Source organism: Alexandromys fortis, unplaced genomic scaffold, assembly GCF_014885135.2.
Source record: "Alexandromys fortis isolate MF-2015 unplaced genomic scaffold, M_Fortis_MF-2015_v1.1 scaffold_382, whole genome shotgun sequence".
NCBI classification, from domain to species: Eukaryota; Metazoa; Chordata; class Mammalia; order Rodentia; family Cricetidae; genus Alexandromys; species Alexandromys fortis.
Window position 1 is genome coordinate 192,380 of NW_026068256.1, and position 69,855 is coordinate 262,234.

The window sequence follows — 69,855 nt, forward strand, 5'->3', positions numbered from 1 at the left end:
ATTTTGAAGCGGGTAAAGTCAATACTGTAGACATTGTCTTCAGGTTTGCATAGGTAATCTGAAAAGGAGAGACAATGCTATTAAGTGATCTTCCAATATCCATTTCATTCCCTGGTTGTGAAGCAAATATGTTCTTTCTTCTCTGATGTAATTCACTGAGAATGTTCCCCCAAACATTCTCTTTTTGCTTTTTATTTTTCAAGATTTATTTTTATTTTCTATGTATGATGTAAGCACCACAACTGTGCAGTGTTGGGAGAGGTCAGAGGAGGGCGCCAGATCCCCTGTAATCATAGTTACAGGCAGCTGTAAAATGCCAAATGCATAGGGAACTAAGCCCAAGTCCCCTGGTTAAGAGCTCTCAACCACTAAGCCATCTATCTCTCAATGTCCATACACTCTCTTTTAAAATTTGTTTAACTTTTATTCTTACTTATGTGTCTTAGTTCTATTGCTGTGAAGAGACACCATGACCAAGCCAACTCTAATGAAAACAATCATTTATTTATCCAGGAGCTGGCTTACAGTTTCAGAGGCTTAGCTCCCTCCACAGTGGGAGCATGGCAGCACCCTGGCACCAGAGCAATAGCTGAGCGCTACATCCTGATGTGTGGGCAGCACACAGAGAAATGCTGGACCACCCCAGTGACCCGCTTCTGCCAACAAGACCACCCCTCCCAATTCTTCTAATCCTTCAAACAGCGCCACTCCCTAGTGATGAAGCATTCAAATACATGAGCCTATGGAAGCCATTCTTATTCAAACCACCACAATGTGTATGGGTGTATCAGATGGACACAGTGTCTGCAGAGGCCAGAAGATGGCCTAGGACTGGAGTTATATGCAGTTGTGAGCCATCATGTGGGTGCTGGTAATTAAGCCCAGGGCCTCGGGTGAGCAATCAGTACTCTTAACCAGTCCCCCCGCCAAACATTCTCTTGTATTATCAAAATTAGAAACTTGAAGAACGAAACGGGAAGAGGTAGAGCGAGATGGCTGAGAGACACATCATATACATGTATGAAGTTGCCAAAGAAAAAAGATTATTAAAAAAACATTTAACATATACTAACTAATAAGTAATACAGGGGTGGTTTGCCACCTGTATCAGAAAACAGATCAACAAACTTTTCTGGAAAAGGCCAGGTTACAAATACTCAGCCATACAGTGTGACTTAACTATTCAACTCTCACTGTAACCCAAAGGCCTATGGACAGGAACTGAATGAGCAACACTACAAACTATTGGTACACATGGAAGCCAAGTTTGATAATCACATGTAACAAGAGTTAACATCTACTTCAAGCATTTAAAAGGTTAAAGTCATGCTTAGTTTGTGGCTTCACTAAAGCATGCATACATTCTCAGGGCAGCAGGAGAAAATGCCAAACCAGCACCAACAACAACCCGACCAGCTAGTCAAAACTGCACATCACAGAATGCTGTTGCCTTGTCTGATGATCCCCACGGCATCTTCTCCAGCTTGCACTATCTGAGCATGCTTGTCTGTGTAGCTGCTTCATGCTTGACAAGCGGGTAGTGAGATAGCAAACTTGGGAGCTATCGTAACTCCACTGTGGCGTGGGTTCTGAGTCTTTAGGAGGCGCTCAATAGATAACAAACAGAACAGAAGAATTACAGAGTGACAAAACCCACAGGTCACTAAGCTCTGTCAGTGGAGGCCTGAGTGCTGTTAGCAAGTCTACTGGGCCAAGCACTTGGCGTGCTAACTCACCCTTGATGTCAGAAGCCCTCAAGGCCAACAGGATGTTAGGGTCTGGTGCTAACCAGTTCTGTACTTTCAAATCCTCAAATGAAAACCGAGAACGGAGACAGCTTTTCACTGTTCCAACTATCTACAGCTGCATTCAGACAGGCAAACAAGAGTCCCAACCCGGTGTTGGGAAACTGGGCCATCAAAACATACAAAATCCAGTCAAAACTATTTTAGGAGAAGCGGGTTTCCTTGTGCACAGGCTGAACCAGTAGTAGCCACTTTCCCTCAAACCCCCTTTTCCCAGTCGCCAGAGCTATTACCACCAAGCTGGACAACATACACCTCACAGCCCCGGGGCTGAGTGAAGAGATCCTGGACACTCTGGCGTGCCTCAGGGAAGAGGGGTTAAGAAGGGGTGGGAGTGGGGGGTGGGGTAAGGAGGACAAGTCAAAGCTAACCAGGTGACTGCAAACTCCTGGGGTAAAATAATAGCAAGGAAAGAAAACGGTGTCAGGCCCGGGCAGTTTCCAAAAGACAGAGATCATCAGGGAACTGACACGTATTTCTTCCCACCCTTCCTTACACCGCTAAAAAGACGGTACAAAAAAAAAAAATCACATTTCTGAAACCCTGACACATGTAAATTCACTAGGAAAAAATGTCAAGTGCAAGATCCGCATTCCAGCTTGTACATACACTGAAACTTTAAACTTCTTTTTTTTTTTTTGGTGGCACAGCTTTTTAAGTCTGCCAGAATGCGACGGCCACGTGTTTGACGGAAGGAAGCACCAGCCCACCTGTACACAAAGGGGCACCGCTGGGCTCCCAACCCGAGGGGACCACAGCCCGGCCGAGTGGGGGAGGGGCTGTCAGGAGCCGGAGCCCAGCCCGAGCCCGGGGAAAGGCGGAGTCGGCAGGTAGGGGCTCAGGCCCCGGGGACTGCGGAAGCTGAGGACGGGTGAGCAGGGCGGACAGGAACCCGGCTGGCTAAGGGCTGGGGTCCCGGGAGGACAGGGGCCAGGCCCAGATGCGGCTGGACTCTGAAGCCCTTGCCCGCCGTGTCTGGGAGAGAGGCCGACAGAAGCGCGGTCCCCAGCGCCGCCACACGGCCCGGCCTGCCACGGCTCCGGCCCGGCGCCCACGGAGGGCGCGGTCGGCACGCCCGCCACTCACTCTCGGTGACCCGGTTGAGGCGCAGGACGTGCTCAGGGCGGATGGTGTCCAGCGCCAGCAGCTCCTGCTCCGTGACCGCAGCGCCGGTGCCGTCGTCGGCCGAGTGTGGGGGCGCCTGCCGCCGCGCCTTCAGCCGGTTCAGAACGCCGCCTCCCGCCTTCTTCTTCTCCTCCTTGCCAGCCACCAGCCCGCCGGGCCCAGGTGCCGGCCCCGCCGTCGCAGCCTTCGGGTTCGACCCGCTCATCGCTCCACCGCCAAGATGGCCGCCACCTCTCAGGGCGCCGTAACTATGGAGAGCGGGGGCGGGGCTTGGGGCGGGACCTGGGCGCCTGGGGGCGGGGCCTGTGCGGAGCCGCTACCAGGCCCAACTTTGGTCCAATCAGGTGTAATAGGGCTGGGCTGAGACCCGAGGACCTACCCGCTGTCAGGTCTTTACGGTCACCCGTGATATTTTAACTGTATCCTTACAAAGTTAGTAAATAAAAATAAAAGCGAAATATATTCTTAGTCAAATGAACTTTGTAATATAAAGTGTGGACAGACATTTTGAGAAAATGTTACTGGACTGTAAGTTCAAACTCCTTGCTGCGCAAAGATAAACTTCAATTAGATTGCTGTCTCTGGAGGTGGCTGCTCTTCCAGAGGACTCAGGTTCGATTCCCAGCACCGACAGGCCTGTTCGCAACACAGAGGTCTGTGGTTCCTATTCCAGAAGATTTGACACCCACTCACACAAGTGCTGTACAGATCATGCGGGTGAACGCTCATAACTATAAAATAAATTCTAAATTTAAATTTTAAAATGTAGATTGCTAGTGCTAGACCCTGATATGTCAGCCACTGGGCTAAGACATTTGCCTAAGCGAGCTTCTGGAAATACAAAGACAGTAATAGGATCTGCCAAGCTGTTCAGAAATGGTTGACTGAGAGAAAGTTAGTTCTCTGGAACCCTCCACGGAGGAGCTCCCACTTCACCAGGGAAGACGTAAGCTCACAGGTTATTCTGTGAGCCTTCTTGGGCGTTGGGTTAAGTGGCAAGGAGCAAAAAGATTCTACTCACTCCTGTTGAGGTTTTAGCAAGGGAACAAGAAGTCACAGAAGGTTTCACAGAGGTGACAGTGGTACCAAGCAGATTGAAGGAAATGCTGTGCTCTTCTACCACAAATGGCTCCCCTCAGGGTTCTGTGTGTGTGCACGAGCGTGCGCGTGTGTGTCTGTGTGAATGTGCGTGTGTGTATATGAGTGTGTATGTATTTGTGTGCGTGTATGTCTGTATGTGTGTGTGTTTGTGTGTATGCATGTCTGTGTGTGAATGTGCGTGTGTGTGTATGTGTTTGTGTGTATGTGTGTGCATGTGTATGTGAGTGTGTATGTGTATTTGTGTGTGTGCGTTTGTGTGCATGTGTGTATGTGTATTTGTATGCATGCATGTGTGTATGTGTCTATGTGTATGTGAGTGTGTGTATGTTTGTGTGCATGCACAGAGGTGTGGTGCCTGCAGACATTGAAGGACAACTCTGTGGAGTCCCTTCTCTTCCTGTACCTTGTAAACCGGTCCTGGGGATTGAACTTGGGTCTGCATGCAGGCCTGGTCACCTCTGTCCCGATGTTAGACCAGTGTGATATCCAAGCCTCCAGACATAACTTACAGCAGGTCTTACAGAACCATCTCGCCAGACACAGGGTTTGGGAGTGGCTGTTAGGCCTTGTTCCTTTATAAATGCCACGCTGTCCATCAGCGTTGCTTACCAAACCTTGCTCAGGGAGATTTTAATATGCAAAGGGAATTCAAAGTTTTTCCTTTTCCAACAACTCTTAAAGACTTGTTTATTTGTTTGTTTTGTGTATATGAGTGCTCTATCTGCATATATTCCTGTATGCCATAAAGTACATTTCTTTAATGAGCTATATGAGGGCTGGAGAGATGGCTCAGCGGTTAAGAGCACTCACTGTCTTTCCAGAGGTTCTGAGTTCAATTCCCAGAAACCACATGGTGGAAAAACCATCTGTAATGAGATTTGCTGCCCTCTTCTGGCATGCAAGCATACATGCAGACAGAACACAGTGTATAACAAATAAATAAAATCCTTCTTAAAAAGGAATGTACTTGATCTATATTCACCAGTCTCTAACATCACAAAGATTCCCAAGCGCGAGCCAGCAGGGCACACAGTCCCTCCCGCTTCTGTGCACTGGGAAGCACATGAATATGTACAATGGGAAGGAAAGGTCTGCAGGTCCATTGGAATGTTAGCCTTTGGGGCTGGAGAGATGGCTCAGTGGTTAAGAGCACTGACATCCTGAGTTCAATTCCCAGCAACCACTTGGTGGCTCACAACCATCTGTTAATGAGATCTGGCGCCCTCTTCTGGCATGGAGGTGTACAAGCAGGAGAAACATATACAAAATAAGTAAATAAATCTTTTAAAATAAAACAAGATAAAATTACATGTAACAACAGTTTGAAGAAGGAAGGTAGAGAATTTATGCATTAAATGGGACCTGGACTCCCTTTGACTCCCAGCTCAGTGCTCTGAGACTCGCCAGCCACTGTAAGAGGTGTGGCTGTGGCTGTTCCCAGGGCTGTATCCCACAGTAGCCTGGCAGTCGGCTTCAACTCAGGCCAGGCAGGTGGGGCCTAGAGCTGGCCAACCAAGGAAAGCTAGGCAGCACAGGGCTTTCCTCTACAGATGGGGAGCAATCCTCCTCCTGCTGCTTCCCTAAGGATGGCTTCCCTCAAATGGGCAAGCCCTGGCTGGATAGCAGGCACACCTTGTGGTCTGGGACCAAAGACTAGCAATTACCCTGGTATCCAAGACATTTCACTCCCAAGCTGAGAGTTAGCTTTTTTTCTGATGAATTTTCGAAATTCATTATTTATATCCTACCTGTTCCCCAAAGAAGATTTCTAGCACATTCCAAAGCCATAAGGTACATGACTGGTGAATACAGTTTTACATAGCTTTGCAGAGGGGAAGCATGTGTTATTGACCCAGTAATTCCTGAAATGAGTATGTGGGGCTTTGAATGATAATGTCCCCCATAGGCTCATAGATCTCAATACTTGGTTCCTAGTAGATAGAACTGTTTGGGAAGGATTGAGAGGCTCGGCCTTAGAGATGTGTTACTGCGCGCTAGTGGGGGGAGGGGAGCGGGGGGGGGGCATTGAGGTTTAAAAAGCCCATGTCAGGTCGTTAACTCTCAGCATGTGCTAAGATGTGAGCTCTTAGCTACATCTCCAATGCCACTGCTTGTGTGCTGCCGTGTTCTCTGCCATGATGGTCAGAGACTCTAACCCTCCAAGACTGTAAATTCCTTTTTGTTTTTTTGCAACAGGGTTTCTCTGTGTAGCTTTGGCTGTCCTGGAACTCACTCTGTAGACCAGGCTGGCCTCGAACTCAGAGACTTGCATGCCTCCACCTCCCAATTAAAGGTGTACATCACCACCACCCAGCAGTCATGAGATTCTGTCATGGCAAAAGAAAAGGAACTAAGAGGGTTCTCAAGAAACACTTGCACATATGATGTGCACTGCAATTTGTACTGGTAAAAAAAAAATGAGCCCTCAATGTTCACTGTTCAGTGGGTGGGTGGTAAAACACACTACTATTTTATCATAGCTACTGTGCAGCCCTTCAGATTGAAGACTCCTGCACTAACTCTCTCTACACACAGACTCTCTAAGACATATTTAGAGAAAAAAACAAGGTGCAGAAAGGTGTGCATGTCTACATTTGTTTAGTACATTATGTTGGGCTGGCAAGATAACTCAGTGGGTAAAGACAACTGCTAAACCTGACGACCTGAGACCAATAGGAAGAAGGAGCCCTCTCCTGTATGTTGTCCTCTGACTACTCCACACATGCCAAAAGTGTGTGTGAGTGCACACACACGATGTGATTAAAAATTTAAAATGCCATATGCATACATTTGTAAATACATATCAAATAAACATACAAATCAAACAGTCACCTGTGTTTTTCTGCAGAAATTAGAGGGACAGAGACAGACATTATTTGCTGGGGGTCAGGTGCTGAAGAGAGAGGGGGTGGTAAATTGTTTGCCAACACTATCTGTTTGTGAGGCCTTGGCTCTATCACTAGCACTACTAAAAGTTCCATTTTTTAAATGTTCATCTGTGTATCACTGTGTGAAGGCCAGGGGCCGATGGCAGCTGTCTTCCTCAATCTTGCTTCACCTTATTTTCTGAGTCAGGGTCTTCACTGACTCAGCATTTCAGCTCCACTAGCTGGCAGCAGCCTCCCCTCCCCTCCCCTCCCCCCCCCCCCCCCCCCCCCCCCCCCCCCCCCCCCCCCCCCCCCCCCCCCCCCCCCCCCCCCCCCCCCCCCACCAGCACACTGGCCTGCTCCACCAGCACCACTGCGCCTCACTTTCTACAGGGTTCTGGGGATCCTGTGCTTCCTCGGTGAACCCTTCACCCACGGGGCCGCCTCCTCAGGCCACGCATTACATATTCTTAAATCACTAAGTCTTAGAAGGTTACTTTCAGCCAGGTGTGGTGCAATACACCTTTAATCCCAGCACTCAGGATGCAGAGGCAGATGGAAAAGGAAAAAAAAAAGTTTACTTTCTTTTTAATTTTTTAAATTTTTTTTTGTATGTAGATATTTGCCTGTGTGTTTGTGTGCCACTTGCATGTCTGGTGCCCAGAGAGAAACCAGATCCCATGGAACTAGAGCTACAGACAGCTGTGAGCTGCCATACGGGTGCTGGGGACTGTGCCCTCTGGAAGGGCAGCAAGCACTCTTAACCTCTGAGTTATCTCCCCAGTCAAGGTAACCTTTTTTTTTTTTCCAAGGCAGAGGTTTTTTTTGGTTTTTGTTTTCTTTTCTTTTGTAGCCTCAGCTGTGTTCTCAAACTTGTTCTGTAGACCAGGCTGACCTTGAACTCAGAGGTCTTCCTGTGCCTGCCAGCCACCTGCAAGCTGGGGTTAAAGATGTCCTTCACCACCGCTGGCCCAAGGTCACTTTTTTTTCTTTCTTTATTTATTTAATGTACACTAGTGTTTTGCCTGCATATACTCTGTGTGAGGGTATCGGATCCCCTAGAACTAGAATTACAGACAGTTGTGAGCTGCCATGTGGGTGCTGGGAATTGAACCCAGGTCCTCTGGAAGAGCAGCATCTAATGCTCTTAAACCACTGAGCCATCTCTCCAGCCCAAGGTTACTTTTTTATGGTGAAAAAGAATATATTTTCCTGTACTTTGGAGGCAGAGGCAGGATTGCTGAGAATTTGAGGCTAGCCATAGTTAATATGGTGAGTTCCAGGTTAGCCTGGACTCAGAATATAACTCTCAACAAAACAAAACACACACACCACACATACACATCTCCACGGGACCATACCTTTTATGGTTTAAAAATTATATTAGTATGCTGGGCAGGAGTGGTACACGCCTTTAATCCCAGCACTCGGGAGGCAGAGGCAGGTAGATCTCAAAGTTCGAGACTGGTCTGGTCTACAGAGTGAGTTCCAGAACAAACAGGGCTACACAGAGAAACCATCTTGAAAAACAAAAAACAAAGAAAATTGTGTGTGCCCATATGCATAGACATCTCACAGCATGTACATATGTGTAGTTATGTCACAGCATGCACATATATGTGAACATCCCACAACATGCACATATGTGTGTTATGTGTGGACATCCCATAGCATGCACATATGTGTAGATGTTCCACAGCATGCACATATGTGTGGATATCCCACAGCATGTACATACACGTCGATATCTCACAGCTTGCACATACGTGTGAACATCCCACAGCATGCACATGCGTGACCATCCCACAGCATGCACATATGTGTGTTGACATCTCACAGCATGCACATGTTGACATCTCACAGCATGCACATGTATGAACATCCCACAGCATGCACATGTATGAACATCCCACAGCATGCACATACGTGTGGACATCCCACAGCATGCACATACGTGTGGACATCCCACAGCATGCACATAGAAACCAAAAGACAGGTAGGGAGAAATTTGTTTCTCTCTTATCCTGTGAGTTCCCAGGGAAAGTTTTCAGACTTGAAAATATTGGCATTTCACGTGTATTTTAATAAATAAAATCAACCTGAAGGTCAGAAAAGCAGAATAGCCAGTCACTGGCTCTTACTTCGGCCTCAGTCCAAAAATGGCAATCCCGCCTCCAGGAATCTCAGAATGAGACTGTGTGAAAGCTGTCTTCTCCTGTTTTATAATCCTCTCTAGTTCTGGGAGTAAAGGCATGGACTACTACCGCCTGGTTTCTATGGCAAGCTAGTGTGTCTACTAGGATTAAAGGTGTCGTGGCTGCCTGGTCTGTAAAGCTGGCCAGTGTGGCTGTTTTACTTTCCTCATCCTCAGGCAGGTTTTGTTGATTATGGCAAGCACCTTTATCACAGCATTAAAGTAAAGGTTTGGGGTGGGCAATTGAGAGGTGAGGGCAGGAAGATCACAAGTTCAAGGCCAGCCTAGGCTATACAGCTAAATTTATGTCTCAAATAACTGTAAAGTCCAGGTCTTAGAAGCAGTTATAGCAGCTGTGGGACTTCTGGGTAGGTCATTCCTCCATTCCTCCCCTGAATCTGAGTCCACAGTTGTCAGGCAATGTAGACCAGGCTGACTTTGAACTTTGAATTTAGAGATCCATCCACTTGCCTCTGCCTCCTAAGTGCTGGGATTAAAGGCTTGAGCACTCAACTTCTGACAATTTTTAGTACAAGGCCTGAGCCAAAGTGGGGGGGGGGTACTTTTTGCTACTACTGCATATGGCTAAGAAAAAACAAAATTAAGACTCTTAGTATTGCCAACTCTAGAGCCTTCATGTTCCGCCCCTTTTGTCTCGACTCCTCTTTGTTGCTACAAGAAACTTTCCAGTGTTAGAATATTAACTCTCCCTCTATGGAGGATGGGGTGGGGGTGAGGTGTGTTAAGTATGGAGGAAGGTCTGATACACAGGCTCCAGCCAACCGGGAGCCTGATTTCCTAAGTAAGATTAATATCTAGACCCACAGAGTGGTCCAACCCAACAGTGGCACTTGGCCCAAGATCTTCTGTCAGACAATTTCCCTCCCTGTTAAGTCCCTAGAGCGGTGTTTTTTCAGGTCCCATCCCCATTTGGCAGGTCACTCCTGTTACAGCACTTAAATAGTAACATCTCTGAATTATTTACCTCTGAATTAGTGAGAACCCTCCCTACCTTTGAGTAGGCTCAGCCAGAGTCTCCATGGGCCCTGGGAACAGACTCCATCAACACTATCATTATTCTTAGAGCAGGGTACCGAATTCTGCCATTGAGAGGATAACCCAGCAGGCAGGACAAACTCCTCCTTAGCCACACAAAGCCAGAAACTTCCATTTCTGTTAGGAGAAACGGAAGGCATTCTAGGGAAATGTAAGGCAGTGGAGAGTGATCATGAAGGACTAGGCATGGTTGCCACACTTTTAATCCCAGCACTCAGGAAACAGAGGCAGGCAGAGGTCAGTCTGGTCTCAGTTAGCCAGGGTACATGGTGAGACCTGATATAAAAGTAAATAAAACAATCAAGAGTCCTGTTCGTTTTTGTTTGTGTTTGGCATTGTGTCCAGCTCATTTGAAAGGCTCACTTGGGGATCCAGCTATAATTAGTATAACCCAAAAAAAAGAGTATGGACATTGATGGTAGATAAGACTGGGTCTAAGCCACAGCTTGACCATCTACCCAGCCTGAGGCAAATTACTGACATTTTGAGTGCCTTGTACTACAGCTGTAAAACATAGCTGCCAAGTTTTAGTAAGGGGAAAGGATAACAACAACAACAAAAAAAAACCCTTCCAATATTCTGGTCTTCCACCTGCAAGAGAAATACCCTTTAGCTTCACTTGTAGGTCAACTCCCAATAGAGGGACAAGGAGTAAACACAGCTGAAGGACTGGGTATTGCAGTCAGATTCAAACAAAACACACTAACTTGATTTTTCCTGAAGTGCACTGCTGGTTGAGGCAGTCAGGCTAAGAATTATTATTATGTAGTGGGAGTGGGGAAGCATGTGCAGGTCTATGTTTGGAGGTCAGATGACAACCTGTGGGAACACTGCTTTTCTCCTTCCCCATGCAGGCTCCAGGATCTGAGTCGAGCCATTCAGCTTGGTGGCAAGGGCTTTTACTTGCTGAAACATCTGCCAGCCCCAGCCCAAGAATATCCTTCCCTTAATCTTCCTTGGTCTCCCTTTCCTTTCCCCATATTACCTTCTATTATTATTTGGGGGATACGTTTACCTATCTGCTGGGGAGGTGCCACAGCATGTGTGCAGAGGTCTCCTTCCACACTCTGGGGATCAAACTCAGGCTATCATTTTGGTGGGAACTGAGCCATCTCCCTGTTCTTCGGGGGTGGGGCTGGAGTATGGTCTGTACTCCCTGAGCCTCCCGAGGGCGGGGATGACAGCGCTCCCACCACGTTTCTGTGAGTTAAAGTCCAATCTCAACACCGAGTATCACTGCAAATTGTTTATTAAAACACAAAGCAATGGACAGTGAAAAACATCCTGATTTTTTAAACTTTTTGGTGGGAGTAGGGTGGGGCATGGAAGGGGCAGAGACTGATGGAGACAGCCCAGAAGGAAAGACAGCTCTATCCACCCCTACTGCTTCCCTGGCCAGCAGGTTCAAAGCCCCTCGAGTACACCTTGGTGTGCACTGCTCTAAATGCATGGTGTGGCCACAGAGTCAGCCTGCCCTCGCAGAAAAAGATGGGAAGGAACAGGAGCTACTAAGGATTTGATGGTTTTTCTCCAATACTTGGTTTCATACAAAGCAGCCAGGTCCAATACTGAGCAGCGGGGCTAGTTTCCTAACAAGCCAGGTTGGGCCAACAGTGGCTGAAGAGACTGCCTTGAGCTTAGAATGGAGAGCCATCCTATCCCTGGAGGACTTTGTGGAAAGGCAATGTTCTTTAACTCCAGCAAAGGTTAACTAATCCAGGGTCAAATTTCTTTTCATTCCCTGGATCGTGGCACACCAGGGAAAAGCGGAGTCAAGAATGTCTCTTTTCCTGATTTTGCCACGACATCTCTCCTTGCCAAGTCTCCCCTCCCACCTGGCACCTTAGCTCTCCTTTCCTGACAGTTGTCCTTTGAAAGGACGGAAAGCACACTTCAGTTTGTTGTTGTTTTTCCTCATACCCAAATAAAGCACTAAGCTCAAAATAGAGGTGAGGATGGAGTTCTGCTTCTCCCGATGCTATGTGCTCCCATCGCACAAGATGGATGCAAGCGTGCCAAGGCCCTCTCTGCCAACTGCAACAGGCACTACTGTTTCCCTGGCTGCCAGCACAATCGCAGCCCCTTGTTTTTACACTCCTGAGAGGAACCCATCTCAAGAGATCCACTCTGTTCTTTTCCTGCCAACCAAGTCAGCCCCCAAATCTGCTCTTAGCAAGATGATCTCACCACCCAGAGCAAACAAAACAAAAGCAGGTGGGGAAGGACAGACCAGATCGGCAGCAAGCCACACACACGTACAAAGAAACCAGGCCTTTCTAGGCAGCTGACCACCAGTGCCAAGGTAGTCTTCTATCATTAAGAAGAAATCTAGCCCTTGCCTGAGAAGTCCGAAGAGAAAGTCACCCTGAGCTCTCTGGTGTGGGCAATAAGGCTTCTTTGCAATTTTCTTAGCACACTCTGACCCCTAATTACATCTTCCCTAGAAGAGAGACCGAGTTCTTCTGCCATCTCTGAGCAGATCCTAGGTGTCTGTGGTTTTGCTCCTGTGTGTGTACTCTCAGTCAGTCCTACCTGAGAGTCGCCTTCTTCAGAGGCCACAACAGGAGGCCCAAAGTAGCCTCCCTAGCTTTGTCTTTTAATAGCAGGAGCATCTGTTAGTCTCTCACTTGAGAAGCTCACCTGTTCTCCTAGGTCCTTATAGTCACAGAGAAGTGTCACATGTGGTGGCCACAATTCCATTAAGGTTCCTCAAGGCAAGAAGACACTGAAATCATGTCTGCGTAGCCAGCAAGAAGAGGGAGAGATAGGGAAACAGCCCCATGGCAGGGACTGTAGGACCCCTGCCCAGGCCTGAATCTATAGAGGGTTAGGGATGCCCACCTGACTCAGAGCAGGGGAGAAAAAGGCACTGTGCTAACCGGGGTGGGTCCTTCCCCAGTTCCCAGGGAGGGAGAGAACCTACTGATGCCTCCCTGGACTCCTCCAGGTGAGCCAGTTTCTAAGGAGGGGGATCTGAGTGCTAAAAGAAAGGGTACTGCTGCCATTTTCTCAGATTCTCAGCTAAGAGTCTAGACCAGGGCCAGGCCTTCCCAGGAGAGGCTGGGGACAGAACAAGAGAAATTCCTTAAAACAGAAGCTTCTCAACAAAAGCAAAGGAGTCAGACCACAGTTCTAAGACTGCTCCAGGCACAGAACACGGGCATCAGACAACACAAACTTTACCCGCCTCATCAAGGCTCACTCACATGACCCTGGGATCTCCTAGTCAGCAGGAGCAAGAAAACAAGGCCACGTCTTTAATCAACAGGCGGCCCCTCTGACACTATGGGTTTGTAAAGACTATCTTTTAACCACCAGAACTGTGGGTATCCACTGAGCAGCTTCTCATTAGAAGTGGAGACTTCCAGAAGAATAGAGTTGGTTTGGGAGACATGAATCCCACAAATCAGTTATTGGCACAATGTTTAAGATAGTTTGAGTAAGACCTGAAGCAACTCAGAGGCCAGCTAGCCTGACTAAACCACACTGGACCTGCAAGCTCTACCCAGCTGGCCTTGCTTGCTCCTTCTACAAATGTTAAAAAGGCCATCCTTTGGGCAAAAAGAAGCTGTCTGTCCTTATCTTTACCTCTGCCAGCTGGACTAGTGGATTCTAAAACCCTGGGTCAGACTATAGCTCAAACAGAAAACCTGGGCCTCTCCTGTCCAACTCTCTAAGTGGTACCACTCACAGCATCCAATCCCAGGCACACTCCTTGCACTATCTCAAAACACAGAGAAGGGAACAGTGCAAAAAGCAAGATGAACAATGGAGTAATTCTTGACACATACAATACAAAAATAAAAATAAAGCATGACCCCACCCCACCCCTTTAACCTAAACCTCATGTACCTACATCATCTTGGAGGGGGAAAAAAAGCTTTCAAGTTCAACATTATGAGCTGGCTGTGGCCAGCCCTAAGCAGCTCTTATTAGCTGGGCAGGCTTGGCTCAGGGGACTCTACCCCAGCCCCCACCATATTCCTTCTCTGCTGTTTCCTAACTTCCCTTTTAGTTTTTGTTAGCTACAGAAAGATGTTCCTTCCGTTTGGACACAACTAGAGAGGAAAGCACCCGTCCCTATCCCTACGGGAAGGGGTGGGCTTGGAAACAGAGGCAGAAGTAGAGCTGCTTGGCTTACAGTACCATTAGGAAATGGCCCCAGGAGTCAGGGTTTCCTTCTGAGGCTCTGAGTCACCAAAGGGATAAGATGGGGTGAGGAGGCAGGACCTCCCCGACCCTTTCTCAGAAACCCAGGCAAACAAGGCAACATGGAGGCTGCTGTTCTCCTTCATTTTGTTTACTCTGCTGACAGTGGCCCACAGGTTTATAAATAGTGATGGACCAGGAACTAAAGTCACTGTCAGAAGCCCAATTAGTCAGGACACACGTTGCTCTAAGCAGTTGGTCCCCAAGACCATAGCAGTACCTCATCCTGTAGAATGACCTTTGGAAGCACTCCAGGAAGTGCTCCTGACAGCAACCTCAGGCCATCGCCATCTAGCTGCCAACTCAGTACCCTGGGGCGAGCCTAAGCCACAGAGAAAATAGTTCTCAAATGGCTAGATGCGGGCCTGGAGTCATCATTAGGAGCCAAAGTAAGGATATGAGCCCAAGAGTTACTTACTTTGTCACACAGTTCAAATATCTGATAAGGCAGACTTAAAATTTAAACACATTCTAGAAATATGGGCCTGGCCTGAGATTCTATACTGCTCCAACTCACAAATCCTGCTGCCTCTGACCTAGAAAATCCCTTTTAGTTTAGCCGGGTTGTCCTCACTGTTGTCAACTGACAAATAGATGAAGGTGATCAAAAGCTGGGTAACAAGGAAACTTCATCCCTACAGAGTGTTTACTGGGAATCTGAGACAGACACTTTGATGCTAAAGTTAGACATTCAGAGCCTCCAGAACCATGGCTGACTAGGAGTCTTTCAGTCCCCGGGCAAGAAGATCGTGACTACTCCTTGGTAGGCGGCTGAAAGGGTGGTAAAGCATCGATTGTGACCAATGAGGAAAACAGCTGGGCTGGTGCAGCCAGTCTTGGTTCTTTGGGGTGACTCTGGGCATAAACCCAAACTAGCTGATGTAGGACAGAAGACACAGGGATAAATGAACATCAAATTCTGGACATTCTGAACAGTGGTCAGTCACTTATAGGGCTCAAGTCTCTGAGGTTGTGAACATAAGCCTTTTCTAATCCAAAGACCAGAAGAGACTGTTAAGGTCAAGTGTTCTGTTGCTGCAGGCTGGAAAGCATCCCTGTCCCCTGGCAGCAAGGCCCTATGGAGGGGCCAGTAAGAGCTGCTGGGTCAGGTCCTCCTGGCTGCTGGCTCAGGGATTCAGGGAAGGAGGTACCAACAAGGTGAGGTGGTGGAGGGTAAGACACTCAAGCAAACAGAACTCTAATCTTCAGTCTCCTGCCCATTTCGACAATAACTTAGCTCTATAACTGAGAGTGAGAATTGGAAAGAGATTTCAAATGAACCAGAATAAGAGAAAAATCAAGAAGAAACCAAGTCCTCAACAGGCACTGAAAACAAAATGATCTGTTGTGGCAACAAGTTGTAGGCAATCTGAGGACCTGACATACACTAGTCGTCTTGGATACCAGACAGTCCTCTAACTGGCACACGTCAAGGAGATGAGAAATGACAATGAAGAAACTTGAGGTGGAGCCATCAAAAGATTAACCCAGAAAGATTTCCAAGTAAAGAAGCGCTCACTCTTTTTTCCAATTCTTCCCCTTTTCCTTTGTCTTTACCATCCAACTTATTTACCTCCATATACATACTTTGAATACCATGACTTCTGAAATCACATCAGACATAAAATTCAGAACACAATCAACTCCCAGTATGGTTATAACTTTCCAGGTTATATGACATTTTCCTGCTAATGTCTAACCTAAAAACAACAACCATGACTGCTCTGAGTTCAGAGTCCTTCCTACTAGGTATGTAAAAAGGATCCTTGGAGAGGAAGGATCCACTCACCTACGTACCCCAGAGAAAAGAAAGCTGGGGCCAGCCACAAAGAGTAGGACTGAACAGCTCTGGGACCAGTGGTATGTGGGGCTGCTCCCCACTCCTTCTGCTTCTTCTTATCTCTTTTCATTTGTGTGTGTGTGTATTTTGTTTGTTTTTCGTTTTGCTAAACACTGTCAATACAGAAACCGCCATGTTTGGTTTCCTTCCCATGCCCCACCACCCTGCTGAGGATGGCCATTTGTTCTCACAACCGGCAGAGGCAGAAGAGGGTTGGAATGAACACTCCGAAGGCCACCAGAATGGGAAACATGAGGCTGCTGTTGTCCGAGGCATAGGGGTTAGGTGTGCGGGGGCCTGACTGCACCCTGTTCTTGTTGGTCTGTCTTTTGAGATTAGACCCCTCATCATATTCTTCTTCTTCTTCCTCTTCTTCTTTCTTCTCCAATCCTGGATGAGGCTGCAGTTTGGGTACATCTAAAAGAAAAAAAAAATCTTTTAAGTATACTAAGACCCACAGCATCTATGAGACTATTTAAAGCAATGAATGAGCCACAGAAGACAGATCCCTGTGACCTCGGCAGTCCTTACAGGAAGGAGCAGAAACTGTCTCTAACCTAAATAGCAGAACACAGGCACCATAGTCATATTCAGATTTAACTAAAAAAGTAATACAGGGCCTTCCCCAGAGGGAGGCTATCTCCCTCTCCTGTCTCACTTCAAAGCTCCATGAGGTCCACACTAGGTATGGTCAGTGACCTAACATCTAAAACTTATTTCAGACCCTTTCTTCCTTCTCTAAGCCACTGAAGGACTGACCCACCAGGCTTTGGCTCCAGTCCAGATTCCTCCTAAGGAACTCAAATGGTCCCGGGGTGAAGTATCACCTTCCTAGAAGTCACACCAGCCCTGGGGAGTGGGGTGGGTATGTTAAAAGGACAGCTCCATGGTTAAGAACACCTGCTCCTCTTGTAGAAGACCAGGGTTCAGTTCCCAGCACCACATGGTGACTCATAGCCATTCATAATTACAATTTCAGTTTCTCTTCTGAGCTCTGAGAACACTGCACACGAGATGCATATATAACAAACACACATTAAAAAAAGTCTAAAAAAATAAGGAAGACTTTCTATATATTCAAGAAGAGAAACAGCACAGAAAAAAGATGTGGAAGAAAAATGAGTAAGATACAAACTTTCTTTGCAAAATTCAGCCCGAGAGGCTGGTGGCCAGGGTAACCTAAATCCTGAGCATGAAATATATAGAGCTGAGCTCCAGGGCCAAGGAGACATTAACAAATCAACTTTATCTAAGCATAGTGTAGCAATACACACCAACATCCAAGGGGACTCCTACTTTTATCTTTTTCTCCAAAAGACTAGAGACCACTCCCTAAATGGAATTTAGGCACATTTCTGATAATTCTAGTACATTTATTTTCTGTATGTGTGTGTGTGTGTGTGTGTGTGTGTGTGTGTGTGAAAGGCCAACAGTTGATTAAACAGTAGCAGGAAGAAATGAACACAGATATGACTTTAATCCTTGTGGCCACCATCAAGCAATACTTTGTCTTATCCTGACTCTGCATTCCCTATAATTTGGCTTTCAATATTTCCAAAATAATGACCAGCTAAACTATCTCAAGCCTTCCTCAATCATATCCTTTAGCACAAGTCACGAAGCAGAAGGTAAAAATTCTAACTTATGGCCGGGCTGTGGTGGCACATGCCTTTAATCCCAGCACTTGGGAGGCAGAGGCAGGCGAATCTTTGTGAGTTCGAGGCCAGCCTGGTCTACAAGAGTTAGTTCCAGGACAGGCGCCAAAGCTACAGAGAAACCCTGTCTTTAAAAACAAAACAAAACAAACAAACAAACAAAAATTCTAACTTACCATCCACTGTCCCAGCCATGATGTAGAGTGCACAGACTTTGGGATTGTCATAGTACCCCTAGGAAATGGAAAAGCACAGTCAGCCATGTGGCAGCAAACATCATCCCATCCCTCAGATGTCCAGCACAGGGACTGTTACCTTGACAAACTCAATGTAGAGCTTCCCTGTAAAGGTAGACACCTCCCCGTGGACACTCAGCTTCCCCTTCCTGATGCTCATGGGGATGATTTCATCATGAGCTGTGCTGTGCCCAACACGATCAAAGATGTCTAAGTCCTTCACCACAACATGGCCGTTTAATCGGACATCAAATACCTTCCAGAATCAGGAGAAAAAAATGTCAACATCATCAGCTCACATCCCTTTAGGAATTAGACATTGTGCATCTGCTTGGTTTTCCTAAGTTATGGCTCTGGATATACTCCAAGGTAGCTGCAGTCCTTCACCTCAGCCAAGTCAAAATCATGGTTCTTTACTGCATCATGGGGAGAAAGGAGGCACTGATAGTAAAGCACCAGGGAAAGAGTGTATTAGGGAGGGAATCTAGGGGGAAGTAAGCAGAAGGCTCCTAAAAGGATCAATTTTGTTACCAATCCAAGACAGGTAACAACCAATGGGCAAGGGGACACAGCTTCTCTAGGGTGGGAGGATCCAACTTTTCCTCAGAGCTCATTGTTCCTCCCTTCTGAGAAGGTTCACAGGCCTCTGCTCTGGCGTCAGAGTACCCAACTGCTCAAAAGCAGCAATGTGCCACTGGTCAAGCAGGGGCCTGAGCACGCCTCACCTTCTGCTGAGACTGGGCAAAATAGACCTCAGCAAATTTCAACACCAGCACGTAGTCCCCCTCTTCCTTGATGGGTACTTCGTAGCCGAAGGTCTCCTCATTGTACCGCTCTGTTTGATACAGGATCTGGTCCTCGGGGTTGGAACGCAGGATGGGCAGTTTCATGCCATAGTCTGAGGCTGGGGACAAACACAAAGAAAAAGTGCGTCAGAGACAAACACAAAGAGAAAGACATAAAGAGTGGCGATCCCCCAGAATCACCGAGGCATGGCGTTTCCAGAGCAATGCTAACTAGGAACTCTCCATTCTCCCAGTCCAAGGCACACTCCCTTTGCATCTGGTTCCAAAGTGTTAACACAAAGACAAGAATCAGACAGCTACTGACATAGAAGAGTAACATTAAAGAAACTAAACAGCAATCACCCCAAGACTCAACAGCACACTAAAATCACTTCCTGGGCCTGCTGGAAAAGGACAGAGACGAATAAATCTGTTCACGATGTAAAGGGAATGAAATGCTGCAAAGTTCCCCGAGAAGGAGACCTTCAGAGAACACTTCCTGAATCCAGGGGACACCAGCAACTCTAACTAGCTCAAGTGCGTTTGTCTCAGTTTAAACCAAACAAGTCGTCTGGCCAGGAAAGTCATTCTTCATTGTCTTTGCTATAAATAACATACTAGCTGTACTTTTTTTTTTTTTTTGGTCTTTTTCAGAATTTTTATTTAAAAAGTTCCTAAAGAAAAAAAGGCTCACAAGAGAGGGGAGGGTGCTCTGCAACTTCCTCTTGACACAACTACCTTACTTCCCAGAGCACCAGCTCAGCAGCCACTTGGTGTGGTTCCCAAGAAATGAGACTAAAGTACAGCAGCAGCCACACCAGCCAGGCTCACTGAGGACCACTGCATCCTGTGCAACAGTCTGCCTCAAGATGCTCAAGTCTCAAGAAGCCACCTTTCCATTTCACAGACTGACAAGGGTAAAGGAAACCCTCTCCAGCTCAGTCCACTTGGTGGCAAGTTATAAATGAATGTTTTTCCACATAACAAACTAGAGTCTTTCCATAGATAGACCACACTCCAGTCCCAAGAGATGAACACTCATGCATCCTGAGAACAATTGGGCTGTTTAGCCTACACATACAATGAGACTTCCCAGAGTTCCATAAAACCTCCTTCCCAAACTACAGACAGCACGAACTAAATAAGATTGTCTTCCACTTGAAAATGATGACTCTGAAGACATTTGGCAGCCAAATCCTCTGAGAGAGCTGAAGCGGCAGCCTTGGCCATACCACCCTGATCGTGTAACTCATCTGACTCACTCCTAAGAGCTCTAGCCTCCAAAATCACCATCATTTCAAAGGAGAAGATCTGACAAAAGGTGAAAGATGAACTAAAAGACCCAATGGCTAAGGTCAAGCCCTCAAAAAAATAAACATAACTGTTAACAGTTCCTGTAAGTGACATTAGCCTTGTGATCAGATGCACTCTTGAGACAATGGAACAGGAAACTCATTGTAGTTTTGTCTTCAGACTCTTCTCCCAGTATCTCCTCAGGAAATCAAAGAAGCCTGGCTTACAAAGGATGTGGGGCTAACTAACACACCCTAGCTCTTTTCCAAGCTCAGAAGCCCCAGGTCACACACCTATGAAACCTAAAAGGCCATTTGTCTTCCAACTGAGTGCTAAGGATTTCCTCCTCCCAGGAGGGCCAAGACTCTAGCAAACTTGGAACATTAGCTAGATTTCATTTATAGATCCACAGAAATTTTTGCACATGTGTGAACCTTTTTCCCCTCACTGAATAGAAAACTTGAGAAGTTAACAGCAATGTTATCTGCAGCGGTCTCAGTTCCACAGCTCAGAAAACAGGCGTGTGAACAAGAATTAAACAATCTGGGGTTACCTTTACTTGCTTTCCCTTTAAGCCCCAAGTGGCTATCCTAAGAGATCTGAGATAGAGTAGCAAAAACAACAACAACAAAAACCCCAACTTTTCTTCCCTCCTTAGCATTTATATACTGACAGCAAAATGGGTTTCTTTCTTTATTATTTATTTTTATTTCATGTGCACTGGTATTTTGCCCTACATCTATGCCTGAATGTTGGATCTCCTGGAACTGGAGTTATAGATAGTTGTGAGTTGCCATGTGTGTAATGGTCTGACCTCTCCCTTTAAGAGACAAGCCCCCCCCCCACAGAGGCAGGCAGATCTTCCTTCTGCTTCCAGCCCAGCCTTTCTGTCTCCCAAAGAGGTAGCTTCTGCCTTGCTCCCTTCTACCCACCTCTCTGCTCTTCTCCCTTCTTCCCTTTCCCTTCCATAACCCACTAAATAAATATCCAACCTCACTCTGCATGGCGTGTCTATCCGTCTGTCTCTCACCTGCCATGGCTGCGGCTCCTCATGGGACTGGCTTCCCCACCAAGGTCTCTCACCCACCATGCCTCTCCCTGTTGGATCTCATGGCCTGCTGCCCACTGCCGCCACTCGGGGACCTGCAGTATTTCTGTGGCTGCACCCCTGGGGATCCGCAGCCTTTTACTTAAACCATTACAATGTGGGTGCTGGGAATTGAACCCAGGTCCTCAGCAAGAGCATCCAGTGCTCTTAACCACAGCCCCCACAAAATGGGTTTCTTTAAGACAGAAAGAAAGTACAGTCAGTACACTGCTCAAGTTGGCACAAAACAGCTCAGACAATTAACCAGAAAAGAAGGAGGTAAAAGGGCCGGCCTATGTTGTATTTGCTACTTCTGAGCTCTAAGCAGAGAAGTCAGGCTCTTTGGAAATCTCAACCCAGTTTCAAAGTGAGATAGGCCTGAATTTGAACTCTGGCCCTGCCACCTACTGGGTGACCTGAACTAGTTGCCTCTTTTAGGTCCATTTCCTCAACTATAGATTAGGGCTATCACCACTCCATAGACTGTGGTGAGGATGAGACACCTAGAAAAATCTTAGATGATTGCACATGGAGACAAAGAAAAGATAAACATGCAGGAAGACCTGCTGAGCAGATACACACAGTTCAGACAGTGAGCACTAAACAGAGTACCTGGGGGTGGACCCAGAAGGCAGAAGTGCTGTGAGCTGGAGGTCAGCCTGCTCTACTGCTCTACTGAGTTCCTGTCTTAAAAAAACAGATTAAAAGGAAAGGGAGGTGATGAAATGAACTAGAAGACTACGGTAAGAGCACGAAAGCCAGAACGTGTTCTAGGTAAGAGCTACAGAAAGTGCAAGGACAGCACTTAGGCGGCTTAGGTGGGAGGGTTGGACCACAGAAAATGTTTCAAAACAAATAAATGGATTGCTTTTTCTAGGTTTTCTGATGATTCAATACTTTATTCTTAATCATTTCTTTTAAGTGAGGTTAGTTTCTAATGAATTATTCTGAATGACAGAGGTAAGGAGGCTCAGATAGAAACTCTACTTGCAAAGTACTTACAGTCCAGGGAGGGAGGCTGGAGAAGGGGCGGGAGGGGGACTGTGGTTGGTACAGAAAATGAACAAAAAATAAAATAAAAAAAGAAGCTGAGAAAAAAAGTGCTTCCAGTACTTGAAACATTCCTGTTAAGACAGTATAGGAACCAAATTCTAAACAAACCTCCCGGCCAAGAGCAAAGCAGAGCAGCGTGGACTCTCCCTCTCACCTTCCACCAAGCTCTCACCTCAAGGCCAAACCCTGAGACAGAAGGCAGCCCAAGAAAGGGTCTGCTTTAGGGTTAAACAAAAGTCACTTGACAGGCTCAGGTCACCTGACAGCATTTTTCCCCTCTGGAGACACATTCTGACCTATTTTTAATTCCATGTAAAAGGTCATCAAGCAGGGAGAAAAAAGATAGTGGCGCTTTACCCTCCTCGGGACAGCAGTGCAGCAGAGGTTCCTAACACGCGTGTGCTGCTGGGAAGGAAGACAGGCTGGGGCTAGAAGTTCCAGCAGGGATCTCCTAAGAAGAGAGACTTTCCCCTAAACCAAGCCAAGCTCTGTGCCCTTAGCTGAACAGTAAGGTTTACTCACCAAAGTTAACCAACTCAAGAACTTGGAAAGACAGGCCTGGTGGTATAAGCCTGGAATTCCAGCACTTGGGAGGTAAAGGCAGGACAATCAAGAGTTCAAGGTTATTCCAGGTTACAAGGCAAGTTTGGGGCTAACCAGGGCGACATGAAACCCTGTCTCAAAACAAACCAACAACAAAAAAAGCCAGACGTACAGCATGTTACAGCACTCTCTACAGTGGTGTTTCCTTTCCAGCCGTTGAATTGAAGCACAGGGATAAAAAGTGTCTTTTCCAGGCTGTGAACACTAGCTATCCTAAGGCAGAAATTAAATTCAATAAACACTAAGAAGTGCCTTTGCATAAGCCACTGGGTGCCCTAGGCCACTCAGTTACAAGAATGCGAAAATGTAGAGTAACAGCAAGTTCAAAAGCAGGCCAAACCTTGATCTGGACTAACCTGGCAACCTGGATTCATTCAGCAGAAAATGAGCTCCCTCAGTGCCGCAAACAGTATTACCAGTGTTTGGAGAGAAATAAGGCACACGGTGCCTCCTGCCATTGGGATAAACAGCTGCGTGAGACAAAGGTCTCCGAGTGCCTGGCACACCCTGACCCACAGAAGGAAAGGCAGGCAGTGTGAACAGTTGCTCTCCCCACAGCAGAGCTGACTCCTCAGCACAGAAGTTTGAAAGCTGACTGCTGAGAGGAACCTAAACTTATCTGGTTCCAGACCTAATGCCAGGAAGCACTACTCCCGGGAACCTAGTGAGTACTAAAACCCACTGGCCCCACCCAGATGAGCAGACTGCCCTGGACAACAGGGGACCTTCAGTTTTACATTGCCCCAAATGCTAGTGTCCAAAAACGGGACCCCACTATGGAGTGTGGTAGGCTTCATGTAGTTGTATTTGCTGCAGTTACTCCCCACACCCCACCCCACCCCAGAGGGCTCACGCCTCCAGGGACAAGAGAGCCTGCTGGCTGTTGACCAGGTCAGATGGCAGGCTGGTCACCTGCACTAGCCGCTTAAAAGCAGAATTTGGGAAAGAGCAAGTACCTAAGGACTGAACCCGGAGTCTTAGTCAGCTTTATCCTCTGTACTGGGCACCTAGTGGGACAATGGGTATCTGAATGCAAGAAGCCATCTGCACAAGGCCCTTACTACACCATTATCTCAAGAGGCAAGGTCCACCAACTGTCTATTTCCTCAGCGGTTCCTTCCGCTCTGACCACAGCCATGAAGAAACAGAACGGTCTACAACAGAGGTGCTATGAAGTCTGGCCTTGGCTGCCACAACTTGCAGCCCTGACTCAGCTGAAACCTGGTTCCTGGGACCTACATGCCAGGGCTAAACAAATTCCAGGACACAGACTTCAGAAAACAGCCCAGTGTGCCAAGACCCTCACATGTATGAAAGCAAAAAAATTCTATTTTTTGTTATTGTTAAATAAGCTTTCACAATGTAGCCCTGGATTTCTAGACGACCTGGAACTCCCTATTGAGGCTGGCCTTCAACTCTCAGGGAGCCTCCTGCTGCTGGGGTTACAGGAATGAACCACCACACCTGGCTAACACACTCATGATTATCCTACACAGAAACTGGAACAAACAAAGCTGAACCCTTCAGTAAAGTCAAGAGCACACACTGTGGGAAAAGACTGTCTCCTAGCTGTCTAGGTAGGCGTCATCAGCAGTTCGGTAGCCTCGACACCCAGCATATAGCATCATTATCCAGAAATGACACAAGGAAATCCCCACCCCACCCCCCCCTTTTTTTATTTTAACGTTTTAAAAAGCTTTACGTGTATTGGTATTTTTCCTGCATGTATCTCTGTACACATGTGTGCCTGGTGCCAATGGAGGTCAGAAGGCAGCACTGGATCCCCAAATTGGAGTAACAGGCCATTGTGAACCATCCTCTGGGCGCTGGGAATCAGACCTGGGTCCTCTGGAAGAGCAATCAGTGCTCCTAACCACTGAGCCTTCTCTCCATCCTAGGAATTGTCTTCTTAAACCTGTTTTTCCATCCTACTTAAAGAAGAATCTAGAGCAGATTTCGCCAAAGAATGGATTGGGGTGACCTACAACAGGAGCGCCTGATGTAGAAATCTGAGCCCCAGCTAGTTAAATAAGAGATAAAAGTTCATCTATTGGGTCTGGGCCTAGAAACCCATATTGGCCTAGGAATTCTCATACTACCTCTGTAAACCATCTAACTCTGTAAAAATCACTGCTGCTTCATCGGTTAAGTGTCGACTACTTTCTCCCTAAGCTGTAATCATACTTGTTGGGATCATCTGGGGGGCACTGGAACACTCAAATCTTACATAGGGTGAGCACCATCAGCCTCCCGCGCAGAACAGACTTCAATATACCAACACCCGACGGGTGGCTTTTACTTTTAAGCAAACAAACTCCAAAAGCAGGCAGAGGAAGATGCCACAACCAAACTTCCCCGGCCTATTCCCTTCGAAGACTCCCTACTATTATTCTGGCTAGGAACCAAGCCCCACTCTTGGGAGAAAGGGCACGGAAAGCGGCCCATTTACGGTTGGGCAAGAATCTACCGGGAATGGCCGCGACAGCAGAGCCGTGGAATCAATCGATGACCCACAAGCTGCGAGGCCTCCAGGTGCCAGGCAAAAGGCCACTCTCGTCTCTACTTTCCCAGCTTTGGGTGGAATGAGAGGCTGGGAAATGCAGGATGAGGAAGATCTAAATATAACTTCTCGCCAACTCTCTGCCTCGATGGCTCTTGCTAGCTTCGAGCCGGGGCTAGGCCCTGGGCACTACCAGGTCCCTAGGGGGTCCTGCAGAGGGAAACTTCGCTCCGAGGCTGTGGTCAGCCGGCCGAGAGGAAGGGGCTCGGGGCCCTCGGCGGCGCCCTGCTCGCAGGCCCCGGATCCCACGGCTCGGCCGAGGGGCTCTCACCTCGGCCCACCCGGCCTTCCAGAGGGTCCTTGCGGAAGTGGATCCCGTGCACGTCCACATGCGCCTCGCCGCCTGCGTTGACTGCCCAAATGACGCTCTCTGGCAGCCCGGCCCCAGCGGCTCCGACCACGCCGAAGCCCGGATCCCGGAGCTCCGGCAAGAGCAGCAGCAGCAGCAGTCGGAGAAGCGCCACAGCGGCTGCTCCAGCTGCCCGGGGCCCCAGCATGGCGGCCACCACTGCGGGGGCAGCCCCTGCCGACCCTCGTCCTCGGCCGGCTGCCAGGCCGCCCCCGACTCAGTAAAACAGCGCCACGGACCGTTCTGCCTCAGCAACCCGGGACATGTCGCTCTCGGGCCTCCTCCTCTGCCTCGGGTGCCGCCTCCCACCTCAGGAACAACCTACCCCGCCGCCCAGCCCTCGGCCTGGGTGCTCCAGCCAATCAGAGTGCGGCCCTCATTAATTACCCACCACCCCGTCGAGAGCGGCCCCCCTATTGGCGGCTGTCTTCAGAAAGGGGGCGTGGCCACAGAAGGCTCCCGCCCAACCACCGGGCATGAGAAGGAGCGCGCGCGGAGGGAGGGAGTTCGGTTGAAGCGGCGGTCCCATGCGGAAGTGGCGGGTGCAGCGCCCAGGCCGCCCCGGAATCCCACATCAGACTAGGAAAGGTGGCCTGGGGCGGGGACGGTTTAGAGGAGGGCGCACTGACACGTCGCCAGCACTTCCGGCGCTCTAGATCTCGGGACCGAATCGGCTCTGGAGGGGGCGTTGCCGTCTTTTCCATCACCCTCTTTTTTTTCTCTCAGAAAGGCAAGAGCACAGAACCCAGCAGGAGGAGCAGTGGTTTTTTTCCCCGTGGGAGGCAGAGGAGCCAGGCTTCCCCTGAGATGCCACATGTACAGGTGGCAGGACACGAGTCCCACGAGGATGAGGTCCCGCCTCCACCCCTTAGCAGACGCGTGGTGTGTGGTAGCGTCCACGGGGCCGCCCAATCAGAATGCTCCAACGCAGCGGAAACGCGTGGCCTTTAAGGGAGGGGCTCCAGGCTGCCTGCGTCTCCATGGCGACGGTGTCTGGCGGGCCTGAGACCCTAAGGAGTTGAGTTGGGCTCCTTAGGACCTCCCCGCTGGTGCGAGTGGTCGTGGGTGGGGACCGCTGTCTGGTGACCTGGGCTACCTGGCACAGACACGTCCTGCACTCCCAAGCGCTCTTCTCCGTTAGCGTGTCTGCCCAAACTCCCGTTTTTACGCTGAGAAAACGGCCTGAGAGAGTCTTGAGTTTTCACCGCAAGTTTGTGATACAGCCACGTGGAGGAAGTTAATCATTTGATCCGTAGATACTTACTCTGTCCCTATTATCAGGGTTGTCAGACATTGTCAACAAAATATAGGAAGCCCGGTTAAATTTGATATTGTGGTTAAGGAAAAATGGAACTAATTTTAAACAATTCTGGGCTTGGAGACACCAGGTGACACATTCCTGTATCCCCAGTACTCGTACTCAGGAGGTTAAAACAGGATTACCGTGAGTTTAAAGGCCAGCTTGGGGCACAGAGTGTGTTCTTGCCTCAACTTTTTTGTTTTTGGTTTTTCGAGACATGGTTTCTCTGTAGCTTTGTGAGCCTATCTTGGAACTCATGCTGTAGACTAGGCTGGCTTCGAACTCACAGAGATCCGCCCGCCTCTGCCTCCCGAGTGCTGGGATTAAAGGCGTGCGCACCACCCGACTTTTTGTCTCAAAATGAAGCAGGAGGTTGGAGAGACGGTTCACCGGTTGAGAGCACTAGCTGCTCTTGCGGAGAACCTGGGTACAATTAATTCCTTGCACCCACATACCTGCTAACCCAGTTCCAAGGGATGGGTCATCTTTTTCTGACCTTCATTTTTATCATATGTCCACAGTGCATAGACATACCGGTATTAAAACCCCTGCTTGGGCTTCCCAAGCCCCAGGTCAAACTTCTCTTTAAGCTCCACTGCATCGGGACCGTCAGAGAGTGACAGGAACTACACTCTAGGGGTGAGACAGAACTGGGTTCAGTTCCTCTCCCTCTCTGAGTCTCTGCTCACCAAAAATGCAAATGACACCATCCACTCGCAGACTTCTCTCTCCACCCTGCGTCCTCTCCGGGGAAGCTAGGGTCCCACTGAGTACTGTGTGTGTATGTGCTGTGTGTGTGCACGACCCCCAAGGTGCATCCCCAGACTTCAGTTCCTTTCTTTTTTAATATTTATGTGCAATGTGCTTTGCCTGCATGTATATTTGTATGAGAATGTCAGATCCCCAGGAACTGGAGTTACAATGATGAGCTGCCATGTGGTTGTTGGGAACTGAACCCAGCTCCTCTGGAGGAGCAGCCAGTGCTCTTAACCCTCTTAACTGCTGGGCCATCTCTCCGGCCACCCAGTTGTTTTCTTTGAGTCTGTCTCTTGCTAAGTTGTCTAGGCTGGCCTCAAATTTGTGATCATGCTTCTCATCCACGCAGCCTTCTGGACGAGTAGCTTTGAATAAACAGGACCTGTGCTACCTTGCCGAGATACAAAATACGCTTCTCGTGGAAAAAAATGCAGGCAACACGGAAGGGAACTTGAAAAAGATCATCTACCCATCGAAAGCCAAGATTAGGACTGTAGCCAAGAAAGCCCTGACAGCAGGATTCAGCAGCCACCCCCTCCCTCACATCTGCATCTCACACTCACCTCAAGAAACTGAAAAACAGGAAATGTCCCCAGTTTTATGGATGAGAAACTAAAAATGCTGAGGAAGGTAAAGTAATTTGGCTAAAAGCACACAACGATGTTTAGCTTCTAATCTCCTCATGTTGTGATCCTAGGTACCTATGCGGCCACATGTGATGCCCATTACAGCTCTGCCCGGCATCCGGGTGTTACTTGCAATGGGGTTCTCCTTGTTGTGCCCCAGTTTCATCCTTTGTGATAAGGAATGATTGTTCCTATCTCCTAAGACTGTGAGACATAAAAAGATTTTAAGTGAGGAGAATAAGAAGAGCTTTCTGAATTATTAGTGGTGGGTGGCACACAGAGGTGTGTGCCACAGCGTAGGCATGGAGGTCAGAGGACAACTTCCAGGAGTCAGATCCCAGAGACGGAACGCCAGTTGTCAGGCCCAGAAGTGAAGGCTCAGTTTTACCCTCTGAGCTAGCTCGCCGCCCTCTTTTTGTTTGATTTTTAGACAAACCCCCGCTGAAGCCAGGCCAGCCTTGAAATCTCTATGTAGCTGACGATGGCAGCAAGCTCCCGTACCTCCCTAAGCTGCCTCACCAGCCCACAAGCTAGCAATCTGCGGCCAACTGAGTGCATTGCTAAGTGTCAATAAGTCTTAGTGTTTGTGGGCACAGAGACCAGGATTCTAAGTTCACTTCTAGTTTTTGGAGCTATGTGGAACCTGGGAGTTCCAGCTTCCTCATCTCATGGATGTAATTAGAATATTCACACGCAGGGCTTTCAGAAACCCTTAGCAGAGGGCCTGGCTCATAAATGGTATTTAGTACACAGTAGCTATTAATCATACAAGAAGAAATAATTATAACATGTCATGTTGGCAATCTAATAGTAGAAAAGGCCCTGGTGAACAGGCCAGGCTAATGAGTTGGGAAAAACCCTTCCACCCAAGGGAGGGAAAAGCCAACGGGAACCAGAGTTCAAAAGTGGAAGATGGAGCAGCTGTTTGGAGGCCCCCAGAGGCAACTTCACCTTGACCCACAAAACCGAAAAGAGGTGTGGCTTCCGGTACAGATAAGAATCCTGAGAACAAAGCGTGCTATTAATTAAGTCTGGCCTATTTTAAGTTAATGGGATATTTTTCCCCCTAAGGATAAGCTCACAATAAAAGTTCAAGAGGAAAACACAGGGTGGGTGGGGGCCACTTTGCCGGCAGCTTGGTCGACCATCCAGTCCTCGGATGCCAGGGTGGGTGGTCTGGTTTCAAAGCCAAGTTTCTTCTTCACCTTGGGCCTCTTGGATGTCCGATTGAGCATGGATCAGAGCCACCCTGAGAGGGGAACCTACCTCAGCCCCCTGTCAGCGGGAAAGTCAAACAGTGGGAAACTTGACCGGGTTTCCACCTTCAGGGGAAAGAGGCCGGACTGGCAAGCCTTTGCTTCCCTGCAGAGGATATGACTCACAGAAAGAGCTGGAGGACAGAAAAAGCAAGCGTCTGGGTGGCCTTGGGCAAGTCACTTTCCACTGTGCCTGGTTCTCATCTGAGAAGTCCATCTTTAACCAGACTGCAAAACTTCAGACAACTGCTTTTTTACTGTGTTAAGTGACAAATTGTATTGGGAGAGGAATAGCAAGGACATTTTTCTTTCTTTTTTCCTTTTTTTTTTTTTTGGTTTTTCGAGACAGGGTTTCTCTGTGGTTTTGGAGCCTGTCCTGGAACTAGCTCTTGTAGACCAGGTTGGTCTCGAACTCACAGAGATCCGCCTGCCTCTGCCTCCCAAGTGCTGGGATTAAAGGCGTGTGCCACCACCGCCCAGCTCTTTTTTCCTTTTTTTAAAAAATATTTATTATGTATACAATATTCTGTCTGCATGTTTGCCAGCAGGCCAGAAGAGGGCACCAGATCTCATTACAGATGGCTGTGAGCCACCATGTGGTTGCTGGGAATTGAACTCAGGACCTTTGGAAGAGCAGGCAATGCTCTTAACCACTGAGCCATCTCTCCAGCCCCCTCTTTTTTTCTTTTTTAAGAAAGACTCCCTGCTGAGCAGTGGTGGCGCATACCTTTAATGCCAGTACTCGGGAGGCAGAGGCAGGCGGATCTCTGAGTTTGAGGTCAGCCTGATTCTCAGAAGCAAGTTCCAGAACAGCTAGGACTGTTACAAAGAGAAACCTTATCTCCAAAAAAAGGAAGGAAGGAAGGAAACATCCCCCATGATGTATCCCAGGCAGAACTCCACTTGTCTTGTAGCTGAGGATGACTCTGAACTCCCGCTCCTACCTCTTACATGCTGCAATTCAAACATACTCTACCATGCCTGTTTCCAGAGTCCTGGGAATCGAATCCAAGGCTCTGTGAACGCTAAGTAAACACCCTACAGAGTTACATCGTGGGCACCAAGGGCAATCTTGTTTATTTCACTTTGTATATTGGAACAGTCTTGCTGTGCAGCCCAGGTGGGCATGGAACCATGATCTTCTCACCCCACAGCACAGGAGTTCACCATTATACTTTGCTTTCTGGTGTGCATCTAAGGTGACATGTGACACTCCAGCTAGGAGAGGTTAAAGCTGTGCCATCAGTCCAGTACCTCCAAGTCAAGAGGGAGGGAGACCTTTAAGCCTAGCTCAGAGAAAATGCCAGGAGAGAGAAATAACTGTATGTGTGAAGGACTTGACCCACACCCTACACTAAGCTCCGTGCATGGGCATTTCCTTTTTTTTTTTTTTTTTTTTTTTGAGACAGGGTCTCCTTATGTAGCCCTGGTTGGCCAGGAACTCACAGAGATCTGTGGGCCTCAGCCTCCCTAGTTCTGGGATTAAAGGGGCTCCTTCTTCCTTCCTTCCTTCCTTCCTTCCTTCCTTCCTTCCTTCCTTCCTTCTTTCCTTCCTTCCTTCCTTCCTTCTTTTTTCTCTCTCTTTATGTGTATAAAGCGTAGTTGCATTATGCATGCCTGGTGGCATCAGAAATCAGAAGAGGGTGTTGGATCCCCTGGAACTGGAGTTACAGACAGTTGTGGGCCCATATGTGGGTGCTAGGAACTGAACCTGGGCCCTCCATAAGAGCAATATATGCTCTTAGCTGTGGAGTCATCTCTCCAGGCCCTAAAGGAACTATTTCCTTGTAATCTGTAGATGGAAGTTCCTGTTCCACCTGGTACCACAGTCATTCAGTCCCAAATAAACACACAGGCTTATATTAAATATAAACTGGTTGGCCTATTGCTCAAGCTTATTACTAACTAGCTCTTATAAATTAACTCATAATTCTTAAGTATGTTTAGCCATGTGGCTTGGTACCTTTTCTCAGTAAGGCATTCTCACCTTTCTTCCTCTGTGTCTGGGTTGTGACTGCGTCTCTGCCTTTCCTCTTCCCAGAATTCTCCTAGTCTGGTCGCCCCACTTATACTTCCTGCCTGGCTATTGGCCAATCAGTGTTTTATTAAACCAATATGAGTGACAAACCTTTACAGTGTACAAGAGCATTATTCCACAGCAGTAACCAGCTACTGCTTAGGTATTGCTGATAACAGAATGAGGCTAAAGAAGGACATGTTAGTTCCTTTGGCATAGTTGTAACCACAATGCCAGACAGGATGACTCCAAGAAGAACGAGGTTTAGCCTGACTTGTGATTTCAGAGGCTTCAGCCTATGCTTGCATAGCCCCACAAACTTTGGAAAAACATCATGGTATAGGGAACGTGCTGTTGACAAGCTTCCTCACCATGTGGTGGAAGCAAAAGGTAGAGACTACAGAATGGGTTATTCCCCCCATGAACTTCTTCTTGTTCCCAAAGTTTCCACCACTTTCAGAGGTAGAGCTTCCAGGCAGGACCAAGACCAAACTTTGTATCCTGTGGGGAGCATTTTACATTTCAACCAAAACTCAGAAGTCTGTGCTCAGCTCTGTCATTGAAAGCAAGAGCAGGTGACAGCGTAGGTCTGTCATCTGAGCCTGCCAGGCACAGCAGGACCAGGGCCACTTCCAGATAATCAAGGTAGATCCGGATTCGAGCTGATTGTCTTGTCTCTGTCAAAAGGAGATTCCTGTGCAGATATTAATTCCCCTGGGGCTGGAGAGGTGAGCAGGCAGCGGAAGGCAGCAGGTAACCAACTATAACTCTAGCTTTAGGGAGTCTGATGCCCTCTTCTGGACCATGTGGGCACAGCACTCATGCTTGCATGGACATCCCCACCCCCTCCCCATGCACACACATACATATAATTTAAAAAATTTAAAAATTGGGGCTGGAGAGAGGTTAAGAGTGTTTACTGCTCTTGCAGAGTATCTGGATTTGGTTCCCAGCAGTCATGTGGTGGCTCATAACCCTCTCTAACTCCAGTCCCAGGGGATGCAATGCCCTCTTCTGACCTCTCTCTGATGGTACCCAGCATGCACGTACTGCACAGACATGCATACATGCAGGCAAACACTCGTATGCATAAAACAAGATCTTGGGGGGGGGGAGGGAGGAATTTTGAGACAGGGTTCCTCATTGTAGCCTTAATGGTTCTGGAACTCACTTTGTAGACCAGGCTGGCCTCATACGCACAGAGATTCTCCTGCCTCTGCCTCCCAAATGCTGGGATTAAAGGCGTGCACCAGCTCTCCCAGTTCATCTTCATTTTTACTATGTTTTTAACTTATGCCTTTTATTTTATACTTTTTTTGGCTTGTTTTTAGGTCGTTTTTTTTGTTTGTTTAAGCATTTATTTATTTGAGGGGGTGCCATCTCACACACACGGGGTGCTCAGAGACCTTTCAGGAGTCAGTTCCCTCCTGCCACCACGTGGGTCTCGGGGATTGAACTCAAGTCTCCAGGCTCTGTGGCAAGTGCTCTTTTTTGTCTTTGAGGAACTGGGGGTAGGGAAGCAATCCCTGATCCTGTGGCCTCTGTGAATGGTAAGGGAGCACTCTAACCACTAAGCCACACCCTAGCAGCTTCTTTTTTAATTTTGAAATTACATTTTAGTTATTTAATTAGAGTGTGTTGTGGTGGTGGTGGTGGTGGCGAGGGTGGGGGTGTATATGGGTGTGATTCCTCAGGCTGGCCTCCATTTCACAATCCTCCCAGCCCCATTTCCTGAGTGCTCGGATTATAGGTTCATGCTGAGGTGACTCTTGGAGTTCCCACAGGGAGGGAGTGCTTTGAGGTCTTGTCTAAGGAAATTCATCTTGGTTCTAGAAGTCATGGAACCCTACCTAGTCTTTAAAGATCCTATGGGTGGGAGAAGCCAAGATGTAAGGCGGGAGCCCAGGCATCAGAGGAGACAGGAGTCCTGCCCCTTGTCTGAGTATGCACAGACCTTTCTGCTAGGCCTGACTGCGTCCTCAAGTTCCTTTATCACACTGCTGTGTCTGTGGTGTTCAGAGGTATGGAAGTACCCTAGCTTTAGGTTTGCTCCACTCACTCCTGGGAGGGTTTCTGGAGGGCTCCCCTGCCGGCTGACAGAGCTATCTACAGAGGCCCTTTCTCTTCTAATTGAGCGACCAGCTTTCTGAAAAGCACACATCTGGAGTCCCTGAGCAGAGCTAAGCCAGGATAGGAAAAGCAAGGCTGTAGGCCTGCCTAGTGGGGCACAGAGCCAAGGGCTTAGTCTCAGAATTGGATTATTAGAATCTAGAGCTCTCAGCCCTGCTGGCCTCTGGGACATGTGGATTACCCAGGCATCTGGCTGGGGCCCACAGGCCTTCCCAAGTTTCCTGCAGGTCTGAGAACAAGTATCCTCCCTCTGCTGTGACACGGGGGGGGGGGGGGGCACAGAATGCTCCATCTACCTCCATGCTCCCACACATGCCTGGAAACACACCAGTGCACGTGTATCTGGAACTTACCATGGAGTTCTGTGGGCCACAGACCATAAGCATCAGAATCTTCTGAGGTCTTGTTAAGGATGGAAAATCATGGACCTCACCCCAAACATGGCATCAGAATCAGAGGTGGGTCCAGATCTGTGACCTAGTGAATCCTTCAGGTAGGCCAGTGATACGACTCGGTGGGTAAAAGTTCTTGCTTCCAAGCCCAACAGCTCGAGTTTGAGGACCAGGAACCACATGGTAGAAGAAAACTGACTCCCCAAAGTCATCCTCTGACCTTCATACACATGCACTTCCCCCCACACACAATAAATAATAAATTAATTTTTAAAAATGTGATTTTTTTTTTCAAGACAGAGTTTCTTTGTGTAATTCTGGCTATCCTAGAACTCACTCTGTAGACCAGGCTGACCTCAAACTCACAGAGATCCTCCTGCCTCTGTCTGCAGAGTACTGGGATTAAAGGCCTGCGCCACCCCTTACCCCCGCTTGAGGTGATTCTTTAGCGTGCTGGGGGGGGGGGACAAAGGTATGGAGGACGCTAGCCATACCCATACAGACACCCAAGTGTGCACCAAGCCTGCCCGAGACTCTAGACAGCTCCTCACAAAGATCTCCTTTGAGGTCCTTCAGCCTATCAGCTGTGGAAACTGACTCAGTGTGCCACACTGCCAGGTGCCACAGTTCCATGGCAGTCGGCAAATGACGGTCCCTAAGGATACACGAGCCAACCCCTAGTGTGCACTAGCCTTGTTCTTTCCCAGCCTCACATAAACTGGAGGAAACAGGTGCGAAGAGGGCACACCACTACCCAGCGCCACACGGTAAACAAGCCCAAGGCCTGACCGCTACACAGCTGCTGTCCCTCTCAGCGGTTCTAGCCAGCTGTGTGCACACTCTGGATTTCCTCCAGGGCAAAGCTCTTGACATCACTTCCTAAGGAGGTATTTCTCACCTCCCTAGGGTAGGCCAGGCTGCCGTATGCCCCGCTTAGGGTCTGCGTATGCTTCCTTCATTGCAGGGTCACGCTCTGTAGTCATACGGGAACATGCTTCCACCACGCCTGTCTTCCACAGCGGCCTGAAATCTCCCGGAAGTCAGGAGGTGGGACTGCCCTACCCGGCGATTCTCCAGTACTTACCCTTTTCTTACGCAGCCGTGTCTCTCCTGTCCCCCGTGTCAGAGGGAATAAGGGGGCTGGAGACCTGACTCCATTGGCAGAATGCTTTCTTTGTATGGTGAAGCCCTGGCTTTGCCCCTCAGCCCTGCATAAACCAGGGGCCATAATGTGCTCCAGTAACACCAGCACGCCGGCATCTGGGGGTGAAGGATCAAAGTGAGGGCCAGAGCTGGAGAGATGGCTCAGGGGTTCAGCGCACAGACTGCTTTTCCAGAGGACCTGGGTTCCATTCCCAGCACCCACATGGAAGGTTATCATTGTCTGGTAGCTCCAGTTCCAGGGGATCCAACCCCCCTCTTCTGGGTCCCTGGGCACCAGGAACAAACACAGTGCACAGGCATACATGCTGGCAAAACACCTGTACTTCAAAATCAAATAATTTTTTAAAAAAATTCAAGGTTGTTCTTCGCTTAGTGAGAGGCCAACTAGAGACTCTGTCAAGACACAAAGGACCAGGTTGTATTTGGGGCAGCTGCTCAGCTAACCACAGCAGTCTCTTAGGAGCTCAGGCGAATCTCTGTGAGTTTGAGCCCTGGTCTAGAGTTCCAGGACACCCAGGGCTGTTAAATAGAGAAACCTTGCCTCAAAAAAATGCCACATTCTGGCCTATGTAGTATATGAGACTAGAAATTTCTGGGTACAAAACGGTTACTCAGTCAATATATGTGGCAGGCAAGAAATTCCATCCAATACTGGGCATGCAGGAGGTTCTGGGGAAGGGTGAATATCCTCTAATGGGGCCCAAAGCAAAGAACACCTTGGCTGACATTCTCGTTTTTTATTGGTTCTGAGATCAAAGGGCTAGGCGAGCTGGGACGGGCATAGAGCTCAAGAGGGCGCTGAAAGGCTCTGCCCCGGGGCAGACATGCTGTGTGGGGTCTGCTGGCGGGCTCCCTGGCCCACCCAGCCAGTCAGCAGCGACTGGGCACATGGCACTTGGCGCCTTGCATGTCCTCTAGCGGCTTGGCACTGTGGCCTCCTCGCTGGTGGGCGCCCCTTTCCAGTTGCAGGAGTTGTGAGTCTTTCACAGTGCGGAGGGGTGGGGATCCGGGGTGGGCACCTCCCCGGGGTGCAGGCAGGCCCCATCCGCCAGTACATCCTGGGCTCTGGGCATCTACTGCGGAGCGAGCGAGGCGCGCTCGGCTCTTTTCCCCGGAAGTGGGAGTTGGCAGTCCTGGAGAAGGCCTGGAGGCCTCAGCGGGACATCATCCGGACGAACTCTGGGAGGGAGACAGGAACGGGTGGAGACAGTGCCAGTCAGGAGCCAGTACGGAACACTACCACCGTCCTACCACCGTCCTTCGGACCTTATTGCCCTGGCTTCTAGGCTGCTCCTCCCCCACCTCCACGCTGCATCTTTGTAAGGCAGCTCAGTCTGCAGAAGAGGGAAGAGGTGTTCCGGGAAGGACTCTCACTACTGGGTCTTGGAAAATAAACAGAATTTCACTCAAGGGTGGGCAAGATGGCTGAGGAGGTAAGGGCACTTGCTGCCAAGCCCAAAGACCTGAGTTTGAGCCATGGGATCATTTGATGAAAGAAAAAAAAAAAAAAAAACCCTGCAAGTTATCCTCTGACCTCCACACTCATGCCATGGAACGACACACATATATTCTAGATGGTTGGATGGATGAATGGGCAGACACAATTAAATCAATTTAACCTAAGTGGAAAATAAAGTGAACAGCACCTGGCACAGAGAACAGCATGTTCGCAGGAGGGTTTCACAGGCTAACATAGCTCGGATAGTTCAGAGTGAAGGAATGGTAGACACTGTGCCTGGGACAGTGAGCTGTGGTCAGATGTCACAGGCTAAGGTCAGGCCGAAGAGTATGGGCCTCAGAGGACAGACAGCATGAGTGAGTGAACAGACAGACAGAGGGGGCGGACAGACACAAGGATGAATGGGTGTATGAACAGATGGATATAAAATCGATGGGGAAATGACTGAACAGAGAGCTCAATGGAAGTACGGGTAGAAGTACAGGCAGCTGGAAGGAAGAGTGTGACTATAGGAACAGAGCACAGAGGTGCGGGCCGACCGAGGTGCGGGTGGACGGAGGAGTGGGCGGGCAGATGGGGGAGTGGCCGGGCGGATGGAGGAGTGGGCAGACTGAGGGAGGAGTGGGCGGATGGAGGAGCGGGCAGACTGAGGAAGGAGCGGGCGGAAGGAGGAGCGGGCGGATGGAGGAGCGGGCGGATGGAGGAGCGGGCAGACTGAGGAAGGAGCGGGCGGAAGGAGGAGCGGGCGGATGGAGGAGCAGGAGGACAGAGGTGTGGACCGGGACAAAGATACTGAGATGGATGCGAGGGCGGATGGAGAGCAGAATGAACGGAAGGATAAATGCGTGGACCAACGGTTGTATGGATGACTTTAGAGATGATGAAAAACTGAACAGGCATCTGGACAGATGAAGATACGAGCGAGTGAGAGGTACGAAAGGTGGCCGAGTAGATGGATGCAGGAGCGGGGCGGGGGATGGGGGTGGATGAGTGTACACACAGGTAAGACGGAAGAAAGGCAGGGAGGAAGGGCTGGGTGCACCGCAGTCTCACCGCGGTTTCCAGACCCCTCTACCTTCAAAGTCCACTCGTCCATCTCCATTGAGGTCCACATCGCGGATAATCTCCTCGATGTCTCTGTGTCCCACCTGATGACCCAGCAGCTTCCTCATGGCCTCTCGCAGCTCACTGGTGCTGATCTCCCCATCACCATTGGTGTCGAACTGGAGAGTGAAGGAGGCACAGAGACTGCATGGATGGGCAGCAACCTCAAGGCTGAGCAGTGGCCCCTAGGCCACGGTTCCTTTTCTAAACAAGTTCCCTCCCGTGATCCGGGGCCCAGGGATTCAGAACCCTTCAAAGTCATTCTGAGACTGGGACTCGGCCTGCCCACCCCTGCCTGTCAGCAGCCGTCACTCACCTCCCGAAAGGCATCTCTCAGTTCCTTTACACCAATCATATCTGCTGTCTCTGCCAGGAGTTTAGGTCCCATTAGTTCCACAAAGTCATCGAAGTCCACATGGCCGCCCACTGGAGCAAAGAGAATGGCGTGGGTCATCCTCGACCTACCCACTGCCCTCTAGGTAACCTCTGTGGTCGCCCCCATCTCTAGGCCCAGGATGTGACCAAGGCAAGGAGGACAGACCACAGACAAGGGGCTTGTCACAGAATGACTCGAGGAGTGGCCAGGGAGTGAGAAAGGAGCAGTCGACAAAAAGGAAACGGACAGGAGAAAGAAGCATTGGGTCGCAGATCGGGGTGAAGAACTTCGATGGAGAAGATGCTTTCGGAGGAAGGCTAAGAGGACAAGATTTACGGGTACCTGCTCCATGTGCCCCAAGCCTTACTTTACTTTAGCTGTGCAAATACAAATTCAACTCCCAGGTGACTCAGGAAGGAGACTGGGCACCTACTCGCTGACTACAACTTTCAGCAGGGACTGAGCGCAGCACAGGGAACACGGGGCTGGAGGTGGGAGGGCTAGGGGACTCCCCATAACATTTATTTTTGAATGTTTACCTATGTTTAGTGTATGCAGGTGTATGTCCATCTGTAAAGGCCAGAGGCCAATGCCAAGCATGTTCCTTATTTTCTTTTTTTTCTTTTTTTTGCTTTTTTGAGACAGGGTTTCTCTGTGGTTTTGGAGCCTGTCCTGGAACTAGTTCTTGTAGACCAGGCTGGTCTCGAACTCACAGAGATCCGCCTGCCTCTGCCTCCCGAGTCCTGGGATTAAAGGCAAGCGCCACCATCGCCCGGCCATGTTCCTTATTTTCGAAGCAGGGTTTCTCACTAACTCATAGCTCACTGATTCAGGAACTAGGTCAGCAAGCCTCAGCTGTCTCCATCTCTCCAGCCCTGGAATTATAGGTTCATACTGCCTCTCTTGACATCATCACCACCATCACCATCATCTTCATCAAGACAGAGTCATGTGTATCCCAGGCTGGCCTCAGACTTGCTATGTAGCTGAAAATGACCTTGAACTTCTTTTTAAACATTTTTAAAAAAAGATTTATTACTTTATTTTATGTGTATGAGTTTTTCACCTGCCTGCATGTCTGTACTCCATGTGCATGCCTGGTGCCCACAGAGCCTGAAGGGCTCAGAGGCTTCTGGAGCTACAGTGATAAGCCACCACGTAGGTTCTAGGAATCGAACTTGAGTTCTCTGGAGGAACAGTCAGTGCCCATAACTGCTGGACCATCTCTCCAGGCCTCATCTAGAGCTGACCCTCTCTCTCTATCTCCCCAGTGCTGACTGAAGCAGTCTGTGCATCTGTGCTCTCAGCACTGGGGAGCTGGAGACAGGAGGATCCCTAGGGCTTGCTGGCCAATCACTCTAGCCAAACCAGGGCTTTGAATATGCGAGACAAATCACTCTACCAACTGAGCCATTCCCTGTCCCCTATATCAACTCTTTTTTTTTTTTTTTTTCAAGACAGGGTTTCTCTGTGTAGCTTTGAAGCCTGTCCTGGAACTTGCTCTGTGGACCAGGCTGGTGTCAAACTCATAGAGATCTGCTTGTCTCTGTCTCTCAAGTGCTGGGGTTAAAGGTGTGTGCCACCACCGCCAGCCTTCTATAGCAACTTGGGTGTGTTTACACTGTAGTGCCCTGGGCAGCAGTTGGCGTGAGTCTATCCTGTGTGGGCCCCTTCCCACGGCCCTGCTCCCTCTTGTACTTTCCTTCCCTTATTTAATAAATGCCTCGAACCTAGATCCCTGTTTCTGGAGAACCCAGATAAAGATAGAGGAGCTCATAATGCTAACAGCACCCTCTGACTTCTTACTGTGAGCCAGGTTTTAGGCTGTTACTCGCCTATCCCCTAACTTACTTCTCCTGTTTCATTACAAGCCTGTTTTACATGGGAGGAAACTGAGGTTCAAAAGAGAAGTGGCTTGAACTGGGCCCCAGAGCTGGATACAAAACTTGGTGCCAGGCCTGTGTGACCTGGAGGACGGGGACTCACGGTTCATGTTGATCTGCTGGGACAGCTCAATGAGTTCCATCTCAGTGGGCATATAGCCCATGGTACGCATGCAGTTCCCCAGGTCTCGGCAGTTGATATAGCCGTCCTTGTCCTTGTCGAATTCTCGGAAGGCCTCTCGAAGCTCTGGGGAAACGAGCAGGGGCAGATGTGGTTGGAGAGAGGACCCCAAGACGTCTCAGGTACAGACAGCCCAGGGCCAGCTCACAGAGGTAGACCCTGGAGGCCTCTAGGGCTCTTGCTTGCCCAGTGTGCCCTGCTTTGTGCCCGGGACTCTTCCCACCAACACCTAGAGGCAGGTGGCTCTCTGTGAGTTCAAGGCTGGCCTATTCTACATAGTGAGCTGCAAGACAGCCAGGACTAGCAAGAGGAACCCTGTTTAAAAAAAAAACAAAACAAAACAAAAAACAGCCGGGCGGTGCTGGCGCACGCCTTTAGTTCTAGCACACGGGAGGCAGAGGCAGGTGGATCTCTGTGAGTTCGAGACCAGCCTGGTCTACAGAGTGAGTTCCAGGACAGCCAGGACTACACAGTGAAACCCTGTCTCTCTGTCTCATAAAAAAACAAAACAAAACAAAAAAACCAACAATAACGAAAACAAAACCCACCCCACCTTCCAGTGGAGACGAGCAGCCCTTTCCCTGAGGGCCTGATTTACCTTCGATCTCCTCTGGCCGTAAGGATCTGTCCTGAAACAAGAGAACAGGTCACATTAGCAGCAGCAAGGGACCTAGAATTCACAAGATGCCCATCCAATGGGGGCCATCCAAGTGGCAGCAGGCTCTAGGTGGGAAGGGATAGGAACTGAGCAGAGGTCTTTCTGGACTTTGATGGGGAAAGAGAAGCAGGTCCCCCAAGTCTTAGAGTCATGGAAGTGTTGACAGAGGAGTCCCAAACCCAACAGTCCCCATAGAAACGGGGCCACCAAGGCGCTGCACCCTTTTCCAGACACAAGAATGAGCTGGGAACAAAGCTGGTCCAGAGGCGGAAACCTGTAAATAAAACAGGGCCAGGGGAAGTCACCACCCAAGGACACAGGAGGAGCCAGGCGTCAGAAGCGAGCAGGACAGTGGGAGATAGGGGACCACACAGGTAGCCCCAGTAGGAGAACAGGAGATTTAGGTTAGATGAGGAAGAATTGGAGCTGTGTCCAGCATCCTGGATACTGTCCCCACCATTCCCCAATGTGTCCACATGTCTATACCCTGCCCATTACAGGACACAGCATAGGACCCGGGACAGCTAGTGTCCAAAGCAAGCATCTGCAGCCCCCAGCAGAGCCCGTATCTCCATAGGGAACCACAGAAACTTGGCATTAAAACTGGTACCAGAGAAATCTCCAAAAAGCAAATTTAGGGAGACACGGAGAAGGGTCCTGATGGTGACATCCATCACCCCAGGTCTGCCAGGGAAGGAGACAGACAGGCACAGAACAGATATGGGTACCCATGTTCCAGCTCTCTGCCTTCGGATGGGAAGAGTACGAGGCAGGTCTGTGACCCTAAGGAGGCTCACAGCAGGAACAGGGACCCATATCATTAACACAGATGTATAGAGATGCCGTGCTGAGCATGAGGCAGATCAGCTGTGCACCACGGCTGTTTCGGTCAGTGGGGCCAATGTGGGTGGAGACAGTGGCGCCCAGAGACAGTGGCTCCCGGATACAGGCACCCAGTCTGATGATCTTGTCCAGAGGGAACAGTTGTATTGTTCAAAGTGTGTGTGAGTTTGGAATGAGCAGGCTATAGATTTCCCAGGTCATCCCAGGGGGATTTCTAGCTGAGGGGAAAGAGTTACTTGAAGGGAGTGTTGTCTAAAGGACAGTACTGCGAGGATTTCCCCTTAAAGGCTGACAGACCGTATGTGGCGCAAGGGTCACTCCTGCTCCCAGACAGAAACATATGTTCCTGGACATTCCTGGGTGTGTCCGTGTATTATACCACCAGTAAGTGAAAATAAGCGAGTATAGTCATCTCTTACTATCAGTGGGGGATTGATTTCCAGAAACCCCAGGCATGCCAAAATCCAAAGATGCTCAAGTCCTTTACATAAAATGGCATGCAATTTGCATATAATTTGCATACCTCCTCTGGCATACTTCAAATCATCTTGAGATGACTTATTCTATTTATATAATGCAAATGCCATGCAAATAGTTGCTATGTCGTATTGTTTAAAAAATGAGGACAAAAAAATCTATGTGCAGGTACAAGGTTTTATCTTTTACTTAAAAATTTTTGATTTATTTTTATTTGATGTATATGAGTGTTTTTCCCACATGTGTACATGTGCTCCACCTGCAGGCTGGTGCCCTAAGTGGCCAGAAGAGGACATCAGATCCCCCACATCTGGAGTTGCGGTCAGTTGTGAGCCTCAGGTGATTTTGGGAACTGAATTTAGGACCCCTGCAAGAACAGTAAGTGCTTGTAACTGCTGAGCAATTTCTCCAGCCCTAGATAAAAAGTTTTTTTTTTTTTAACATTTGTGGTGTGTGTGCATGTGTGTGTGTATGTGTGCATTTGTGTGCATGTGTGTGCATGTGTGTGCATGTGTGCATGTATATGTGTGCATGTGTGTGCGCGTATATGTTTGTATGTGTGTGTGTGTGCATGTGCGTGTGTGTGTGTAGGTCAGAAGAAAACTTATAGCAGTTGATTCTTGCCTTCGACCCTGTGAGTTCTGAGAACTGAACTCAGGTCTTCTGTCTTGGCAGCACCTTTACCTGCAGAGCCATCGCACCAGCCTCAGACACCAATTTTAAAAATTATTTCTTGCCAACCAGCACTTGGGAGGCAGAGGCAGGTGGATCTCTGAGTTCGAGGCCAGCCTGGTCTACAGAGTAAAGACAGGGAAAGCCCAGGAAAGACAGGGCTACACAGAGAGACCCTGTCTCGAAGATAAATAAATCAAATCATTTCTTTTTTAAAAGTTTTTTTGTTTTTTAAGTATTTATTTGTTTGTTTATTATGTATACAGTATTCTTCCTGCGGGCCTCATTACAGATGGTTGTGAGCCACCATGTGGTTGCTGGGAATTGAACTCAGGACCTTTGGAAGAGCAGGCAATGCTCTTAACCGCTGAGCCATCTCTCCAGCCCATCAAATCATTTCTTAATCTACTGTTTTTTAATCCCCAAATGTGGGGACCCCAGAAAATGGGGAACTGACTGTATGCATCTGTACACAAGTGTGCAAAGTAGACTCAGTGGGACAAGCTGCTTCACTAGAGTTCACTTCCCATCCCAAACCCTAAGCAGCTTGCTGCTGTTCCAGGGCCAAGTTCTGCAGGTCTGGGGGAGGAAGAGTACACTGCAGACTCTTCCACTCTGCCCCACTGTGCTCCAGACTTCCAAGGGGAGGCAAAGCAAGGCACTTCCTCTCAGTGAACCCGCAACAGCAGCCCTGGTGGCTGTTCCCAGGCTCACCCAATGGCCCCAACCCCATGCAGGGCAGTGGAGGAACATGTATGTGTAGGGTTACACACTGAAATATGCACTAATCCTGCAGGGGTGGGCAGGAAGCATTGGGAACATACATAGTTCCTTCCCAGATTGTGCAGTTTGAGAGAAGCCCCCAGAACCTAACGTCAGACCGGCTCAGGTGCGAAGCTCGTAGCTGCTACCGCCTAGCTGAGGATCACTCCCATTCTCTAAGCCCCCGAGCTGTAACACGGCTCTGTAACAGTACTTACCTCACAGGCCTTTATGTGCGTTCCTCAAGGCAAGTATTCAGCACGTGGAATTTAATCAGTGCAATCTACAAATGTTTGTATCCACGACATTCTCATTACCTGCTTCCCTGTGGCAACTCAGACCTGTAGGAGGCTATTCAGTACAGCAGCCACCGACCACACATGGCTACTTACATTTGAGTTGGAGGGCTGAGGAAGAGTTCAGGATAGAACATATGCTTAGCACATACAAGACCGTGAGCTCAATCCTCAGCAAGAATGGCTTTTAATGAAAATAAAATAAAAATGAATAATTCTGTTCATTAGCTACATCCCTAGAGGTCACTAGCCACATGTGATCAGGGCGACTACAATGACTATCACGGGATAGGATAACAGGAGAGCATCTGAGTACACAGAATTGCTGGTAAGAGCACAGAATCTGCAGAGCCGGGCTATCCGCGTTTGAATCCTACCTCTGGCACCGCTAGTGTGACCTCAAGTATGCTACTGCATCCGACTCAGTTTCCCCACATGTGAAATGGGGATGATAGAAGTACTAGCCTCTGGGAACTGAGGCTTTTAGGAGACAATTTGCCAAGACACTCAGCAGAGTCTTGCTTTCCTCAGCATTCCGTGGGCACTCTGTAAGGCTCCCAAAGGAATGTATATGTTGATTTGTTTATCTGTGTGTGTGAGGTACGTGTGCAGGTGTGTATGCAAGGGTGTGTGTGAGGTACGTGTGTAAGCGTGTGTGCGGGTATGTATGTGCGCAGGGGTGTCTGTGCTGGCAGTATTGTAGCAGTGTTGTGTGCAGGTATGTATGTGCAGGTGGGTGTGTAGGTGTGTGTGCAAGGGTGTATGTGTAAGTGTATTGTCCAGGGGTGTGTAGAGGGGTGTGTGCAGGGATATATGTATAGGTGTGTGTGTGCAGGGGTATGTGTGCTTGCTTATGTAGGAGTGTGCATATGGCAAAACAGAGGTCAACCTTCAATGTTGTTTCTTAGGTTCCTTCCACCTTTTTTTTACAGGTTGTGCGCACACACATGAGTGCAGATACTCTTGGAGGCCAGAGGGCATCAGCACTCTGTGGAGCTGGGTTAGAGTTACTCATGACCTGCCTGGCATGAGTACTGGGAACTGAACTCAGGTCTCCTGAAGGAGCAGTACCACTTAGCCATCTTGCCAGCCCATCTCCGGCCCAATCCACCTTATGTTTTGAGACAAGGTCCCTTATAGGAGCCTGAGGTTCACTGGTTTTAGGCTGGCGAGTAAGCCCAGGGCTCTTCCTGTCTCTGACCCCCCCAGCAGTCATATGTAAGACCCACCCATTGCCATGCTCAGCTTTAGTGAGCAATGGGGACTAAGCTCAGGTCTTTTACCAAACATCATCTCCCCAGTCTCTGCTTTTATTAATTTGTTTAAAAATCTTTTATTAGCATTATTTTATTTTGTCTGAGTGGTTTGCATGCATGAGTATATGTGTATGGTGTACATGGCTGATGCTCACGGAGGTCAAAAGAGGGTAACAGATCCCCCGAGACTGGAGCACCTAGTGTGTGCTGGGAACCACACTTGGCTCCTTTGGAAGAACAGCCAGTGCTCTTAACCATTAAGCCATCCTTCCAGCTCCCACTTTAATTATTTCTTGCTGGTTGATACAGACTCACTTTGGAGCCAGGAATCAGATTCTTAAGTTGGGGGCTTGAAGATAGGGGCTGCTGCGTACAGAACCCCCTTTCTTCCCAGCATCTCCTCATGCCCTGTGAAGCCAAGTTCAGCCAGCTGCAGCTGGCCAACTTACGTACAGGCTGTCTGTTCTCAGCAAAACCCTTTCGAAGAAAAATGCAGGCAGGACCCAGCAGGTTGTGCATGACGGCGCAGTTCTGGGCCAGCATCAAGAGTGGTCCCGGGAGCTCGCTGCCAGCCGCCAGTCTCTCCTCGCTTGTCTGGACCACCTTGTAGCTGGTCTTCTCCTCCTGGCGCATCTTCAGCCAACACCAAGCAAATAAAAAGAGAGGTGAGGCGTCACCTCCCTGTTCATCTGGGCCCTCCCAGCCCTGGGCCTGGCTGTTGATTCTAGGAGATCCTTGAGAGTCACGTGGTGAAATTCTGAGAGCTTTAGCCTGTACAAGGGCGGTATATAATTGGTCCAACAGATGGAGGCTCCAGTCCTGGCTGAAATAGTTATCCTTGGAGAGCTAGATGTGATGCTTGAAGTTAGGTGCCCTCATGCATGGACACACACACACACACACACACACGTATACACAGGAAAACACACACTTGCGTGCATATGGTTCATAGAGTGAAGCAGAGGGAGGCTTCTACCCTAACCCAGAGTGTCACACAGAACCGTGTCCTTCCCACAAGTGTTCCTACTGTTTCAGCTCAACCCTCAGACCTACATCCTGTCTCCCAGATTTCTGATGAACTCAGACTCTGCCCCAGCTGGACTCCCCCCGCCCCCCCATCACCACTGGAAGGCCCAGAGGGTGAGCAGAGCTAGTCACACAGAGGGCAAACAGGCTCAGCAAGTCTGCTGACTAGAGGTCGCAAACATAGATGTCGTTGTTGACAAATGAGGCAGGTAGGCTGCGAATGGTGGGGGTGGGGGCAATGGGTGCTGTGTACCCACCCTAAAAGGACGGCTCTACTTCCTGCATTCCAGCCCACAGGTGTCAAATCTGGTTCCAAGCACCAGTGGTCCGACAAGACCCACCTGTACCCAGATTCCACCTGCTTGTGACGGCACGACTGGGCAGGCTTCCAGCAACTTCCCTTGCCTACCCTCCCTCTTTCCCTGGCCCCATGCCCAGGCTGGCTTGGCCTGCTTGACCTCTAGAGGCTGTGGCTGGGGCCTCGCCAGCTGACCGAATATAGCTGCGCTCTCAGGCCCCGGCCAGCCCTTCGTCCTCCCTGCAGATTCCCACAGTTATAAAAAGTCAGCACTGCTCCACGGACCCTCCCCTTAGGATAACAGCAGCATCCAGACATAACATATGGCTGGACCCAGGCTCCCAGCATGCCCAGTGCCTCTCAAGAATCCAGGCCCCAGCACTGTGCCCTACAGGGGACAGCCTCTCTTCAGTGTGGGAGTCAGTAGCAGAACATCCCCAAGGACAGGCGGGGTAGCTGGACTCCCAAGAGAACTGTCTGCCTGAGACACACAGAGCTGTATTCTCTCTGTCCCAACCAGCCCTCTTCTAACTAGCTGCCTCTAGCTGAGCAAAAGTCACATGGACTCTGGCAGCCTGGCCTGGAGGACCCTCCCTTGTCCTGTCCTCTCAGGCTTCTCCCTTAAGCCCTCCTCCAGAGGGGCTATTGATGGAGACTCAATCCCAACCCCTCCCCCCCCCCCCCCCCCCCCCCCCCCCCCCCCCCCCCCCCCCCCGCCAAACGCCCTAAGCCCCTTCCAGACCAAAGGAAGAGTGGTATTAACCTCAAAGGAGATGCTGCATCTCAGACCAAGGCCGGGGTAGTTGTAGGGAATATCTGAACACAAAGGATGTCAGGCAGACCAAGGCCCACTCTAGCTGGAATCTCTCTCCATCCGCTCACAGCCTGGAACCTATGCAGGAACTAGTAAAAAATAGAGTCTTTCCCTCTAAGAAAGGGTCCAAGAGAAGCCCGGGACTAGATGAGGGCGGGTGTGGGCTAACTCCAGGAAGCCATCGTATTGGAGGTGTTTGTGGAGAAGCAGACTTTCCGTCTCAGGCTGAATCTCACACATATTGGCTCAGGAGAAGCACAGTCCAAGAAGGAGGCGGTGGCAGGTGGTAAAGAACCCTAATGTGTTGGCTCCGGGCACCATCTTGGGAAAAGCTCTGGTCTGCCATTTGCCATGTGACCTCGCACAGCTCACGTCATCTCCCTGTGCCCCAGCATCCTCCACACCCTGGGGGCAATCATCTCTATCCACAAGGTCTCGTGAGCAACGAATGAGCTTCTGTCTACAAAGTGCTTTGTACAGTGTTTAGAACGCAGTAAAAGCCAAATAACCGAAGTTGCCGTAGTTACGGCAATGATGATGGTGACAATAGCGACGTTGGTAGAGCAAGTTAAGAGATGTTGGGTGCCAGAAGGCAGTGGGGAACATCTGTCAGTCAGCAAAGGCATTAGATGGATGGAGAAGAATTTGCTCCCCAAAAGAAGGAACCAGTGGTGGCGGGGAATTTCCACTGCATCTCTTGATTATAACTCGGCCTGGCACCAGGTTGCCCCAGGAGGCAGCCATTCTTCCCTAGCTGGTGATGATGGCACCTGACAGGCTGGTCCTGCCCAGTTCAGGGCCTGAAACAGGCTACCTATCACTGTGTCCAGCTCCCCAGCTTCCACTGAAGAAGCTGAGCCGGGGGCCTGGAACCAGGAGAGGCCAGCTCATCAGAGAACGTCAGGACCTCTGGCTCTGGAGCAACAAAAGCTGGCTGAGGTCACACAGGTCAAAACTCTCCCCTGCTCGTGGCCAAGGAGAGCTTGAAGAGTGTGTGCTGAATGAGATGGGAGGGGACATTGTGCTGCACTGATTAGGGAGTCGGACTCGATGATCACAGAGATCATATTTGAGAATTTATTAATAACACTTCTGGCAGTGGGAGAAGGAAAAAGCACGCATAAAATACTAGCTCTGACTTTACAAGGTACAGGCTCTAAATCCCAGCTCTGCTTGCTGGCAACTGAGTGACCTTGGAAACCCTTATCTCTGAATCCAGCTCCCTTCCTTGCAAACTAGCCCAGAGGACTATTTGGTGGAAAAGAGCGAGTGAGATGGCAGATGTCTGATATGTTGCAAATAAACCAGAAAAAGAAATAATTGCTAAGACTTAAGATCACGTGTCCAGTGGATCCAGAACCTCTCCAGGTGCACCGTGACTCGGTGGTAGAGGCTCAGGCCTTACATACACAAGGCTCTGGGGAATAAATGCTCTGCCTGGGTGGTAGCTCATGCTTATACTATATTTCCAACATATGGCAGGAAGATCTTGAGTTCCAGGCCAGTCTGGGCTACAGAGCAAGTTCTGGGCCAGCCTGGGCTACCACAGAGGCCTCACCTCAAAAACAAAACAAACAGCAAAAACAGAACCAAAATCCTGAAGGCAGTGGCGACCATCCCCATGGTCTCCACTTCTCTGCCCCACTGTTTGTCTCTGGTGGAGATGAAATCCTAACGTGTCTAGTACTATCCACTTGGCATCGTGCACAGCACACAGTCATTCTGAGGGTGACATATCAGGGACTGGCGTCATAAGATCTTTGAGTTTGAGGCCAGCCTGGTTTTTCTAGCGAGTTCTAGGCCAGTTACAGATACACAGTGAGATCTTGTCTAAAAAAAAAAAAAAAAAAGGAAAAAAAAAAAACAAGCAAAAAAGAAAAGAGTTAAGCATTAGGAGCCAGCTGTACCGGCTCACACCTGTAATCCCAATACGCGAGATGCCGAGATGTAGGCTCCGGTGTAAGCCCTTGTTTCTAAAAAGCAGAACAAAACGAAACAAAACAAAAAACCCCACCTTAGGCCTGGGGCATGTGTGAGGCTCTGGGTTTGATCCCCATTAATATACACACACTGGAAAATGTCGGTAGACTTTAGCAGTCCCAAGTGATTAGTAGAGAAAGGAACTAAGCCACAGAAAGTTAATTTGTCCAAGATCACATGAGCAGAAAGAGGAGACCTGTCTGGCAGGAGGCAGAGGAAAGAGCTTGTTCCTAAATCTATCTCCTCAAGCTTACGACCCTTTGTGTTGGTGTTCGCCTGGCAGCCTCTCTAATTCAGATCAGCTTCTGTCTCCCCAAATCACCTCCCTAAGAGGCAGAAGACTCCCCTTAAGAGAATGACAGACCCTGAGGCTGGGGACACACAACAGAACAGCAGCGCTCCGAGCAATCCAAGGAGCAGGGAAGATTAAACGGAATTTGATGTGAACAGCTTAGCCAAAGGAGACGACAGGCTAAAAAGCCCCAAGTGTCCTAAATCGAGAGGTCAGAACTCTAATGGAGAAGATGGGGTGGGACCCGCGTGAAGGCTCCATCCACCAATCCAAAACCTTACCTAAGTCACCTGACCCTCCGATCCCTGGCCCCCTCAATTGGCAATCATTTCTTATTTGGAAAATGAAAACACGGGAGGCAAATATCTTTATCAGTGCCGTCTTCTTTAACACGGGTCTATGGCCTGACTACGAAAGATTAACAATATAGGTGAGCCCCGACTGGAAGACACGCTGCAGATACGTCCCAGACCTTCCTAAAGACACCCTACGGTAGAAAGAACACTCGCTTTCCCAAAGGAATTCTGGCAAAAGAATCTTGTCACAGCGTAGAATGCAATAAATCCACCTAGGAAAGTGACACGCACGTAGGCTTCTGACCCACACATTTCTTGGGCACCGTGTTTCTCAAAAGAAGTCACCCTGGCTCTAGGACCTGGTCCTTTGACACTCTCACACCTGACTCAAGAATTATTGCGAGTAGAAGCAAAAGGAGAAATTTGTTTGGTTCATGGGGTCTCTTCAAACTCCAATTTTGACGGCTTAGAGAGTACCAGCAAGAAATACAGACCCCCTACGAGCCCTCAGGCCTGCTCCTGAAGGGTATCTGATTCTCTAAGACTCGCGGATGGCTATGCACTGACAGCCTAAGAATCCTCACCTTTCATGCTACAACCCAGAAGTCCCAAAGTCACAGGATTTTTTTCTTAGCTCTTGTGTAAATCCCAAATATGGCCTTCCCCGACTCTGTTACCCCTCCACTCCCCTACCCTTCAGCCTTAACTTTATTTAGTTCAGAGCCTGCCTAGGACATAAGAATCTGCTAAGAAGAGTACCTTGAAGTTGGAACAGGGACACAGTATTGGGCAGACACTCTTGGAAGAGTAGCGAGCATCATTAGGTACCCACCCACTCCATGCCCCCTGGTGCAGGCAGCAGGATGCCCCCAACCTTAGGGACTTGGGGGTTCCAAACATACCTTTCTAGAGAGGTTTCTTAATGGCGACTTGACGCAGTTGCCCATCCTACACTGATGCAGCCCCACTGGCGATCTCTGGGTCCATGAAGAAGGCGCCTGGGGGGGGGGGCAAGAGACCTCAGTCTGGGTCACTGCCAACCCTAGCGTCTCTGCCTGTGCCGCTCTTCCTCCAGGACAGAGATGAGCCTGTGCGCGCGTGCTCGTCTGCCTGCTCCTGCTGCTTTTTTTTTTTTTTTTCCGGGTGGTTTGTATGTGTATTTGTATATCTAGGTTTAACTTTCTTAAGGAGACAAAGGCAGAAGGGAAGGGTGCATGGCACCGAAAAGAGCCCCTGGGGAGTTGACGGCAGAGGGCACTGGCGCTGGGAAGCCTTTCGGATCGCCAACATCAGATTAGAGCATTAGAGTCTCTTCTCGGCTTCTCCCCTTCCCTCAGCCCCTCCTTTCCATGTCGCCAAATATGCAGGGAGATTGCCTTGGGGAGGGGGACCCAAGGTAGCAGCTGCAGCTGGGAATTAGGCCAGCCGAGCCAGAAGGGAAAGCTGGCTAGTTTGGGCCCCCAAAGCCAGTGTGCCTTGCAGCTTGCAAACACGTACACCACACACACCACACACATGCATGCACACACAGGACCCCAGGGAGATGGATGCCTCTTCTGCAGAGCAGTGAGCCGGACAAGCATGCTTCAGCAGTCACTGGCAGTTCCAGCTAGATGGGCATCTGGGTGGTTCTCAGTCGAGGGCCTGGGAGGTCTTCTGACGTCTCTATTACGCTCTGTTTTTCACACTTGCCTCGTCGTTGACCTGCGATGAGGCTCGGGGCTGGCGGTGCAGCTGAACCCACAGCTGTAGTTAGCTATTTCCTTCTGCTCTCTTTGCTCTGTGAAGGCTCCCTGACCCTTGGGGAGCCAAGATATGGGGAGGAGGAGCAGGATGGAGGAGGTCCTGGAACAGAGGACGTGACCAAGGTCTCTGGTCGCCCTCATTCTGTGCCTAATCCTGATTGAGGCTCTTTCGTTGGCGTGCAGAACAGGGAGGCTGTCTTTTTAAAATGGTCCTCGAAGTCCAACAGCTGGAGCTTTACAAATGACGGGATATTCCTTGTCCTTCCAAATTCTTGCTTTGGCAAGAAAATTCTTTCCAAGCCTCGAATGTCCTTGTTTGAGAGCTGCATTTGTAGCAGGTACCCAGAGATTCCTGTTTCCTTGTATCCAGCTTTTCCCCAGCAGGGGGTGCCAGAGACGGACCAGGACGTTGACCCACGCCCAGGCCCCTGATGCAATCACATACTTCAGCCCAGACTGCTTCCTCTCCGGGGGACTTTCGTCCTGTTTGGGTGTCTGGTTAGAAATCTCATTAGGAAGATGGCTGGGTACATTGCCCAGTGGGTGGCACAGACTCTGTCCTAGGAGGCTATAAAGTAGATCGCTGGCTGGTTCACCATGGCTGTGGTGCAGTTGCTGACCAGAGAATGGTTTAGCCAAGGCAGTTTCTTGATGCCTTGTTTGGGTCATACTCTTAGGAGGAGGGGAAAAGAGGGAGAGGCCACTCTCCAAGGACAAAAGGAGGAGCCTGCGTGGGACCAGCTAAGGGGCAGGAAAGAGGGTAAAGAAGGCACGGAGCTGGGAAGGGAAAAACAGACAGCTAACAGATGCAAAACAGCACGAAGGAGGAACTATTCTGACCCAGGGGTCAGGTTCAATGTCCTCCCATGAGCGAGAAAGGATCTGGGGTCTGAGGTTGAGACTCGGCTCTGCCTGTGATCGCCTTTCACTCCTGAGCTTCGGTTTCCTCCGTTAGAAAATGGGACTTTCCCTGTCTGGCTAATAAAGTGCATACAGGAAAGCCTGTGGTACATAATAGGCACCGATAAGTAATTATTCAAGTGGAAGAAGGAAGTATCGTTTGCCCAGCGTTTATGTGCCGGGCGCTGTGCTTGGCTCTGGGAACAATGAGGAGGAAGAGGAGTTTACATCCTCGCTGGTGGGCTAGCAGCAAGTGAGGAGCACAGTTATTTACCAATTTTAAGATAAATGCTAAGAAAGAGACCCACAAACTGATAATGACAGGGGAGAGCTGTAACTTAGTCTGTGGAGATCGGGAGAGGCTTGTAGACAGAATCTAAAAAGGAGACTTGGGCTATACCGGGTAATAGGGTTTCCTGTAAAACCTAGGAAACAGATTGTCCGCTCTGTGGCTCTGACTAGCCTCGAACTTGTGGAGGAGACTCCTGCCTCTGCCTCTCAGGTGCTGGGTTTGTGGTATTTATGTTGTTGGATTTTGTGGTTGTTTATTGTTGTTTGGGAGTGGATTCACAGAGAGTTTCTCTGTGAAACTGTCCTGGCTGTCCTGGAACTCACTCTGTAGGGCAGGCTGGCCTCAAACTCACAGAGATCCGCCTGCTTCTGCCTCCTGGGTGCTGGGATTAAAGGCGTGCGCCACCACCGCTCAACTTGTCTGTTCATTTTTAAAATTACGTCTATTGATCTGTGTGAGGAGAGGCAGTGTGTGGGAGCCAGAGGACAGCTTTTTGGAGTCAACTTTCTCTTTCTACCGTGAGGATCTTGAGTTTTGAACTCAGGCTGTTGCACTTGGTGGCACCTTTACCCGCGGAGACCCACCTTGGCCTGATTTCGCTAGGTAATTGGTTATGATCTTGAACCTGGATCCTCCTACTGTGTGCCCTCTCTCTGTGTGGGGTTAAGTCACACGCCATCACACTCAGCTATAAAGTCTTTCTGAAATGACAAACCTGCCGACCTAGCAGCAGGGCTTATGTTAGGCCTCAGGTCTAACTAAACTGAAAAGCATAGACTAAGACGGGTCCTCAGCCCTGACTGTTGGAACCTGCTCTGAAAATCCTGTGGGTGTAGGTGGCTCTCTGAGTGCGGAGAGCTGTCTACTCTGCTCCCTAGGGAACTCTAATCGATAGTCGGCATTAGGACTCACTGAGAGGGGCTGGAGGGACGGCTGAGACGTTAGGTGTACTTGCTGTTCTTGCAGAGGACCTGGGTTTGGTTCCCAGCACCCACAACCCTCTGTAACTCCAGGTTCAGGGAATCCAGTGTCCCTCTCTTGAGCTCTGAAGGCACTGGGCACACATGGGGTACACACACTTACACACAGGAAAAACACCCATACACATAAAATAAAAATAAATAAATCTTGCCAGGCAGTGGTGGTAGTGGCACACACCTTTAATCCCAGCACTAGGGAGGCAGAGGCAGGCGGATCTCTGTGAGTTCAAGGCCAGCCTGGTCTACAAGAGCTAGTTCCAGGCCAGGCTCCAAAGCTACAGAGAAACCCTGTCTCGAAAAACCAAAAAAATTAAATAATTTTTTTAAAAAAGGAAAGGAAAAAGATAAAAGACCACCGAAGAAGGGGTCAGAGATTGGAATGCAGAGGCAGGATGTCCTTCTGCAGGACCAGATTCTCACAGAACTTTTGCAGTCTCGGTCTCTTAGATACTCAGAGTGCCTCTCTCAGGGTTTTGCGGGTGGTAAATGAAGCAATACTCACACAAGGCCCCGACCACTGTCTTGGCACCTAAAAGCTGTCCCCTTCCTCTGCCTAGCATCTGTCTTAAAGGGCTAGGCACGGCAGCCACTCATTATCTTCTTAGCCCTGGTGATTTCTGCCCCCTGCAGGCCAGTCCCAGCCATAACAGCTGACAGGTGCTTGTCGACCTTGGGCAATGCCTCTGTCCTTGGAAACAGGAGACTGAAGGCAACAAAACCAATCAAATATTTAACCAATGCCCATTCTGGGGGTGCTCAGTGGGTCAAAGTGCTTACTGCTGAGCCCCACAACCCAAACTGGATTCCTGGGACCCATGTGGTGGAAGGAGAGGATCATCCTAAAGATGTCTTCTGGTCTATACACATACATGTGTGCACACATGCACACACATAGTACACACATATACATACATGCACAGTACATACACACAAATGCCTGCACATACACATGCACACATACACACGTATGCACACGTGCACAATAGCACACATACACATTTTATTTAAATCACTTTTGGTTTTTGTTCAGTCAGGGTTTCAGTATGTAGCTCTGGCTGACTTGGAACTCACTATGTAGACCAGGCTGGCCTCGAACTCATGGCGATCCACCTGCCTCTGCCTTCCAAGTGCAGAGATTAAAGGTGTGAACCATCACACTCGGCACACACGCATTTGAGGTAAATAAAAGTCCATTCTGCTTTGTGGTAAGAGTAGGGCTGAGACTAGTTTGAGATTTAAGGTCAGGGAGGAGCCTGGGGACCTAATCTGGGGTTTTAGAGCCTCCTTAAACTGAATTGGGCTGGACAGGAGGCAGGAGGCACCGATGGCTTGGCTTTCCCTAGAAAATACAGCATGGCTGAAGGTTGAGGGACTTTATTTGAGAAGCAAAGAACACTTTGTACCCCGTTTTGTTGTTGTTGTTTTGTTTTATTTTTTTTTATTCATTGAGAGCCCCTGGGCGTCTGGAGCCACACTTTGTACTCTGGAATAAAATAACAGGATCAGAGGGCTGAGAGGACGAGCTTATCACTGGTTATCCCTGATTAGGGGGAGGCTGACTCTAGGTCTTGATCAGATCCATCAGCTGCATATGAACTTGGGTGACAACCTAGTGCCAGGGCGCTCAGAGTGGAAGCTGGGGTACAGCAGGAAGGGTGCCCTGTGAACACTTCCAACACCTTCCCTTCCCAGCCAGCATGGTGCCACTCAGGTGGCAGGTGCTAGCATTTATTTACTACGTGACCTCTGCAAGCGCCGCCGTCTCCAGAGCCTGTGTCCTCATTTCTAGAATGGGGGATGATAACGCCAACCCTCCCAGGTTGCTGTGGAGATAATGAGGACAGACTGATAATTCTGTAGTAGGCTCTGGACTGAGGTCTTGAGTACCTCGGTGGTTGTCGGAAACAGCTGTAGGCAAATGCAGGCATCCAGACATGCAGAGGATGCTCATCCAACTGACTCAGCCACTTCTCTCATCCATGATTGATGCAAACCACAAGCTGACCTTCTCTTCCCTCATCTCCAGGCCCAGAGGAGAGCTGGTGGGGCAGGAATGAATATTGACAGGCCTTCAAGACACAGGTTTGGTGCGGTTGAACCCACAGGACCCAAACCATCATGACCCTGGCCTCCTCTTCACCCATACCACAGGAACTAGGAACCCTACGTAACCCGGACCAGGACATCAGTCACTCATTCATTCACGAACACTATGATCCTTTTACATGTTGTATATACACGGGGCTGGCCCCCAGGTAAAGAGGGGTGCTTCTCTAGGGTGGGGCCAGAGCTGTGGGTTTTATTTGCATTCGCCTCTTCTCGGGTTGAGTGCAAGAGCAGAAACCGTGTCTGTTCGTATCACAGTCTTCTGAGACCCAAAGCCCCACGTCCTGCTTACTCATTTGTCACACCACGTAGTCTGCCCGGACAGCTGGATGGCATGTCCTTGGCTGGCAGAACGAGGGACGGTTCCCTGGCATTGGGCTCAGAGCCCTTCCCTTTAAAGCCCTTCTCGCTCGGCATGGAGGCAGTGGCCCTTACACAGCACTTCTGCAGACAATGCTCTTTTAATGACTATTAATGAGAGCAGTCGCATTAATGCAGGCTGCTCTTTCGCCTGCACTCACTGTGAGCCAGGCCTCTGATAGCCTTAATTTTGTGTGAGCCTCGTCAGAGCCCTGCGAGGTACTTTTTCCTCAGTCTCATTTCTGGATGAAGAAACCAAGGCCATAGAGAGAAGGATGCCAAGGTCACAAATACACAGAGTGGCAGAGGCAGGATCGGAAACAAGGGCTTAACTCCCAGCCACCACCCCACACCCCAGCCTCAAAACCACACTATCCCCCTGCAGGCAGCAGATCTTAGCTCCCCAAGTGTGGGGAGTCTATCCGGACACCTCTAGTGTGCCTAATCCTGGCTCTCTCTGCTGCTGTAATGACAGAAAGAATGCATCCTGGGAGTTAACCACCATCACCAACAACGGTAACAAACACAGCCGCCGCCTCTGCTCTGCGCCACGCAACGGACTGCGCTCTACACACATGCCTGCGTAAATCATTCAACCCCCCCAGTTCTCCTCGAGACACTAGGATTGATTTCTATTTTTCAAGTAAATAAAAGCCTCACTGAAAGAAAGCAATTCATCTAAGTCCAAAAAGAAGGTAAAAAATAAAAACGTTAAGATAAGAGGCATGAACCCTAAGCAGAGCCATCTGAAAATGTCTATATTCAGGACCCCATTTTGCTTCCTCCCAGTCCCCACCCTGTCTCTAAGGACAGAAAGGTCAATGCAGAAAAGAGATGGCAAGGGAAGATAATCCCTTTATGTCGTAGGATACTGGGGACTCTGGCACAAAAACTCCAGGCTGGTGTTGCTGTCCACGATCACCTGGATGCCTTGGAGGTGTCACCAGGAAACTCAAATTGAATGTGCTGGGGTGGGGGTGGGGGGATTCTGCAGCTCCAAGAGGCCGGAGTCTCCAGAAGGAGGTAGTAAATATTTCATGGGACCTTCCAGCTCCTCCTGACTCAAGTGACCCCGTGACATTTCAGAACATGGGGCTGGAGAATAGTCTCCACTTAATGGCTGGGAAGTCGGAAGAACTGAGTAGCAGGTTGCTGAAGGGGTCTGAGTCCAGATAGGCCCATGCAGGCAAATTCTGCAAGAGTAAGGTCCTTTTTCCCAGATCACTGGCAGTGAATGAGCCCCCTCCAAACTGCTGTGCTATGGGCTCCAAAACAGCCCAAATCTTGGCTCTGTTTTCCACTGCTCCTTCCTAGTGTGCCACCAATGCCCGGGTGCGGGAGGTATTCAATGCCCGCAATCACCCACTAACAACGTAGCCTTTGGGTCACAACCCAGCCTAGACCCACAGATCAGTCCTAACGCGCTAAGGTTCCAAGCAACTGCAGTGAACATCGCTCCTCGGCATGGGGCCAGGCTAACTCTCTCAGGGCTCTGCAGCCGAACCTCTACTCCTGAGCACCGGTTCCAGTTCTCTCAGTGGACCGCTAACGAGGGCTCCCTGCAGGAACAAAGCCATGTGCTGCTGGCCCTGTCACACCGGCACAGCAGTCCCGTGCATCCCGAATCCATGCGCAGCTGCCTTCATGACAGAGCCCCACCTGCACAAGCCACTGCAGAGTAGTGTTTTGAAAAGAAACGAGCAGATCTGAGGCAAAACACACACGGCCTCCTTGTAGTGCTGACTCCACACAGCCAGCCGCGAGCTTGACGTGGTTTCTCTGCACTAGCAACCACCACAGGAACGCTTAGACCCCTGCGTCTGAAACCACGCCGGCATTCTGATCCCACCTCTGCAGAACTAACGGCCACGAGTTCCATTCAATTACGGACTCCGAACCAGAGGAAATCGTGGCTTTGCTCAGAAGTTCACAGGTTCCTGGGGCACAATCCCACACCGTAGCCTTGAACTATAGGGCGAAGCTGTTTGTAAAATGCCCTGCTGGCTGGAATCCTTGCGGGCAAAGGTGTGGGAGAAACAAAGAGGGTCTCTGGTGACCACAGCTCAGTGGCCTCCCTGACCCGAGAATGCACATCAACTCAAGCTTGTGTTCTGGGTTTTATCCCACAACTGTCTTAATGTCATCCAGATGGCATCCCTGGAATACCATCTTCCTTAAAACCATCCAAAGTTCCAGATGGAGCTGTATCTCTGGACAGACCCTCCATGCCTACCCAGACATCTCTTCTCCTCCCCATCTTTCTAATCGTCTAACTTTTCTCAGACCTTTGAGGACACTCTAGTTAACGGTTAGCGTCACACATCCACAAGCAAGTCCGAGTACTCCCAGCCCTCCCCTTTGCCTCTCAGACTCCAAGCCCTTCGCTCTCTAGGGTCGCCAGAGGCCAGAGGAGCGGGTTGGCACCGCCTGCTCCAAGCACCGCTTGCGGCCCCGGGAAATCTCCGGGAGGAGGACTGCGGGAGATCGCTCTTGCAGGTGCGAAGCAGGCTCGGCTGAGCGATGCCCAGGAAGAGGCCCCGAGTGTGGACAGCGCATAGGGTGCTGAATCAGACACGGGGGTGGAGGAGCACCAGGGCCTCGGGAGGACAAGATGAGTCGTGGTGCGCCCCGACCGGGCAGAGCGAGCAGGGCCAGGGACACGCCGCCGCCGTAGGGTCCCGAGCGCCGGTGCCCCGAGCGCGGGCGAGGGGCGCGGCCCTTACCTGGCCGAAGGCGGAGCTGAGCATGGGGTGCAGTCGGTGGAGGAACGGGTCCGCCTCGGGGGCACCGGTGGGAGCCGGGTCCCCGCGACCCCGCGATCGCAGGGAGCCCCGTAGACCGAGCGCCGGCGCCAGCCCCCGTTCCTCCCCATCGCTCCCGCGGGCCGGCGGCAGCGTCTCCCGGGGCCTGCAGTGCGCCTGGGGCAGCCCACGCCGGCTCCCGCGCGCGCCCTCGTCGCGCGGCACGGGCCGGCACAGGGGCCTCCGCGAGCTGGGGTCCCCGCACGGTGGCGACGAGCTGGGGCAGGGACCGGTCAGTCGGCGGCCACGCAGCGCGGGGTCCCGTGCAGAGCCGTGGCGGGGAGCCCGGCTGCCCCCGCTCGCCGCCGCCGCCTTGAGCAGCGACGTCTTGGACTCGCTCTTGGCGATGTGCGAGCTCATCGCGGCGGGGCCCGCGCTCGCATGGCCCGCCGGGGGTGGTGCGGGGCCCCCGGAGGGCAGGGAGCGGGGCGCCCGCCGGGAGCCGAGCCCGAGGACACGCTGCAGGCGGGCGCCGTCCCCTGGCCGCTTAAATGCGGCCCCGTCGCCGCCGCCCATGTGACAGCGCAGCCTCTGCGCCCGGAGCCCGGAGCTCCCGGCGGCCGGCGCTGCGGATCTGGGGGGCAGCCTGCTGTCCCCCGAGAGCCCACCCCCAGCTCTCCCGCGGCCCAGGTGCCGCCGCGCCCCGCCCCTCGCCCCGCCCCGCGCTCGGGGAGTCCCGTTTCCGGGCGCCTCTGGTGGCCAAGGGGGCGCTGCGGCACTGAACATGAGACCTAGGGAAGGGGCAGGCGAACCTCCCCAAAAAGACCGGCAAAGCCACTTATTATCATGTCTGCAGGATCCCACCGTGCCCGGGATCGGTTAGTCACCCCCTGAACGTAAGCAAAGGTACACTCTTCAAAGGGAACAACTTTGGCAAAAGGACCAAAGGGGTACAGGATACTAGAGACTCAGAATGCGGGCACTGTGTGACACCACCCAAACACAGGAGCCGGATGACCTGGAAGAACAATGCTAGAAGGGATGCATCTGTGCATCTGTGCACCCACCCTCCACAGAGCGCTGTGGGACTGTAATAGCCCCGGTAAGTCAGCTACTGAATTTACAGTTGTCACAACAGAAGAAGAGCCAGGTGGCAACTGGCTGCGGTTTACCTGTCCCGGAAGTGCCTGGTGGTGATCAAGTTCCTGGGTAGGGATCCATTTGCTGCGCTTGTTTCTCTCCCCAACCACCTCCTGCCCTTCTAGCTGCTGGGAGGCTCCTGCCCTTGGTAGGCAGCCAGGAAGTCACGCTGGGCTGGTTTCAATCTCAAATCCCAGCTCTGCTGCTTGCCATCTGGGTAGCTTGGGCAAGTGTCATCAACTTCCCTGAGCCTGTTTCCCCTCTTCTGGGAAATGCAAATGATTCTTCCAAACTAAACTCACTGACATCAGAAGACACGGGACACACGAAAGGCTGGACCGGGTGCTTGGACAGGGCACACACCCCGTGAACGGGTTCTCTTTCTTCTGCATCTCTGAGGCCCTTCTTCCACTGGTGTTTAGTGGTGGAAGAGTTAAGATTTGGAGGTGGGGACCTCTCCCTGTTCTAGACTCTGTCGCTATAACCTGCTCACTGCCTGGCCTCGTTGCCATAGATGGGCAGACAATAGTACACAGGCTTCGAGGAGGTCCCTCTGTTCTGCATGGTGTACTTTTATTCATGTTCACCCAAGAAAGAAATGGATCTGGATGTGGTAGTGTATTCCTGTAGGCTGAGGCAGGAGGCTTGCTGTGAATTTGAGGCCAGCTTGGACTAAAGAGCAGTACTATGTCCTTTTCCTCTTTTGAGGGTGGGGGGAAGCTGGGTGTGGTGGCACATGCCTCTAATGCCTTGGGAGATACAAACAGGAGAATTAGAAGCTCAAGACTTAGAAGAGGCTAGTCCTGGTTTCATAAAGAGTTCCAGGCCAGCCTGGGCTACAGGAGACCCTGTCAAAAAACAAAAACAAAAAACAAACAAACAAACAAAAAACCCAGGCATGGTTGCGCACACCTTTAATCCCAACACTGAGAAGACAGAGGCAGGCAGATCTCTGTGAGGCTATCCTGCTCTACATAGCGAGTGAGTTAAAGGCCAGCCAGGGCTACAGAGTGATACCCTGTTTCAAAACAAGCAGGCAAACATATAAAATGCAAAACATGCAAACAAAAAACCAGGATAGCCCAGGCAAGCACAGGACCAAAGGAGCAAGGAAAATTTTACAGTTTGTTCCTAGTTCGCTTAATATGACTTCCAGAATTGTCTCATCAAAGTGGATCAGGTTCTTTTGTTTGTTTTGAGACTGGGTTCTCTCTGTTGCCCTGGCTGACCTGGAATTCGCTTGTAGACCAGGTTGTCCTTGAACTCAGAGATCTGCTTGCCTCTGCTTCACGAGTGCTGGGATTAAAAGTGTGCACCACTACTGACCAGTATGAATGGCTCAGGTTCTTAACAACCAGTATGGAGGATTGGGGTGGGGATGAGAGGTGGGGGTGGGGGTGAGGTTGTGGGGGGCAAGAGGGGATTGCAACCCTAAAAACGCTTGGGACGTCTGATGGGAAAAACAGGGTCTACCTAACGGAACTACCCTTGGGCAGTATCTAACCTGCTCCAGACCTCAGCATAACCAGTGCTCGGAGGATTAAATACAATGTACACACAACATAAACCTCAGGAGATGAACTGAGCAGAATCCCTCAGCAGCCAATGAGCAGCAAAGGGCTGATTCTAAATCCCTGCCGTGCCCATCACTAGCCTTTCTGAAACCTAAGCACTCCTGAGAAAGACCTCTGCCCGCCACTCATCTGAAAACCCTAAGAACCTGGTTATCACACGATTATTAAAGCAAGTGAAATAAATCAGAATTAAGCTCATAGAACAAATGGCTGAGACAAATGTATTCACAGCTCAGATAATCCTGGATGTGAGCTGGAATTAAGATTTGTGATTTGTTAGGTATCTGATACATGTGTATGCGACCGGGTGTCTGCACATGTGCACACAGGGAAACATCTACTCAACAAGCACTTGTTCCTTTGTTAAGCAGGGCAAGGGTTAGAATTTGGGCCTAGCGTGTGCTGGGCAAGCATTTGCCAATGCACTATGCTCCCGTTTAGACAGCTACCAGGGAAGGCATCCCTGCAAGGGGAATTTTATTTTTTATCAGAAAAAAAAATGAAGTAAAAAAAAAAAAAAGCAAGTCATATATCTACCTGGGAAAAGAGTTTTCACAGAGGAAGAGATTCAAATGTCCTGAGGAGAATAGAGCTTGTGCCCAAGAAGGCCAAGAGGCAGGAAGGGCTGCAGTGAGCCAGAAGTGGTGGGCGGGAAGGTGGGGGCCAGATACTTAAAGACCTTTGATCATAGGATGTCTTATCGCCATGGATGGTGTCCGCATGGGTGGGGAGCGTGGAAATATGGCGGCAGGCGGGCAGGTGTTGTTTCACAGCACTAGAGAAAGGCGATGGTGGCTGGGACTGGGGTGATGGTTGGTGGAGGTGGTAAAGAAGAGGTGAGGTGACCTAGCCAGGCAGGGTGCCACGTGCTTTAACCCCAGGGCTCTGGAGGGCCAGGAGCTCAGGATTATCCGTGGCCATGCAGAGCTCAAGATGAGCTTGGGCTGCAACAAACCCTGACTCACAGCAAAACAAACAAAACGTTAACACCCAGTCCCTGTAAACTGTGCTCCGGGAACTTGCAAAAAAGAACCCCCAAACACAAAACAAACAGAAAGGAGAAAGCCAACTGTAATAGAACGGGAAGCAGGCAATTAGAGAATTACAGGCTGGGTTCTACAGAAGCTCAAAGCAGGGGAGTAAGAGAAGGCTGCAGAGGAAGTGACATTTGAGTTGTGTGTGTGTCTTTGTGTCTGTATGTGTGTCTGTGTGTGTCTGTGTCGTCTTTGTGTGTATGTGTCCATGTCTGTGTGTGTCTCTGTGTGTCTGTGTATGTATCTGTGTGTGTGTCTCTGTGTGTCTGTGTATGTATTTGTGTGTGTGTCTGTGTAAGTATCTGTGTGTGTGTGTCTGTGTGTGTGTCTGTGTAAGTGTCCGTGTGTGTGTCTGTGTGTTGAAGGGCAAGTGAATGCTATCAACTGAAAAACGAGGTTCAGGGGAAGGTTGTTCCCCACAGAGGGAATAGTGTATATAGATGGCCAAGTGCTCTTGGGAAAGTTTCTGGCAACTGAGGAGGAGGGGAGAATAAAGGCTGTGACACAGGCCAGGAAAAGGGTTTGGAACCAGACCAGGAAAGATCTGGACTGTGAGACTGGGGAGTTTGGAGCCCATCTTACAGGCAATGGAGAATTCTTGAAGAAGCTGAGGTGGGGTGCGATGCTAGCAGAACTGCATTGTTTTCTAAGAAAACAAGAGGATCAGATCAGCTGGATTCATTCATCGAACAGAAGTGAGTGAGGCTTCCTGGTCTCCACCAGGGCAGATGGGGTGAACTCTGCCTGTGTCTGTCTGGAGGGCAGGGCAGACAGACAGCTCGCAGGCCGGCCTCCCCCATGTTCTTCAAAGCTAGATATACTGGCATCAGAGAGATAAAAGGATTGCGGTTCACACGGAAAAGCAGTGGGGTGGGGAAGGAAGAGGTCCTAGAGAAGGGGCCAAAGGTTCGGTATATGACTTAGGAAAGACTCAGCTTCAGCTTTGGGACCCAGGAAGACAGTCACCTGAGCATCAGACACAACCCAAGTGTTGGTGTCTCTGGCCTGGGCTTCTATGTGGTGATGAGAAGGCCAGGTTTCACCTCGCGGACAAGAAGCACAGGCAAGCTATGCTGAGGCCAAGCAGAGTCAACAGAGAGGAAGCCATATGCTGGTTCCAGTATGCATGCTGGTTCCAGTATGCTAGAACATTCTTCCAGGGGGTAGGGTTATATTCCAAAAGGCCAAGGAAGAACTGGAGAGGTAACTCAGCCACTAAAGGCCGGTTCACACTTCTAACTGTCAAGAGTTTGGTTCCCCAAAAGCTAATAAAATGGGGGGCTGGAGAGATGGCTCAGTGGTTAAGAGCATTGCCTGCTCTTCCAAAGGACTCGAGTTCCATTCCCAGAAACCACATGGTGGTTCACAACCATCTGTAATGAGGTCTGGCCTTCAGGCATACATGCAGACAGACTATTGTATACATAATAAATAAATTTTTTAAAAAGCTAATAAAATGTTTTCATTGAGATGTACAGAACCAATAACAGCAAAGCATTTACGCATGCCCACATTAATGCATGCCCACTGTGTGCCAAGCACCGGGAATAAAATAGAAAGTGAATATCATGCATTTCTTCATAGACTTTTTACTATTTATTACATTAAAAATATTTATTTACTATATTTGTACCTGAGTATATGTATGTGTGCCACATGTATGCAGGAGTCTGTGGAGTTCAGAGGTGGCATCAGGTCCCCTAGAACTGCAGCTATACATGGCTGTGAGCCACCATGCGGCTGCTGAGAATCAAACTTGGGTCCTCTACGAGAGCATCCAATGCTCCAAACTGCTGAGTCAGTTCTCCAGTCCCACATTTGATTTATCTGTATAAAGGGGAGTGTACACTTGATGATCAAAGGTCAACCTGAAGGGGGTCTCTCCCTCTGCCGTGTGAGTCCGGGCCATTCAACCACTCTGTGAGGTTTGGAGGCCTTTATTTGTCTAGCCACCTTACCCACCGCTCTGTTTAGAGAAGGTATCCCATACTGCAGGCCAAGCTGACCCAGGATTCCTTGAACTGCAGCCCAGGCTGGTCTCACACTTGTAGCAATCCCCTTCCCCAGCTTCCTCTGAGCTGATATTATAATCCTGACCCACACCTCGGTTAGCTTCTTCATGGATTTTTAAAAAGTCTGACAATCAGGTAATATGAATTTAATGAAGAATTTAGTTCAGGGAAATTAGTTTAGTTTAGGGAAATTGCAATATTAAGAAATGGGTGAGTTCGAGACCAGCCTGGTCTACAAGAGCTAGTTCCAGGACAGGCTCCAAAGTCACAGAGAAACCCTGTCTCGAAAAACCAAAAAAAAAAAAAAAAAAGAAATGGGAACGTGTAGATGTGGGGGAAAACGGTTGTCTCACCAGCGGAGAGATGTAACGGAAACGCAGTGACTGCAAAGCACCCTGCCTGCCATGTAGAGACCATTTTAAACCAACCCTTTGGATTAGGCATACCTCTATAGATTTCAAAGTACTTTTAAAAAAAAGATTTTTTTTTAAATATGGAACGCTTCACGAATTTGCGTGTCATCCTTGCGCAGGGGCCAAGGATGTATCGTTCCAATTTTAGTATATGTGCTGCTGAAGCGAGCACAAAAAAAAAAAGATTTTTCCAAAAAAAAAAAAAAAGCCGGGTGGTGGTGGCACACGCCTTTAATCCCAGCACTCGGGAGGCAGAGGCAGGCAGATCTCTGTGAGTTTGAGGCCAGTCTGGTCTAGAAGAGCTAGTTCCAGGACAGGAATCAAAAGCTACGGAGAAACCCTGTCTTGAAAATCCAATAAATAAATAAATATAAAAAAGATTTTATTTATTATACATTTTATGTTTTCCCTTCATGTAGGCCTGCACGCAAGAAGAGGGCACCAGATCTCATTGCATATGGTTGTGAGCCACCATGTGGTTGCTAGGAATTGAACTCAGGACCTCTGAGCCATCTCTGCAGTCCTCAAAGTACTTTCACATGAAGCCTTGCCCCACAGGGTGTTGCCTGATGTCATTGTTAAATAATCACATGCTGCGCTGCCATTTGACTGTATAACCCGTCAGGCGAGAAGTATACAGAAAAAAAAAAAACTGTTCTTGGAGTTCAGGAAGGACATCTCACCATGCCAGAACAGTGAGATGGGGACAAGGGGCTGGACCCCAGCATCAGCCCAGAAGAGATACATTTGGTTGTCTCAAGAGAGCCCATGAAAGAGCTTGGCAGGGTGAAGGGCCGCACTCCCAGTGTGTTCATGGGTCTGTCTCTCAAGGACATTGCTGCCGGATGGTGGACAACTAGCAGACTCCTTCAGAAACTGCTCGTGCCTGCTGGAGTCCTGCAGGCTGTCCAGCATTTCCACGGTGGACCTGGGTTGATGCTCTGTGGATGCTCTGTGGCCCTCACCTACGCTTGCCTCTTTCTCTTGTCAGAATCACATTCTGCACATAATCTCCCCTTGTTTCAGATCACACAAATCTCTCCGTTAGGCTTCAGAAATCTGGGATTACAAACTGTTCTCAGGGCTCGTGGTCCTGTGAATTGATTGGTGAGCACAGGAGAATTTTCTCTTGGGGGGCAGAGAGGGTGGTCGGTATGCTAAATAGAGGATTCCTTCTGAAAATCTGCCTATGGTCATAAATGTTCATCACTTAAGAGGATTTCAAGATTTTCCAAGGAAAATAGGAAAGAGCGTAGCTATAAAAATGCGTATTTGGGTCAAAACCAAATGTCACACTTAAAGCCAAGCACTTCACGGCATGCAAGTCCTTCAATAAAAACCACCAGGCAAGCAGGAGAGACTGAGCAAAAATAATTGATCCTGACAAGAACAAACTATTGGAACAGCCTAAGGGCATGAACTGTCGTTTTCAAAATGATGGCAGTAAACTCATTTGTTACATGGATAAGGAGAGAAAAGCCTGTTTGTGTGTGTGTGTGTGCGTGTGTGTTTAAGCAAAAAGCTTTCTCAAATAAAAGAAATTCTGTCCCATACAGATTATTGTTTTTCTTTTATTATACTTATTTATTTACTGTAGGGAGCGTGGAGGGCTTCGTGCTTGCAGACAAGCACTAGGGGAAGCCAGAACGTTAAGCACACACTGTTTGTTGTTTCTTCAAGGGAAGGAACAACAAAACCTGTTTTCTGCCCAGAAGGCTGAAGCAGACTCGCTTTCTCGCCTGGTGACCGTGGTGACCTTGGTGCCATCTGTGTGGCCAGGGACTTTCTGACCCACTCTCGTACACTTGGTTTTCCTCAGTCAGTCTATAGAACCTGTCCTTCACGGAAGGTGCCACGTTCAGCTTCCTTTGTTCCTTTGAGATTTAGGTGGGCTTTGCTGTGCATTGAGATCATCTTCACAAGAATGGTTGTCACCAGGCTTAGATACGCCTAAAACAAACAACTCCGGGTCAGACTCTCTCACTTTAAACCAACAGGCCGGCTATAACACACAATGTGTGCACTTGCATGACGCGGTCAGAGGTCACATTCTTGGAGTGGATTCTATCTAACCCGGGTGGGCGGTGGTGGCGCACGCCTTTAATCCCAGCACTCAGGAGGCAGGGGCAAGTGGATCTCTGTGAGTTCAAGGCCAGCCTGGTCTACAAGAGCTAGTTCCAGAACAGGCACCAAAGATACAGAGAAACCATCTTGCTGGCCTTGGTTGTTATTTTTGTAAAAACGCCCATCTGAGCTGTGTTGTGTGCAGCTCAGTGGTATAAAGGCTGCCTAGCACACATTAGGTCCTGGTCCAATCCTCAGTGGTGTACACCTGATCTCCAACTCTCATTGCTCACCACCTTCATTTCCCTATGTTCTATTTCCCCATCCTTTCCCCTAAGGAGAACTGTTCTCACACTACCTAGAAACCTGACATTTCCTGTCTGGTTCAGGAAATGACGATCCCCAATGCCTCCCCTTCCCCCAGCCCTTTTGAGACACTATACTGCCCAGGCCAACCTGGAACTTCCTATGTGCAGGCCAGGCTAGCCTCACACTCATGATTCTCATGTTTTAGCCCCCAGGGGCAGGAATTCCAGACATACACCACCATGTCCATCTCCTTAATTCTTCAATCCTGATGTCATATACCCCAGAGGGCGAGTGGTGACACATGTGTGAGCCGTGTACAACACGCAAGTCACCATTACATCCATGTTGTTTCCATCTTACAAAATGCAGCCCAAGTTCAGATGACCCTGCTGACACTGTCGTCACGGTGGCCCCCTTGCTGTGTCTCCCCGTCTAGTCACTACTGGACACTCAGCTCCTTACACAAGGACTAACCCTAATGGCAGCATGGGTCGCCTAATATTTATTTTTTTTAAAGATTTATTTATTATGCATAGTGTTCTGTCTGCATTATGCCTGCAGGTCAAAAGAGGGCGCCAGATCTTACTACAGATGGTTGTAAGCCACCATGTGGTTGCTAGGAATTGAACTCAGGACCTCTGAAAGAGCAAGCAGTGCTCTTAGCCACCGAGCCATCTCTCCAGCCCCCTAACATTTATTTTTTAAGTATAACTTATTTTTATTTTCATGTGCATTGGTGTCTTGTCTGCATGCATGTCTGTGTGAGGCTGTCAGAAGCCCTGGATCTGGAGTTACAGACAGGGGTGAGCCGCCATGTGGGTGCTGGGAATTGAGCTGGGTCTTCTGGAAGAGCAGCCAGTATTCTCAGCCGCTGAGCCATCTCACTAGCCCTAATATTTATTTCTAAATTTATTACATTCATTTGTTTAGCGTATATGTGTACCCATGCGTGTGTGCCATGGCAATGCAGATAGAGGTCAGAGGCCAACTTCTGAGGGTCGGTTCTTTCCACCATGTGCACCTTGGGAATCCGACTTGGATTGCTTAGCTTGGCAACTGGTTTGTTTACCCTCTGAGCGAGCTCATCAACTCTCACTTAGTGCTAGAATAATAAATGAAAAGACTCAAAATGAGCATGGGGTGTTAGCGCACACCTGTGATGCCAGCATCTGGGAGGTGAAGGCAGCCCGAGGTTATCCTTGAAGTTCAAAGCCAGCCAGAGCTACATGAGAGACCCTGTAAAACTGTGGTTAGTCTTAGGGGTTGAGGTGTAGCTCACAGGTAGAGTGATTGCCTGCCACGCACAAAGCCCCACAATACATAGTCCGGGTGTAGTGGTCTATGTGTGTATCTCAACATCCTTAGGTAGAAGTAGCAGAATCAGGGATTCAAGGTCATCCGGGACAATATGACAAGTTCCAGGCCAGCCTGGAATACCTGAGAGAGCCTGTCTAAAGAAAACAAAGTTAGTCTCCTGTGCTTCGATTCAGTAGAGGAGGATCAAATTCAGAAGAGAATCCTGCATAGCTATTTTCCTCCCTCCTACAGGTCATTTCCTCTGCCTATACAAGCAGGACCCTGAGTGACCTGCAAGTCCAGATGACCTTCAAGGACCAGCCATGATTTTTGCCACAGGCAGGAGAGTTATATATTTCAATCGCCTGTAGGTTCCATCCAAACCCAGAGTCAGCCAACAGTGTGGTCTGTGAACGGGCGGTTACATCTGTGGCGCTTGGAGCGGCGCCTGGCCCTGCACGAAGCCGACCGACCTACTGGTTCTGCATGGTTGGAAACGAAGCCCAATGCTTCATGGAAAAGCAGGTCGGCTTGAAATTTCCTAGAACTGGGGCTTCTCGACAGACTGAAGTGTTAGCTGAGGCACCTAAAAACTCAAGGTGTGTTTACCGCTGGGCAGGGAAGCATTCCGTGTTTAAATAGGCGCAAAGCCGGGCGCCTTTGGTTGAGAGCTGGCAGGGACCGCAAGAACATCTAAACACACCGTGGTTCCGTCTGAGGGCCTAGCTGGGAGCTTCTCACCTACAGAGCATGCGAG

General features: G+C 49.6%; 3 protein-coding genes and 1 pseudogene across 7 annotated transcripts in view; all 4 read right to left on the reverse strand.

Moving 5' to 3' along the window:
• Unc119b (unc-119 lipid binding chaperone B) overlaps nt 1-3,176 on the reverse strand; it is an 11,164-nt gene extending 7,988 nt beyond the window's left edge. The window contains exons 1-2 of the mRNA XM_050131560.1: nt 2,892-3,176; nt 1-58 (exon numbers count right to left, since the gene is read on the reverse strand). The exon at nt 1-58 is cut by the window's left edge and continues 56 nt beyond it. Of these exons, the coding sequence (XP_049987517.1) occupies nt 1-58; nt 2,892-3,135 (302 nt within the window). The 5' untranslated portion in view covers nt 3,136-3,176. The remainder of the gene's footprint in view (nt 59-2,891) is intronic.
• An 8,203-nt stretch (nt 3,177-11,379) lies between these two features.
• Mlec (malectin) lies at nt 11,380-26,137 on the reverse strand. Of its 2 annotated transcripts, XM_050131550.1 has the most exons (5): nt 25,741-26,128; nt 18,814-18,992; nt 18,168-18,344; nt 18,029-18,086; nt 11,380-16,614 (listed from the first exon to the last, which is right to left on the reverse strand). In XM_050131550.1, the coding sequence occupies exons 1-5, from the start codon at nt 25,964-25,966 to the stop codon at nt 16,385-16,387; spliced, it is 870 nt and encodes a 289-aa protein (XP_049987507.1). In that variant the 5' UTR covers nt 25,967-26,128; the 3' UTR covers nt 11,380-16,384. The 2 variants fall into 2 exon arrangements, with proteins under 2 accessions (XP_049987507.1, XP_049987508.1); XM_050131551.1 differs by lacking the exons at nt 18,029-18,086; nt 18,168-18,344 and having other exon boundaries at nt 25,741-26,137.
• Nucleotides 26,138-36,181: 10,044 nt separating this feature from the next.
• On the reverse strand, nt 36,182-59,957 carry Cabp1 (calcium binding protein 1). 4 transcript variants are annotated; one of them, XM_050131565.1, is made up of 7 exons: nt 51,035-53,464; nt 45,880-46,059; nt 41,061-41,091; nt 40,385-40,528; nt 38,339-38,448; nt 37,994-38,141; nt 36,182-36,638 (listed from the first exon to the last, which is right to left on the reverse strand). In XM_050131565.1, exons 1-7 carry the CDS (start codon nt 51,077-51,079, stop codon nt 36,613-36,615), a joined length of 684 nt encoding a protein of 227 aa, XP_049987522.1. In that variant the 5' UTR covers nt 51,080-53,464; the 3' UTR covers nt 36,182-36,612. The 4 variants fall into 4 exon arrangements, with proteins under 4 accessions (XP_049987522.1, XP_049987520.1, XP_049987521.1 ...); XM_050131563.1 differs by lacking the exons at nt 45,880-46,059; nt 51,035-53,464 and adding an exon at nt 59,239-59,957 and having other exon boundaries at nt 41,016-41,091; XM_050131564.1 differs by lacking the exons at nt 45,880-46,059; nt 51,035-53,464 and adding an exon at nt 59,239-59,955.
• A 5,546-nt stretch (nt 59,958-65,503) lies between these two features.
• LOC126494306 (uncharacterized) lies at nt 65,504-65,601 on the reverse strand (annotated as a pseudogene).
• Nucleotides 65,602-69,855: the final 4,254 nt, after the last annotated feature.

What these genes read in the sequence shown, in the direction of transcription:
- Mlec (XM_050131550.1), bottom strand. Translation starts at nt 25,966, where the DNA reads ATGCTGGGGCCCCGGGCAGCTGGAGCAGCCGCTGTGGCGCTTCTCCGA. An exon ending in GGAAGGCCGGGTGGGCCGAG is followed by an intron (nt 18,993 to 25,740) that starts GTGAGAGCCCCT and finishes GTTTGTCCCCAG; the next exon opens with CCTCAGACTATGGCATGAAA. An exon ending in CATGGCTGGGACAGTGGATG is followed by an intron (nt 16,615 to 18,028) that starts GTAAGTTAGAAT and finishes TTTTTCTTTTAG; the next exon opens with ATGTACCCAAACTGCAGCCT.
- Cabp1 (XM_050131563.1), bottom strand. Translation starts at nt 59,832, where the DNA reads ATGGGCGGCGGCGACGGGGCCGCATTTAAGCGGCCAGGGGACGGCGCC. An exon ending in CCAGCAGATCAACATGAACC is followed by an intron (nt 38,449 to 40,384) that starts GTGAGTCCCCGT and finishes TCTTTGCTCCAG; the next exon opens with TGGGCGGCCATGTGGACTTC. An exon ending in TGAGAGATGCCTTTCGGGAG is followed by an intron (nt 38,142 to 38,338) that starts GTGAGTGACGGC and finishes TTCACTCTCCAG; the next exon opens with TTCGACACCAATGGTGATGG.